General features: G+C 37.1%; 1 protein-coding gene across 1 annotated transcript; it reads right to left on the bottom strand.

Annotated features, from left to right (window-relative positions):
* Window positions 1–22700: 22700 nt before the first annotated feature.
* LOC128869363 (putative nuclease HARBI1) lies at window positions 22701–58046 on the bottom strand (the record flags this gene model as incomplete). Its single annotated transcript, XM_054111903.1, has 2 exons — window positions 57614–58046; window positions 22701–22882 (listed from the first exon to the last, which is right to left on the bottom strand). Coding segments are annotated over exons 1-2 (615 nt in total), but the record flags the coding sequence as incomplete, so codon positions are not given.
* Window positions 58047–72089: the final 14043 nt, after the last annotated feature.

The raw sequence follows: 72089 nt of genomic DNA, 5'->3' as shown, positions 1-72089 counted from the left end.
TATTTATCCGTTTTGAAACCTTAGAGAGATGCTGTGTGTTGCAAACCGCCGGAAATGTGAGCAACCAATCCTCAGATTTTGCATGATGATAACGCGCCATCGCACTGATCAAAGAGAATACAAATCGGCCTGCCGCGGGTGTTTGGAGGACTGGGTTAAACGTTGGCACATGTGTGTTGCTTCAGACGGGTCAAATTTTGAAGGAGATAATATAAATTTGCCTTAAATTTAACTCTGTTTTGTTTAATTTAAACATTCCCGGTACTTTCTGATCATAAGGTACATATATGCGGCTTTGCGGACAGCAATGTGTGATTCGCTGGAAGTCGCATTAACTCGCGACTGTCGCACAGTTAGAAGACATATTTACATACATATAAGGGTGCATACATACATACGGAGCCGCGGCCACTCGACATGACAAAAATTTAAGATTTATCAAATATTGGCAAATAATTCCACGCGAAATATTCCAATATTGACTATTTTCGAATGGTCGCGAAAATTGGCATATGGCGGGTCGTTTTATGAATGAAATTGAAATATGAGCTCGAACTTATGAATGAACTTTTTGTTTTTGTTCTAAATTGTTCAGCGCCGTCGCTGATAGAATCATGGCCGCTGCGACTGCGTCTACGAATGTATTTTGTTTTTGTAGTCGCTAGGCTTAGACTTTAGCTTTGGGCGACATGCGCATGTGAGGTATGTATGTGTTTTTGTTGTGTTCTAGAACATTTTAGAATGTGTGGTGGCAAAGCGGCCATCGCGTTGTGCTTGCTGTTGCTTTTGCGTCTATCAAAGTATTGTGTTTTTGTAAGTACAATATTAGGAATATCGACTGGTGAAAGACAAAAGTACACGGAAGCAAGAAGGGAGCGCTGTGCTCGCGCATATGTACATATATGTATGCTTGAATGTATGAACGTGCATGGATGTTGTAACATATGAATACAATTATTTTGTAGGAAGTTTAGAAGGCAAGTAGGTATATATGTATGTATGTATATATGCTAGGACATAAAGTCGGTATATATGCATACATAGAGCAGAATTGTTTTTGCACTTGTTAGAAAGAAACTCGTTCACTAGTGCGCATGAGTATTTGATTTCTTGTAAGAATGTGATGTGGTATGACATGTGTACATACATAAGTCAAGGTTATTTGGGCATACTTGCATATGTGATATGATGTTCTTGCGCTTGTGCATTATTGTTTTTCATATACAAATGTACATACATACATATGTATGTAAATGCTGTCGAATACATAAACTATAAATTGACATACAATATAAAATAAGTGTTGATTTATCTTAAACCGTTCTTTTTTTCTGAATGCAAATACCTCCTATTGACATGTACATACATATTATGTACTTATGTATATTTCATATACCATCATTTATTTACATATAAAGTATACGTTCATTTATGTACATATGTGTGTAATGAAAAACTTCATGAATTACTTTCAGAACTTTATTAAAATTTATTCGCGTCGCGCGCATGCACAAAACCTTTTGTTCACAGGCGCAGAAATAAACGCTCTGCGTATTTATCCTCCCCACGTGACTCGCCATCAATTCTCGGCACACATTTTTTTTTTCGTTTTTAAATTTTTTTTTTTTAATGTAATCGTAAAAAAATTTGTAATACATTTTATGAATCCGCTTATCATTTCAAAAGTAACAAAATGGTCAAAAAATAAGCAGTCGAAGAAATAAACGCACCGCCTATTTTTCCTCGCCACATGTTAGACTCGAGTTCAATTCCCGGCGCAAACTTTTTTTTATAAATTTTTATTTTTAAATCGTTTTTTTTTTAATGTAATTGAAAAAAAAATATGTAATAAATTTTACGTATTCGCTTATTATTTCAAAAATACGAAAATAGTAAAAATTTAATTGGTTTAATGTCGAGGTGAGAAATGTGTTGTGTGTTGAGGTGAAAAATGTGTGGTGTTTCTAATTTTTGTGTGGGCAAAAGTCAGTGAGGTGTCTATAAACTCGGTGTGCTAAATGACCTTATTACAAATCTTTCAAATCTCCATTGTACTAAAAAAAGCTCGCAGTAACATTTGCACCTTCTCATTGCATTAACATTCTCTGCTAGTAGCGCTTGGTTGTTGGTGCAAACTTGTATGAAATATATATTTCCTTGTGGTTGTTAATTTCTAGTGAGAAATAACACTGCCCACTATAATGTGCTATCCATTCCGGCGCCGGATTTATTGGTATTGCCTTGCGGTAAGCACTTTGCCGCAACCTGCACTTCTGTGCCCTTCCTGCCCGCACATTCGACAGAGATCCTTTTTGGCCCTGCATTCTCCCACCCGATGGACAAAGCCCATGCAGCGGAAGCAGCCGGGCGTCAACTGGTCTGGCCGTACCCGGAAGGAAAACCAATTCACGTAGCAACGTATCGTATCATTATATATCTTATGTCTTACATGGGCTCCATTGGTTATATTATGGCTGGAAGTGGGATAAAAGAAGCTCTTTCTACCATATATGCTGAAAATACAATTGATCACATAGCATCTGGCATACGTTATTACAGCAAGCGGTAACACAATTGCTTTTTGAACATCTTATGGAACTCAATACAGGTTTCGCAAATCTAATATAAATCGAAAAATAACAAAATTGAAATTCATGACGAGATTATTCCTGTTGACCCGTTACGGCTGTTTCAACGTATTTGAGCTTTTAAAAAAACCGACGAAGAACTTAAAAATTATATGAATAACGAATTGTCACCATATCCACTTCCTGTATTTGAAGATGGTGAACTGCGAAAAACAAGAAAGTCAACATTTTACGAATTATTTCCGGAAATTTCCATTAATTTAAAAATTGTAGAAAACCTCTATTATGTTATTGACGGAGGCATGTTACTACATCGTTGTAAATGGCAATTAAATGAAACGTTTGCAATGATATGTGACCATTATGTAAGATATTTAAAAAATAATTATAATAGAACACATACGTGGTATTTGATGGGTATAAAAAAGATAGTATTAAATGAGCCGAACGGAATCGTCGCGCATTAAGAAATAAATGTAGAGATATTGAATTTGATGAACATATGCCTTTAAAAATTGCTCAAGATAAATTTTTGACAAATAGTAAAAATAAAATTCGCTTGATAGAAATCTTGAGAATTAAATTAGCTGACAACAATATTTTTACATGCCAAGCGGAAAGCGATGCCGATAAATTAATTGTTGAGACGAAAATGAATTTGGAATCAAAAGATGTTGTTATAATATAGTTTCAGAAGATATCGATGTCTTAGTGATATTAACGGCATTGGTAGATAAAGATCGTGAAATACATTTTCTAAAACAATCCCAAGGCAAAGTTCAACAGAAGATATTCTCATCGAAATGTTTAGAAAAAATCATTACCAAATTTGTAAAGAACATATTCTCTTTTTACATGCCTTTACGGGTTGTGACACTGATTCTGCGTTTTTCAATAAAGGAAAAATTAAGATTGCCAAAAATTTTGAGAAACGGATTGATTTACACGACTCAGTAAAAGTATTTAAAGATATCAATGAAGACCCCAATAATATATTGCAAGCAGGTGTAGCATGTATTTTGAGTTTATATGGCGCTCCGTCTAAAACTCATGATTTAAATACATTGAGGTTCAATTCTTTTATACAAGCTACAGTCACAAATACGAGTGTTCTTTTGTCATCACTGCCTCCAACAACTGATGCAGCATTTGAACACCTTAAAAGAGTGTACCTACAAATTCAGATATGGCTAGGAAATGACGTAGCGGAAATAGTTGTTCCAATACTTCACCTATTATACAGATAGATGATGTAGAAGAAAATATTTGATGTAGATAACAATGTAATATCTATATATTATATATTTTTATATATAAAATTCAAATTATGTATGTATCTATAGATCGACTTGCGTCCTAAACGCATAAACCGATCGTAACCAAATTTGAAACACGAATTGGATACCTTACCGGGATGGTCATGTTCTAAAAAATACTTTGATATATATAGGGGGCGTGGCACCTCCCATACAAATGGAATTTTTAACAGTCTGTATTTCTGGAAGTATTTACGTTAGACTACTGAAATTTGGTAAGGGGTTATATGACATTAATCCTTACCACATCCCGAAAAACTGCGTATAACGAAAAAGGGGGCGTGGCACCTCCCATACAACTGGAATTTTTTATAGTCCATATCTCTGGAAGTATTTAGGCTAGACCAATGAAATTTGGGAAGGGGTTATATGAGGTTAATCCCTAACACCTCCAAGAAAACTGAGAAAAACGAAAAACGGGGCTTGGGACCTCCCATGTAAATGCAATTTTTCATTGACAATATCTCCGGAAGTATTTGGGCTAGACAACTGAAATTTGGTAAGAGATTATATAAGGTTAATACCTAACACCTGCATGAAAACTGGTAATAGCTAGAAATGGGGCGTGACACCTCCTATACAAATGGGATTTTTCATACCGCATATCACTGAACGCATTTATGGTAGAATACCAAAAATTGGTAAAAAGTATAATGAAGTTAGTATTTAGTACTCCTAGAAAAGATATGAGCTTTGAGAAAAATGGGGGTTAGACCATTTGATATAGAAACGAATTTATATTATCAACGATATCAAACAGTCCAGCAATCTAAGCGAAATATCAATTTTATTTAAAAAAAATGCTTTAAAAACTACGCCATGCCTAGACAATAATGCTACATAAATATTACACTCAAAGCTATTTGATTACGTATGTAAGCTAAAATAGTTTTATTTTGAAATAAAATATGAAATAATCCAAATTAATAAAATAGCAAACAACACATATCAAATTGAAGTGCAAGTTTAACTAGCGGAAAATATTGACAGTGTACACCACAAGTTATAAAATCATCGCTAAATCGCCATCACTGTAAATATGTACACAAAAAACAGCTAATGCATTCCATTGTAATATCTATATTCGCAAAAAGCTTTTAGAAGTGCAATCTTATAATTAAGTTCACTTTCAAAAGTTTAAAAAGGTGATAAGAGTGATTATTTATGTGAAGAAATTATGGTTCTAAAAATATTTTAAGTGTGATTTATATATTTGGTGATACAAATAATCTATCGAATGACAAAAGTGGGATTTTAATGTTTTTGTGTGTTTCATGTGCGTTTTTCTAAAAGTTGGACTGTTATTGGTTATTTTCAACAGTTTTTCAGTTCGTAGTTGCAAAAAGTTTTACTACTATACCACATTTCTAGATTATAAAAGTTAAAGGAAAATGTATTAAATTGCATTAAAAATCTATAGAATTTGTGTAGAGCAAATGAAAACGAAGAGCAAACTAGGCTTAGGCGTGAAACATTGCGATTAAATTCCGCTGCTTCTCGAGCAAATGAAAACGAAGAGCAAGGCGAGCTTCGACGCCAAGGACTGCGATAACTTCCGGCTGATAATCGAGCAAATGAAACAGAAGAGCAGCATTCACTTCGCTTAAGTCAGATGAGAATGGCAGTAACCACGCGTTGTGTGAGGATTAATACCTTAAAGAGAGAAGCGTTTGACTATAAACCATATGCTGTGTATCAGTATCACCCTCAAGTAACAATAGGCGAAATGAGCATAGTCTGCAATTTTTGCCAAGCACGAAAGTTTAAAACTGAGCCGCCTGGAATGTGTTGTTCTAGCGGAAAGATCCACCTCCCTCCTCTACCTGAACCCTCAAATTTGCCATCATCAAAGTTTTTCTGAACAACTACTTACAATAGGCAATGGAAAAATACCAGTTTCTTTACCAACAAATTTAATTTCTTTTAGTCCACGTTTTTGTCAACTTATGTTATCAGGCGATGCTTTGATAGAAAGGGTATTTTAAAATATTTCAGCCAATCACACAAACTATAGATGGCTTCGAGAAAGGGCCATTTTGGCACCTAAGAATGACGACGTAAATGTCATTAATTCCAAAATTCAAGAAATACTACCAGGAACTGTCACAACTTATCATTCCATTGATACAGTCGTCGAATAATCCCAAGCTGTTCATTATCCTGTTGAGTTTGTTAACTCCTTGGACCCATCAGGAATTCCTCCTCATCGACTGATGCTTAAAAAGGAGGCCATGATAATTATGCTGCATAATTTGGATCCTCCACGTTTATGCAATGGCACAAGGCTAATCATCACGAAACTTTTACCGAATGTTATAGAATCTATGGTTTTATCAGGAAATTTTGAAAACCACAAAGCTTTCATGCCAAGAATTCCAATGATACCGATGGGACTACGTTCAAAAACGGATATACCTTTCAATTTTGAACGCCTCCAATTTCCTATTAGACTGGCTTTCGCAATGTCCATAAATAAAGCTCAGGGAGAATCATTAGCTGAAGCTGGAGTCAATCTAACCAACTCATGTTTTACCCATGGCCAGTTATATGTAGCCTGCTCCAGAGTTGGCGCGTACACTTCTGTTAGATGTTTGGCCGAGCTCCTCCTCCTATTTGTGGTGTGCGTCTTGATGTTGCTCCCCAAATAGAGGGACCTACAGTTTCGAGCCGACTCCGAACGACAGATATTTTTATGAGGAGCTTTTTCATGGCAGAAATACACTCGGAGGTTTGCCATTGCCTGCCGAGGGGCGACCGCTATTTGAAAAATGTTTTTATTAATTTTGCTTTCACCGAGATTCGAACCAACGACCTCTCTGTGAATTCCGAATGGTAATCACGCGCCAACCCATTCGGCTACGGCGGCCGAAAATAATATAACAAAAAATGTCGTACCCGATCGTTTTAAATAATACCTAAACTGACTTAAAAAAGTTATAGTTGTTTTATTTACATTGCATACCTTTTGATAGAAATGTGGGGTGAAACCCACGGGTATAAGCTAGTATATTTAAATAAACAGATTTTGTATTAATATTTTTTTTTCTTTTCATTAGTCGTAATTAATTACCTTATTTTTTTAAATGTACACAATAGAGTGCAATTCATTTATAATTAAACTGGTCAAGAAGTTCCATTGTACATGGCAGCTGTCGCTCCACTCCACGTTTTTCTAGCTGTTCGAGATCCCTACTGCTATTTTTTTACACAGGTATCTTTGAAAAATGTTCCTACATGTCTACTCAGGTAAGATTTAACATATAAATAAAAAAAAAATTACTGTTTAAAATGAAAATATACTTTTACTTTTTATAATAATTTGTTTAAACAATGAAAAAATGGAGTGCACAAAAAAATTATGGGTAAACATTGCAATTTATAATTTAACAGGTTCCCTGTCCCATGAATCATATATGATTCATATCACCAATTTTTTACCGTGTCTTATACGCTCATGTATCATAAATGAGCAATTTTTTACTTGTTTTGTAACATGAACATTTTTTGAACGCAGTAGGATATCGCGCTTTTTGAATGGGACATGGCTGCGAGTACTCTATACAATGCATATATAAAAAAATATTTAGTGATTTGCAAAGACTTACCTAAATATGCGCTTGTGACCTTAGCTATAAAATGCAAAAATCAAAGACCATGGGCCTTATGCAAAATAAGAGAGCATTTGCTCGAGTAGAGTCTGGTGAGATCTATCTCAAGTAGGTGAGTTCGAGCAAACCGACCGAGCTCGTGCTCAATTTGGTATGCATAAAAATGAGATAGAGCAAATACCTTGAACTCGAGTTAGCTGAGATCAAACCGCTTGTTTGATTAGTTGCAAAAATGACTAGATGGGTTTTAATAACATTCGCGAATATTGCCACACCGGTAGAAACATGAATTGGGTATTTTTTAAACAAAGATTTGGAATTTTTAGTTTCCGCACCACCATTGAGCTTAGTATTTAGTGAGCGGTTTCCCAATAGCCTTATATCACTCATATACACCTACATATACAAAAAATAAGCAGAATCCGTATGAAATATGTACATAAATAAGCCAAAAATTTAAAAATTTATACATAAATGAAATTATTTGAAACTGATATACAAAAGTATTTAATTTAATAAAAATAAACTAATAAACACGGAAAACGTAACTTATAAATAAATGTATAACATATCGCGTTATTTTAATATAACAAAATAACTGGGTAACAAAAAAAAACAAAAAATGCTTAAACAAAGAACAGAATAAGTTAAAGCAGATTACTTTTAATCTTTCTAAAATAACTCAAATTAAATTCCCTTACCTACGCTTTTCAATCATAGAATATTTACGTATATACAAATTTACAGACATAAACCAACATACAGATTTCAATAAAAGTACATGTATGTACGAGTAAAATTTGTTCATATGCATATGTACATAAGACTAATTAAAGTAGAAGTTGATTAAATTGAAATTGGATATAAAAGGCTTTGAAAATTTCTAAAACTCCCTTCAATTTAAATTATTACGTTTCAATTGAATTAATTTTAAGACAAATAATTGTAAACGTTTTAATCGCGTAATTTCTTTATTAAGCAAAAACGAACTGCTTTCGTTAGTTATTTTTGGCGCGCTTTCGCTGGCAGCCCGCCATTTCGCCTATCAGCCGTTCAAAATCTCATAATGTGTGAATGCTGCCAAGTTTTGAAACGTCCTCATGGGCGCGCTCTCTCTCAAAATGAAAAAGTGTCCCATCTTATTATCTATGAAAATGAGTTGAGATAGTGAAAGTATAAGTGAAAATTTACATTTTGATGCTAATGAGAATTTATCAATTTTCATAGTTGGATACTTAAAAAAATATAAGACTTTATTAGAAAGGCCAACTCCCCGGTGTAAAAAAATAAAAAAAAAATAAATAATTAGAAAACTTTGTGGCGAATATAAAGAAAAAACTGGTGTGGAAATAAGCGAAAAAAATGTAATGAAGAAAATTGCTAATATGAAGTGCCGAGTAAAATCAAAAAGTGACAAAAATAAAACGGGAAACACAAAAAATTTGTTTAAAAAAATGGGAACATGAATTATTTGAATTACTTTCTGCTGAATCGAATCCAGCTATCGGAAAAGTTACCAGTAAGCGTGCCGTTATAATACGTGCCTTTTTTTGGTGATAATAAATTGTTTTTGTTTTTTTATTTTACTTTTTCCACCGGAGGCAATTTTTCGGTAGATGTTAATGCTAATGAGAGTTCCAGCAGCAACTTAGAGAGTGCAGTGGGCATTAATAATGACAGCTCCACCAGTAGCGCGGCAGTACAGAACACACCCGTAGATATCCCATCTGTGCCACAACAACAGACATCAAAAAGAAAGCTAAATGATAACGAGCATGATATTCGGTTGGTAACTCTTCGTTCGGCCAAGGAGCATAGAGCTACAAAAGTCCCTTAGTTGAGCCGTTTTTGTTGTATTATTTCTTGATTAGCAAAAACAAAGTACAAGTACAAAAACTATTTGTTACATAAAGCTTTTAAATAAAACCCTAGGTATAGGAATAAGAATAAGTGGGAATTGAGAGTACTCTTAAAATAAAAACCAACTTTAATATTATGGAACTGCATTAAGACGTAGGATTAACACCGCTAATATGATTGTGTCACATACATAAAAATGCAACCCTAACAATCTGGTGGCTAATTGGCATAGAGAGATATGAAGAGCAGATGAGGGAGAGTTAACGAAAACATCAGTCAGTCGAGTTGAACTATCGAAGCGTGCGGTATAACATAAAAAATGCAATTACAGTAGGTTCTGTTTTTATGCGGTAGATACGTTCCGCAAGAAACAGCATAAAAAAAGCTACTAGTTCTATAGTAAAACTATAGATACGTTTCAAATTCTAAAACCGCACAAATCTGAAATAATGTAATAAAATCGCATAAAAAAGGGCACTAGTCCCATATTATAACTATAGATACGTTCCATAGACCGCATGAATGAAAATAATTAAATAAAATCGCATAAACAAAATATTGTATTTTTGAAAATTATATCTTTATTTAAGAAACGTCAGAATCGAAAAAAAAATTTAAGTCAGAAATAGAATCGTTTAGGATTTGGCGTAAAATCACTTTCGTCACTTTAGGAAATGTACACGTCTGATCTAGATAGTTATGCAGGCGGTTCCATACTTGTAGGGTTAGCATTTCTGATGTAATCTGTGATGAGTTTTTGCTTAGCTGGTTTAGAATCTTGTTTATATGTACAATTCCCGATAGGTCGACATGCATTTTGTAATTAAAAAAAAAACCGCACTATTTCAAAACCGCATAAAAAAAAGCCGCATAAAAACAGAACCTACTGTACTGAATTAAAGATATATTGACCTGTAATTTTATGTGAACATTTATCTGATTAATATTAATTAAAACTTTAAATATAATTCTTAACTGTTTCGATTTATAATCCAAGGCATCTCACTCGGTAAGTTCTTGACAATTGCTTAAATCTGATGACTTAATTTAATTACAGGCCAAACGAATCTTCGATGAGTATGAGACAGAGGAAACGAAAAGTTTAAACTTTCAACAATTGGAAAGACTTGCTTTGTTGGAGCAAACTAAAGTTCTTTCATTGAAATTAAAAGTTTTAGAAGATCGGGTTGCAGAAAAGGAGCTAAATTTTTTAACTAACACTAAAACTTAAAAGTAATTATGGTGAATTAAAACAACTGTTTTGCAGAATTGCGATGCGCGGTTTTGCACTTTTGCCAAATGAGATATTTTTTCCAAAAAGTTAAATAAAATGTAATCAAATTCTTTAGTTTTAGATTAATAATAATAATATAATAATAATTTGGCGCTTACACTTTTTCTAAGTGCTTGGCCGAGCTCCTCCTCCAATTTATGGTGTGGGTCTTGATGTTCTTCCACAAATGGAGGGACCTACAGTTTCAAGCCGACTCCGAACGGCTAATGTATTTTGACGAGGAGCTTTTTCATGACAGGAATACCCTCGGAGGTTTGCCATTGTAACCGCAGCTTAGAAAAAACCTTTTTTCTACAATTTACTTTCAGATGTTGCTGGAGCCAGGGCTCGAACCCAGGCGCTGCTGAATGTAGTGCGCACGTCTAACCACTCAGCCACAGCGGCCAGTTTTAGATTAACTGTTAAAAATAAAAGGAATAACAAATACATGTATGTATGTATGTACATCTGTAAAAATTTAGTTTAATAAATTCGAAATTAACTGTCTTTTTCTTTTTCCCGCTTCCTAAACTCTAGAATTGGTTCGCACAGATTCGTCCCTTTCCGAATGCGGAGAGTCAATCGGTGTATAACTTTCATCAAAAATAAAATCGTCTTTTAAAAACTTTGCAATATTATGCAAAACAAAACAGCTCGCTATGACCATTGGTGCATCTTTCTTTCTTAAATATTCTATTATAGTTTAGTCCTTAGAGAGAGCATAACCCTCATCTCCAAGGAGTAAGGCATTACTTTGAGCATTCCCTATGATCGTGTATATGCTGCTATTCCTTAGCACCCGAGAGTCATGAATCGAACCTGGATAGGATACATCCAAGCTGGTGAACCATTCATTACCATCGCATGTTGCTTGCACATTTATCGAATGGAAGCCCTTTCTACATATGTACTCATCACTTTGCGAGGACGGTTTTTTTATTCTAATGTGCGTGCAGTCAATGACGCCAATCGCAAACGGAAAACGATTTTTTGCTTCCCATTGGTTTTGCGCAGCTCTGATTTCTTCATCTGTGGATGGAAATTGAATCCATTCATGAGCCCTCCCTGATATAATCTGTGCCATTTCGCCAATCACTCTTGACACGGTGGTTTGGTGAACTCCTACATCTTCCCCAATTCCATTTTGGAAGCCCGGAGCGGCACAAAACCTTAAAAATATACACATTTTTTCCCTGTTGGGAATCGCACCACCCTTTCTTTCACTACTTTCACCAAGGAAATACTTTGTTAGCCAGTCTACGTGCTCAAAATCAAACCGGTATATTTTTTTATATTCACTTTGAATAACGGTTTTTCTTGATTTATAAGTTTTTTTTTGTCTAAGAGGATCAAAATATTCGGCCATCTTTATACTTTAAACACGCGAGTCCACTAAAAGGCAGTTTCACCTTTTTGTGAGATCGATCTCAAAAAAGTGAGCAACTTCTTGCTGTTATGCATACCAAAGTGAGCTCTAACTCACGAACATTTCATGACTTGAGTTCAAACTCGACACGTGAGATCTATCTCACGCTTCGAGTAAAAGCAAGCGAGTTCAACAATTTTTATGCATACCAAACCTACCTTTTACTCCAAAACTCGAGTCTGAGCAAATGCTCGCTTATTATGCATAAGGCCCTCTATCTTACATATAAATGAGTTTATTAAAGTATTGTTTTATTGTTTTTCATTGAAACAAGTAAGATAAAAAGCATTATCTCAAGTCTTGCACTCAGTATTTACTAGTTTGGCTCGAAGGGGACTGCCTCCAGCAGCTCTTATATCCCCTAGAGCAGTGGTCGCCAACCTTTTCAATGTGTTGAGCTGCTTTCAAGATTTTGCAAAAAACAGCGAGCTACTTGCACAAGCCAACATAAATTAAATAATACACAGTTATATTCGACATACAATACATGTATTTATTTTACTAATATACGTTCTATATATAATAAACTTATGACTTATAGTGCTTATACTTATGCATAACTACATCCATGTTCACACCTATCAATCGTAACAACATTTTTTCCAGTCATAATGTCAAATCACAAGCGACTTGAAAAAAAAAACAAATGAGTAATAGTACATTATTATTTAATAAAATATGGGCAGATAAAAAGAGCATATTTATGAGAAGGTTGACATTCTGACTCATCGATAATTTTTTTAATATTTGCAGTATAATTTGATACAGTCATTCGAATACAGTTATCCAAATGTATATCTGTAAGCCGATTGCGGTATTTATTTTTAATAAATTTCATATTGGAAAAAGAAGATTCACACAAATAAGTTGAACTGAATAACGCTTTGACTTTCAACGCAACACGACATAAAACTGAATACTTATCTTTACTTACTAAAGTCCATATACATTTTGTATTTCAACCTAAAGATTTTAAAGTCAAGTCACTTTGAAAAGCAATCAGTTCCATTTTTTTGTCACAGCAATGTCTTCGCCAAAGTTGTTCATAACACAAGTTGCAAACTGTTGTATATCAATGTCCATGAAGGGTGAAACAACAAATTGCGTCACTAAAGCAATTTTGTTGATATCCTTGAAACGATTTTTGAAGCTTTCCTTCAAGTTAGAAACTATTTCCATATGATATTTACTGTCATTGGGCTCTAATAGATTTTTGGATATCTTTTCGGAAAGAATAGGAAAATGCTTAGTATCGCGGTTTTTTAGGTTTTGTTCCCAAATTCAAATTTTGTAATAAATGCATTTATATCAGAAATCACTTCCGCTAATTCTTTTTCCCTGCCTTGAAGCTGCAAGTTAAGCTCATTTAATTTCTCTGTAATGTTCACAAGAAAACCAAAATCTCTGAGTCAAGTCGAATTTTCCAGTTCAGGAATCGGTTCATCGCGTTCTTTGAAAAATCGGAGTATAGCAGGCAGGACATCATTGAAACGTTTGAGCACTCGTCCTCTGCTTAACCATCGCACTTCAGAGTGAAGAAGTAGCTCTCCGTATTGACAGTCAATTTCATCAGCCAAGGTTTTAAATAATCTTCTTTGTAACGCTTGAGCTCTAATCTTGTTCACAATTTTCACCACCAGTTTCATAACGTTGTTCAAGTTTAGAAAATTTGCACATAATGCTTGCTGATGTATAATACAGTGGTAACTAAGAAATTGTGGAAAACTTTCATCCTTATAACATAGCGCCACGAGCCCCTTACAACCCACCATAGCTGGAGCACCGTCAGTTGTCAGGCCTACCATTTTTGATATTGGAATTTTCTCAGAAGAGATGAGATTTTTTAAAAGAGAAAACAGCTCTAGCCCAGTAGTATGTCCTTTGAGTGGAATAAACTTCAAAAGATCTTCTTTAATTGTAAAATCACTAAAAGCCATCCTGACAAATATGGCCATCTGTGAGGTGTCAACTACATCTGTTGATTCATCCAGTTGCAGTGAAAAATAAATACAGTTATCTAAGTCACTTCTTAACTGTAAAAAAATATCATTGCTCATTTCTTTATTTCTAAAATTGGCGAATAAAGAATCTGCAGCTTCCAAAAATGCTTGTTTTATGATTTCCCCGTCTTCATAAGGTTTTTTCTTTTGTGCAATTATCTGGGAAACACGAAAAGATGCTTCAGTTGCAGCCTTATTTTTGTCGATTGTTTTCAAAAATGTTGACTGTTGTCCAATTAACTGGATTTTTAAATATTTCAGTTTTTCTTTTCTGGTTGCAGAATTTAACGGGAATGCCTTCTCAAAATTCGAATGTACAGTTTTATGATGCCTCTCAATATTTCCTTTTTTAGGAGCTGACACAGATGTATCACATAACAAACAAACACTTTTGCCTTTAACTTCTGTGAAGAAGTATTGTTCTTCAAATTCCGAATGGAAATGGTATGTCTTCGCCTTCTTACTACTGCTTGCCATAATGTTTCGAACTCTAACCCAACCGCTGCACGCAGAACCTTGATAATGCCGTTGAGTATTAAATTGAGCGCAATGCCGACGTGCATTGCGTATATATAAAGCCAAAAAATTCTCGAACACGCTAATCGGTTCCAGCCGATCCCAAAACGGAGACGCGACGTCGCGTCGTTTTTGTTGGCGCGAAATCGCTTATCGCAGTGTTGCCGCTGTTTATCTGTTTATTATGAAAATTTCTGAAATTTGCTAATACTGGTATGATTTTCAGACTTTTGGATTTTTTGCAACGTGAGCAGCGCGAGCTACCAGAATTGCCTTTGCGAGCTACCGGTAGCTCGACGAGTTGGCGACCACTGCCCTATAGCATGCAGAGCATCGCTTTCGAACAAGTTTTTCATCATTTCGGGGAATTTCTGTTAGTCGATGGCTACTGGTGGAAGAACTTGCTTGTGTTGGAGGTTGCACGATATAATAATTATTTCTTGAAGTTGTAGTATAGTGAGTGTTTTTTGTGTAATTTCATTGTATATTACGCGTGTGTTAACAATAGTATCCTGAAATATGAGGTCATATGCGATTTTTTTATACCACGTCATACTTTTCCTTAACGGGGAATAATAAGAACTAAGCTGATCTGCTACATCTATGCCTTTCTAAGCGTCATTGTAGTCAACTGTCATCTTAGGTTTTAATGTTTCGGCACCACACCAGTTAAACGCAGATACCATTTCGTTATCGTGGCTATAGCTATATATCATTAGCACATCGCGCTTATCGTGCCATTCGAGAACTGTGACATAACAATTTAATTGTCTAGCTACGACTTTTCCCTTTCTCAGTTTTTTCAACAAAACTTCTTGCGGTAAGCCCGTCTTATTCTTATGGAGCGTGCCACATAATCAGTATGACCAAACTAAGACTGGTGTAAAAGTTGTAAACAATTATTAGTCTTCCTTCATTTAGAAGGGGTATACATAATTTAACAATGACTGAGCCTGGCTTGTCAAGGTCTTCAAGGGCGGAATTCGCACCAGAATACACAATGTAAGACTATACACAAAATAAGACACAATGTAAAAAAAAAACTTCCAGGTTGCAAACGTGAACGGTCGTGTTTTTGATTGCTCCGCTATCGAAATTTTAAATATGAACATAAACCATCAAAAATTAGAAATTGTGTAATTTTCTTTATGAGACAGTGACTCTAGTTTATTACATTTATTCTTTATGGCTATTGCATATTTTACCGAACGAACAATTTCGTGTCTATGTGCCAACAAAGTCGAGCGTACACTAGAGAAAGCGCAGTGCGACAAGTGCACTGATCTTTCTCATTCAAATTGTGTTAACCTACAACCTGTTGACTTAGAATTTTTGCTTAAAACGGGTAAGCAATTTATCTGTGATAAGTGTGCCGCTGTTTGACGACAATCCCTTCGAACACCATCAGCTTCCATCAACCTGGATGATGAAATTGCGATTGCTGATAATTGCACAGTTATCACCACATCAACAACTGCCGAAATCAACATCAGCTGATGATGTAAACAAATCAGATATCCGTTTGAAAACAATAATCAGAGAAATTGCTGCTCTGAAATTAGAAAATGCTCGTGCGGTGGCTGCAATTAGCTCTCTCAAAGAGGATAAGCAGTTGCTGATTTCGCAAATAATTGAATTGTGTGCAGAAGTAAAGGAATTACGAAAACATCAAACGGTGGATGTCTCCTCTGCTCTTGTACAGCTAACCGCTGAGGTGAAAGACCTTAGTACTTGCGTTCTTGCATGTGAGTGTCATGCAAGGAACACAAAAAATGCGAAAAGCAAATCTAAGAGACAGGAGCCACTACTACCAGTGACTGCTGCTACGTCGCCTGTAAACGTGTCTTTTGTTGCTGCTCCGCATGGTGAGATAATTGGTTTTCCTCTGCTTCGCACTCTCATGCTGCTGTTGGCGATGCACCGCTCTCTTATAGCGCTGCTGTTACTAATACAGCTAAAGTGAAACTGACGCCAATTGCTGCTGTTGCTGCATCTATGTCCGTTCTCCCATCAACATCAACTTGCGAAAAAGCGTCGGCTTCTCTTGCACCTACATCAAATCGCATTCAATTGGAAGTACCACCTCACTGATGGGTCGAATGATCTCTCTAATCGTACACGTGAATGGAAAACCGTAACTAGAGCTAATAGAAAAAAGGTTAAACAACCTTTAGTTATCGGTTCAAACCAAAATAATGAATTAAGCGTAGTTCCTAACATAAAGTGGCTGCACATATCGTCATTCTCAAACACTGTGACAGCGGCCGATATTGTGGACTATGTTGCGAAACATGCAGAAATTGACCGCAAATTTCTTTCCTGCTATATGCTCATCAAAAAGGATACCCTCGTAAAGGATTTCAAGAAAATCAACTTTAAGCTATGAGTTTCTGAGTTTTCTTATGATAAGCTTTTAAATGCGGATATATGGCCTGCAAACGTAAAAATTCGGCCATTCACTTTTTTTCAAAAAGACGTCACTCCACCTGTAATTCCGTAACTGCTGCAGCTAACTCCATCGCTAGTAATAAATTCCTAAAATTGTGTTTTCAAAATATATCTGGTCTTAGGACTAAATTCTCCACGTTGTATATGAAAAGTTTTTTCTTAGACTTTGATATTTTTGTATTCGTTGAATCTTGGCTGAATGAAAATTTTTTCGACTGTGAAATTTTTCTCCTCAATTTGTACGATGTTTTCCGTAAAGACCGAGACCCTGTCAAATATGGATGTTCCAGAGGAGATGGTGTTCTCATTGGTGTTCGGAGAAAATTTCGGGCATCATTGGTAACACTTACCAATTCTGACACACTCATCGATCAGCTTTGTGTACGTGTTTATGGCTCATCTGGAACAGTTTATGTGTGTGCATCCTACGTTCCGCCGAATAGGATTATTTATACTTTGCACATGCTGACAATGTTGTGTCATTAGCATCAAGCATAGCTGGTGACAGTCATCTTTGTGTCCTCGGTGATTTTAATTTATGTCGCTTGAGGTGGCCCCCATTTAGAAACTCGGCTGCTTTTATGGCTTCTAACGTAAATTCTTCAGCCGAAATTCATGTCATTGATAGCTTTTGAAGCATTGATTTAACACAAATTAATGGTTTTTGTAATAACCTTAATAGAATCCTAGATCTAGTGTTTATTTCAAATAACATCAACTATACATTGGCGGAAGGCATTGCTCCCATATATTTAACTGATAGACATCATGTTCCTCTTTCTCTTGAGTTGAAATTTTATGAATTTTCTGAGTTATCCGATGGGCCTAACATCAAATTTAACTACAACTCATGCGACTTCTCAATTTTTAACGAAATTTTATTAAGTACTGACTGGGATAATGCCTTCCACGACAATGATGCTACATCTTGTTTTCATTTTGTTAAGACTAAGATTTCTGAGCTGTGTTTGAATCACATTCCTATTTATCATAAGAAAGTATATAAGACACCTTGGCATACCAAACGGCTTCGGCATCTAAAGAATCTAAAAGCAAATTTTCTAAACTGCATAAAAGGTCTGGAGACCCAATGCACTACTCAAAATTTCAATGCCATTTAAAAGAATTTAACTGTTTGAACAAGTTCTTATATAGAAATTACATCTTGAATTTCGAAAACAATATTATTTGGAATTCGAAGGCCTTTTGGCAATTTATCAAATCAAAAAAGTCTTGCTCAACGGTGCCAAACAATGTTTTTTATAATAGTAAATGTGCAAATTCTGCCATAGAATCCGCCAATTTATTTGCCGACTTTTTTTGCTCTAATTTTGAACCCGACTTAGACTTCGATTCTAGTTTGCCCTCTAATAGTTTTTCACCTCTTAATTTTGGGACATTGTACCTATCTGTTACTGATGTCGTCAAGAGTATTATGAAGCTCAAGCCTACATCGAAAACTGACTTGGATGGCCTTTCGGGGGTCTTGCAGAAGAACTGCTTGTGTCTCGCTGAGCCTCTTGCAATTATATTTAATAAATCGTTGTCCTCCGGTATCTTTGTTGACGACTGGAAATTTACTTCCGATACGCCTATATTGAAGAGTGGAAATAAAAACGATGTTAGCAATTACAGACCGATTTCGAAACTTTTCGAGATAACAGTGAATGACAAGTAATATTTTGCTGTCAAAGGCCTAATATCTACCAACCAGCATGGTTTCGTTGCAAGTCGCTCCACTGTCACTAATTTGTCTATTTTCAATGATTATTCCATTTCAGCCTTCCAGAACAGATCTCATGTTGATACAATTTATACAGACTTCTCTAAAGCGTTTGACAAAGTATCGCACCGAATACTCCTGTCGCAGCTTGCGTCATTAAGTATACACTCCACGTTTTTGTCGTGGATCAAATCATATTTGTCCAACAGGCACTGAAGTTTAGCCGTTGATAATACGACATCCCGTGCATTTATTGCGTCCTCTGGTGTCCCACAGGAAAGTATTCTAGGACCCCTTCTCTTTATACTCTTTATTAACGATATTGGTTCTTGCTTTTCTTTTACTGAACACTTGTTGTATGCTGATGATCTTAAAATATTTGCGGTTATTAACAGTGTTACTGACTCTGAAAAGTTGCAAACCGACTTGCACAATGTCCGGAACTGGTGCTATTTAAACCGTTTGTCACTAAATATCAGCAAATGCTTTCACGTAAAATATCCTAAATCAAACAATACTTCGTATAGTATTGGTGGCTTACCTTTGCAATCCGTTGAGGAAATTAAAGACTTAGGCGTTATTTTCGACTCTAATCTGAATTTTACTAGCCATGTTAACCACGTCATAAGACGATCATATGCGATGCTAGCATTCGTACGCCGAAATTATTCTGCATTTACCAACCCACACACTCTCAAAACATTGTATAGTGCTTTTGTTAGATCAAGATTAGAATATGCCGCTGTTATTTGGAGACCGTACCAAATAGGTCTGTCTAATCGCATTGAGAGAGTTCAGAAAGTTTTTCTTCGTTTTGCGCTCCGATCTTTAAACTTTTCTGAACCTGTACCATCGTACCGCTGTCGATGTTTATTGATTGACTTAAAACCACTTGATAACAGACGATTTATTCTATCGTGCTCATTTATTATTCGTATAATTTCTGGATCTATTGATTGTCCTTGACTTTTAAGTAAAATTCAATTTAATATACCCTATATGGGGCTCCGACAGAACGAAACCTTTAAAATTGGCTTCTCGAGAACCAACTATGGGGTGAATGCTCCGATTCCTAGGGCATGTGCAGATTTAAATATGTTTTTCAGTTCTTCTGGTGCTGATTTTACATGGCCGTATGGCATCTTAGTCAATCATCTTCAATCGTTCCTTTCTTAGTAACTACTAAACTATTATACATTAGCTTAATATAGTCTGTAAGAATGTATCCATTCAAAGACAATAAACAAATAAATAAAAAAAAACAAAAAAAAGACCATGTGTAACTATTTACCGAACACATTTTATAAATTCTGATCCCATATTTGCTGGCCTTAGATTTAATATACGTTTTTATACGCAATCTACCTTGATGACGTGGCATATACAGAGATCGAAATTTTGCCATAATGATATCAATAAATCGTTGAATTTTATATAAAATATTTTGATTATGAGGCTGATTATCCTTAAAGTGCCCACAACGTAAAATTTATGAAACCCTAGTATATGACATAGATGGATTATAGTTCAATGCGTTCATTTTCGAATAAGTTCGATGGATGGTTTCTTATCAATTCCCATTAGTAATACCAATGCATAATTGTAAGTTTTGTTCACCATAAATTCGATAACGTCATTAGAAACAAAATATTCATAAATTTGTAGGACCCTAATATCTCCTTTTTTTATCAATAATGGACTCAATGTCCTGAACACCTGATCTTCCGGTAAATTTTTCTCGTCCAATAGCCAAAACATCTTCCAACCACAATAATTCAGGTTCTGCTCTAGGTTCGGCTTCTGCCGTAGCTTCTATTCCATCTGAATTTTCGTCTTCCTGCAAAATTTCCTCTTCATTTTCGTTCCAACTTATGTTTTCTGACTCTCTTCCAGAGGTGTTTGACCTATCTTCGTCACTTTCATGTAGTAAATATTCATCACTATCGCTTAAATCCCATCATCACTTTCTTCTAGCATTTTTTCGATTTCTTCTGCCGAAAATTTGGAGCCTGAAGCCATATTTTTGTATTTAGTTAACCAAGAACTTGAGTTAAAATACACGCTAAGTTGAGATCAATTTATTTTAATTTTTCTACAACTTTGTTTACAGAATTTCTGTAATGTTCGGTTTTGTACCATCGATATCAGTCGTTGTTGTACTATGACAAATATTTCTAACTGACCTCTCACTGAAGTCTGTTTTACAATGCTGCCAGACTGACCATTTTTAGTTGTAAAGTATGAACTAGATAAGCGTCAATCCAGTTTAATTTTCTAGCAAAACTTAGCCGAGGAAAGTTACGAATCAAGTGATATCAATTAGTTTGTAAGTTCATGTAATGTACGTACATGTTATTTGATAAAACTTAAAACGTATAGCGTTGAACTTGGTCGCGTACGTTCGTGAATCACACGTGAGCATTTTTTTTGTTGTGGTTTTTGTATAAATTGTTTTTTCTAACATCTTTCAAAAGCCCATATATGGGGGCAGGGAACCTACTAAAAACAATATTCCACATCGATCATATTAATTCATTCACTATAACTCTAATCCGAGGTGAAAACCCCCAGGCGCTCTACTTACGCTGCCATTTGGTACCTTCAATGCTTTTTTGCATTTTTGGGGCGCTGATCAACGCATTGAATTGATCCGTTGTGCTTTTGAGCACCGTGGTGTCGGGTCGTCGTCGGTAGGAACCCACGCAAAAAGAATCGGACGCTGTCCCTATCTACTCATTCTCAGTGTGACTGCCAAAGCGACTAGACGTATGCTGTGCGATTGTGATTTTTTTCCTGAGTGTTGCCTTGTGCTTGCTATATTCTAGTAAGAAAAAGCACTGCCTACCTTGTGGCGCTATTTAGTTGGTGCAAACTAGCAAGAAATATATATTTCCTTGTGCTTGCTAATTTCCAATGAGAAATGGCACTGCCTGCCATATAGCGCGTGGTTGTTGGTGCAAACTTGTAGGAAATATATATATTTTCCTTGTGGGTGCTAATTTCTAGTGAGAAAAAGCACTGCATATCTTGTGGCGCTTGTTTGTTGGTGCAAACTTGTAAGAAATATATTTTCCTTGTAGTTCCTAATTTCCAATGAGAAATAGCACTGCCTGCCATGTAGCGCGTGGTTGTTGGTGCAAACTTGTAGGACATATAGGCTCCTGTTATAAGTTGGATTCGATATTCGTTGGTTGTCGAAGATCGAAAATCGAATGTCAAAATGATATTATGAGCAGTGCAACCCTGTCGAAATTTTCGTTGTATACCGAATTTAGAGTCGAATGCTATTTTGCTTTCGATTGTGTAGCGTATTGTGGGAAAACTTGTTAAAATGTAAGTTATTTGCGATCATTTATGGTTTTATAGTAACCAAATAATAAATATATACTAAAATTTGTTAATTTTATGCAGGTCGAAAGTCGTGTGTACCAAACAGCAACTAGAAAAAGGATTTGCACCAAAGTTCAAGCAGCAAAAAAATGGGAGGAATTTACAACGAAGCTGAACTGCTTGGGACCACCAGTTAGAACGGCAGCAAAATGGATTAAGGTTAATAAATTTTTTTTTTTTTTGGTGATGTTTATAGAAATACATTTTTATTTTCCCATGGCAGGTATGGGCTGAAATACGTAGAGTAACTGAAATACATATTTTTTTCGAATGACGAATAATTGAAAAAAGAAAATTTATAACAAAAATAAAACAGAAACTGTGGCGTAAAGGTTTTTGGTTAATACTTTTTAGATTTTTCTATAATATTCTAAGAATTTCATTTCTTATGTGTTCTGCTTCTCCGTTATTTGACTCCACTTCAATATCTTCAGCATCATCGTTGAGGGTCTCACCGGATAACTCTTCATCCGGAAGTTGAACATTATAAAACAAGCAAATGTTCTGCAAAGCTGCACACACATTAATAATTTGTGTTGCTTTTTTTGGAGAATAGTGAAGAGCTCTTGCCTGCAACAAACATCTAAATCGATTTTTCTGGACTCCAATTGTTCTCTCAATGATACTTCTCGCTTTAGCATGCTGTTTGTTGTTTGTCCTTTGTGGAGACACTTCTGAGTTTCTGGGGAGTTTCTGAAGGGCGTCATTAAATAAGGTTTTAGAGCGTATCAAGCATCACCTGAGACAGACAAAAAATATTAAAAACGGAGTTTCAATTGGTGGAGCCAAGTATTGCGACGGCCATGGAGATGTTGCTCCTCTAAATGCGCTTTTAATGGCGACATCTTGAAAGCCATGGAGTCATGAGTAGCTCCTGGATTTTTCGCATTTATATAGGTGGAAGCCATTTCTAGGGGGTTGGATGCGCCCCTCAACTGTTTTCTACTTCTAGCTAGTTCCACTAATCTTTCATCGTCCGATGAATCGTCGAACCACAACTCCGTTGTACTCATTTTCACAAAAAATACTTTTTTTAACTTTAAGAATGTTGTTTGCAAAGAATTTCAACACAATCGGTTTTTCTTTTATTTAAATTTGCTGTATCAGCTGAGAAAAAATAATCTATTGTAAATGCGTCGAGCGATCGAAATTCAGAATAGTCCTATTCTTCAACGAATAAGCACCATAATACCAAATGAAAATTCGTTCGATCAGCACTTTCGACTACAGTCGAAGATCGAATGTTGCTCATAATAAGGGCCATATTTTCCTTGTGGGTGCTAATTTCTAGTGAGAAAAAGCACTGCATATCTTGTGGCGCTTGTTTGTTGGTGCAAACTTGTAAGAAATATATTTTCCTTGTGGCTCCTAATTTCCAGTGAGAAATAGCACTGCCTGCCTTGTAGCGCTTGGTCGTTGGTGCAAACTTGTATGAAATATATATTTCCTTGTGGTTGCTAATTTCTAGTGAGAAATAACACTGCCTACATTTTGGTGCCTATTTCCATTTCCTATCTTCTGCTTGTGCGTACTATAATGTGCTATCCATTCCGGCGCCGGATTTATTGGTATTGCCTTGCGGTAAGCACTTTGCCGCAACCTACACTTCTGTGCCCTTCCTGCCCGCACTTTCGGCAGAGATCCTTTTTGGCCCTGCATTCTCCCACCCGATGGTCAAAGCCCATGCAGCGGAAGCCGCCGGGCGTCAACTGGCCTGGCCATACCCGGAAGGAAAACCAATTCACGTAGCAACGACCTACTTCCAAGAGCGCGGAGATTAGCCTGTCCGTACCCTCAAGGACAACATGCGTCACCCCATCAGGGCTGACCTTCCAAGGACGGCTGACCATCCTCACGTCCTTCTCCAGACACCCAGGGCTGAACTCCTACAGGTTCAAACGGAAAAGCTCCCCATGAACTCAGCAGGGGAGATCTCCGTATGGACCCCCTGGACCACAAACCTAGGTCCCAGCTTACGCCGTACGCTCACATCGAGCCCCACCTCGGAAAACTTGGCATTCTTCGCCAAGTTATCCCTCTCGGCAACGGATGGGGTGCGAATAATCGCACCTTCATCCTTCAACGGACGCATCTCGCGCACCCTAACCCCCATGGAAGGCCCTACCCCTTTCACTACCTTCTTGATCACCTCCTTGGATGTAGTGGGGGTCTTACCCTTCACTACAACCGACCAGGTCTCAACCGGCTTGGACATCGGCAATGCAGGCGCCTGAGTGGCCGGGATCGTCGCTGCACCAGCCAGCGCAGCTCCAGCCGTCCTCCGAGGTGCTTCCTCCCTTATCTTCTTCGTGGCATTTAATTGCACGCGAAGATGGGCGATCTCCGCCACCATCTCTACGAAGAGCTCTTCGAACTCCGAGGAGTAGCCCAAGAGCTCCTTCGGCGCACATTTCGGGACAACGTCCATGTCCAAGATGGCTCCGGTATAACCATCCTTGTTGGTTCGGAACCGCCCCATAAACCCGCCTGCAATCATGTTTCGTTCGGCACCACCCCCGAACGCTCCCAACCCCTCCTGGGAAGCGCCCTCGCTTCCACTCACTTCCGACTTGTCTTCAGGTAACTTAGGGGTTACCTTCCCCTCGTCCTTCTCCTTTACCACCGGAACCGCAGCGCCTCAAGCGGTCTTCTTCTTGATACGAGGTCGTATCGTCCATTGCCTACGATGGCACCGCGGATCCGACTGGAAGAGAGGTGCTCGCCCTCTTCCGTATACCGTCTAATTTGGGCACAGCCAAACGACCCTCCCACCTAGGTTGCCGAATTCGCCGGATAAAGGCCTCCCGAGCAACTGCAAAAAATAAATCACTTTTGGGCGACGGCAACTACTGCACGGCAGGGATGAGCCCCGCACAGGCACGCACACAGCGGCTGCACCTAGCGGCGAGCCAAAGCAAAGCGCAAGGGCGTAGCCCACAGCGCCAACCAAAGGTCTGGCAAGGTTACCACCAATGCCTTGGAGAACGGAACACTGTTCCCCGATCAAGGACGGGTCGACCCAAGTGGAGCTAACGCCGGGCTCGACCGTAGGCAAAAACGCAACAAGCTGTAGTAGCAGCACCTGCACAAGGTATTCAACCTTGGCGCAGCACTGTACCCACGCACAAACGGAGACGCCCTTTTTCCCCTTTGCCAAGAATGGCAATATGGCTGTAGCACACAGTACTGCTAGCTCACAGTATATAAGCTGTACAATAATTGTACAGCCACGCAAACAGTTGCGTCACTTGCACAACGGTACTCGGTAATGCACAATGTACAGTCACGATAAGATGTAGCGTCACTCGCACAACTGTATATCGCACCGGTAAACACACGCGAAGGTAACGCAAAGAAAAACCGCAAAAAATCGCAAATCACCGTCCAGCACACGACACGTCTGCGCTATTCAACAGTCAGACTGAGAATGAGTAAATAGGCACAGCGTCCGATTGTTTTTACGTGGGTACCCACCGGCGACGGCCCGACTTCACGGTGCTCAAAAGCACAGCAACAATGCGTTGATCAGCGCCCCAAAAATGCTAAAGCACTTAAGGTACCAATTGGTAGTGTGGAATGGACACACTAACCACCTTGGTAGGGTTCCAGGTCTATCTAACCCTCTGCCGCTCTATGGGACCCGGCACCCGGTTGCAATACACCTCCACATCGAGCCAAAAGGCTTTACCCGCATTTAGGTGTTAAGCCACAGTCACCACGATACTCCCCGAAGGGCTTACCTCAAGAACAGGTCGGAGCAAGCTCCGAGGGCCCCTGTTCCCCGTGGTACCAGATTTAAGTCTCCGGTCAGACCTCGGAGCCGAGGCTACTACCAGTTGAACTTCCATACAGCTCTGGACTGGTGGACATTCCCCACGCCTAAACCCCAATCCCACAACAGAACACACAGACAAGAATAGCTAAAAACTAATCAACTGAACGCCTTGAACTACGTCGCCGCCTAAAAACCTCACGCGCATATTGCCCCAACTTTTCGACATTCCGACGGTTGGCAAGCACACCGCTCACATCATACCGTCCATCAGTGCAGCTAATCCCTACACCCACAAGATCCCTAATGTCTGAGTACATCGGGCATTCACAGAGGACATGCACCCAGTCCTCTCTTGCCGACCCACATACACATTCCTCACTTGTAGACAAGCGCCTCTCATGCAAATACGCATTAAGAGGCCCATGTCCAGTAAGGAGGAACCCTAGGCTTAGGGAAAATCCTAAGACAGGATTTTCCCCGATAAAAGAAACATCCCTAATGTACTCGTATGTCACCCGGCCTTTGGAACTTTTGTACCCGCGGTCTTGCCACTTACGAAGCGCACCCTCATTCAACAACCTTTTGCATTCTAAATACCTAAATCACTGTCGAATAACCATGGCTCCTGCGGCAGTGGCATATCTAGCCTCCCTCTCAACCTGAAGGCAACAGATTGCTGTATGACTTACAGGTCAAGAGGAGGCGCACCCATCAATACTTGCAACGCATCCGTACTTACTGTACGGCATACAGGCATGCACGCAAGCAGCATAATGCGCTGGTACGCCATCAGATGAAGTTTGCCAACAGACTTTAACGCCGATTCGTACCATACAGCGGCCCCGTAAGTGACACAGGCCACAAACAGGCCCCGATATATAGTGCGAACCGCACGTCGACTAAGGCCCAGTCACATCTGACCACGCGACGAAATTGCCTGCAGCCACTTCCTCAATAATACTATGTGTGGAGTAAAACACATCCTTTCACTCATTGTTAACCCCAGGTATTTGACTTGCGTCTTATACCTGATATTAACCCCTTTCAAACGGACAATCGGTGGACGACTCGGCGACAATCTACCCTTGAACAGCATTGTCCATCGATATGCCACCCCCACATCTACCACCCAATTGTGGGTAATTGTAAGGATGTGCCTACCTACTCACTCCAGTTCCTCACGTGACCGACCCTCCACCAAAATGAGAAGGTCGTCCGCATACGCACAGCATTTACAGAGTGGTTCTAACTGCCGAAGTAGGAATTCCATCATGAGATTCCAAATTAATGGGCCACAAATGGATCCCTACGGAGAGCCCCGAGCCACCCCAATCTCCACGCTTTCGCCAAAACCTACTATGGATGCTTTTCTGTCCGAAAATAACTCCGCCATAGAGTAATTTTCGGACAGGCGAGCTCCTCTAGTCGTTCTAATACACGGTCCTAGCGCAAGTAATCAAGGCCCCCTTCAAGTCAATAAATATGTCCTTGTAATTCTCCCTAACTACACTCTGAACATACATCCACGCATATTCTACACAACGTCCTTTTCTAAAACCATACTGCCTATCAGACCTATTACTCCGAATTAGCTCCTGAAGCCGCTCAAACATGACCCTTTCCAGCAGTTTTCCAAGTACTGGCAGGAGGCTGACACCACGATAAGATCGAGGATTGCTCCTGATCTTATCGGGCGACTTCAAGAGAATAACGACCCTTGCCAATTTCCACACGCGTGGAAAATATCTCCCATATGCATATATCAGAAATGGCCTCCAGATATTCCGGAATGAACTTCCACAAGCATTTGCACATCTCTCCGTTCAAACCATCGAGACCTGGAGACCTTTTAGACCTGACCAGGCCAAACGCATAATCCAACTCCCCAACATCTAATGGAGAAACGGCACCTCGTGTGCAGAAGGAACCTATCCCTCAGCCGGAGGAAATAACTCGCCTAACAGAACATTGCCGCGTCCTCTCTACGTCGCTAACACAGTATCACCTTCGCGAAGACCCCGACACATCCTATAAACCTGTCCCCAAGGGTCGTCCCTACTTTCCCCCCCAAATCTCCTCCACTCTTCCTCCTTAACTCTCACTAGCATCTTCTTATATTCACTCATCCCTACACTAAATTGATACTTGAGCTGGGATAAATTCTCCGAATAGGTCCGCCTGGCGCGTTGAAACAACCGCCTCAAGGCGACTTACAGACACTTGCAGCAAAATATCATTATATATCTTGTGTCTTACATGGGTTCCATTGGTTATATTATGGCTGGAAGTGGGATAAAAGAAGCTCTTTCTACCATATATGCTGGAAATACAATTGATTACATAGCATCTGGACATTCGTATGCTAGAGCTGTGCGTGCTCATACTTTATTACAGCAAGCGGTAACACAATTGATTTTTGAACATCTTATGGAACACAATACAGGTTTTGCAAATCTACTGAATGATGAAGATAACTCTATGATTTTAGAAATGTTCAACTACACTGAAATAACTGAAAATCACGGATTTCATACGTTTACAAAAATTTTGAAAATAAGCTACTTAAGCTTGAAAATAAAAATAAAACTTCAAAACTATGGATTACTTATTTTCGAATGGTTACAATATTGAAGGACTTCATTGCTGCGGCCCGTATGGGAGATTGGAATTTACATTTGTATAATATTGAGCTAATGAATTAAAATTGCCAAGGAAAAATAAAATAAATTCTTTATTGGCGAAAAATAACAAAATTAAAATTCATGACGAGATTATTCCTATTGACCCATTACGACTGTTTCAACGTATTTGAGCTTTTAAAAAAACCGACGAAGAACTTAAAAATTATATAAATTACGAATTGGCACCATATCCACTTCCTGTATTTGAAGATGGTGAACTGCGAAAAACAAAAAAATCAACATTTTACGAACTATTTCCGGAAATTTCCATTAATTTAAAAAGTGTAGAAAATCTCTATTATGTTATTGACGGAGGCATGTTACTACATCGTTGTAAATGGCAATTAAATGAAACGTTTGCAATGATATGTGACCATTATGTAAGATATTTAAAAAATAATTATAATAGTAACACATACGTGGTATTTGATGGGTATGAAAAATATAGTATTAACTGAGCCGAACGGAATCGTCGCGCATTAAGAAATAAATGTAGAGATATTGAATTTGATGAGCATATGCCTTTAAAAATTGCTCAAGATAAATTTTAGACAAATAGTAAAAATAAAATTCGCTTGATAGAAATGTTGAGAATTAAATTAGCTGACAACAATATTTTTCATGCCAAGCGGAAAGCGATGCCGATAAATTAATTGTTGAGACGAAAATGAATTTGGAATCAAAAGATGTTGTTATAGTTTCAGAAGATATCGATATCTTAGTGATATTTACGGCATTGATAGATAAAGATCGTGAAATATATTTTCTAAAACAATCCCAAGGCAAAGTTCAACAGAAGACATTCTCATCGAAATGTTTAGAAAAATCATTACCAAATTGTAGAGAACATATTCTCTTTTTACATGCCTCTACGGGTTGTGACACTGATTCTGCGTTTTTCAATAAAGGACAAATTAAGATTGCCAAAAATTTTGAGAAACGGATTGATTTAAACGCCTCAGTAAGAGTATTTAAAAATATCAATGAAGACCCCAATAATATATTGCAAGCAGGTGTACCATGTATTTTGAGTTTATATGGCGCTTCGTCCAAAACTCATGATTTGATGATTTGAGGTTCAATTCTTTTATACAAGCTACAGCCACAAATACGAGTGTTCTTTTGTCATCACTGCTTCCAACAACTGATGCAGCATTTGAGCACCTTAAAAGAGTGTACCTACAAATTCAGATATTGCAAATGTTAGTTTGTAATTGCAAAAAGGGATGTGGAGATGTGTTATACTGCAGTGTATCATGTTTACAGTGCAGCGGAAATAGTTGTTCCAATACTTCACCTGTTATACAGATAGATGAAGTAGAAACAAATATTTGATGTAGACAACAATGTAATATATAAGGTTGTCAAAAAGTCTTGCCTGTCGTCGAAAATTGCGATAAAATCGCTGAATTGATCGAAAGAGACGAGCATAGTAGCAGCCGTAGCATCGGCCAAAAGCTGGGCATGAGTCATCAAACCGTTATAAACCATTTGAAGAAGCTTGGATTCAAAAAGAAGCTCTATATATGGGTGCCACACGACTTGACGCAAAAAAACATGTTTGCCCGTATGGATGCATGCGAATTGCTTCTGAATCGCAACAAAATCGACCTGTTTTTGAAGCGGATGGTGACTGGCGATGAAAAGTGGGTCCCTTATGACAACGTGAAGCGCAAACGGTCGTGGTCGAAAAGCGGTGAAGCTGCCCAGACGGTGGCCAAGCCTGGATTGACGGCCAGGAAGGTTCTTCTGTGTGTTTGGTGGGATTGGCAGGAAATCATCCACTATGAGCTTCTCCCCTATAGCCAAACGCTCAATTCGGACCTGTACTGCCAACAACTGGACCGCTTGAATGCAGCACTCATGCAGAAGAGGCCATCTTTGATCAACAGAGGCCGAATTGTCTTCCATCAGGACAACGCCAGGCCACACACATTTTTGGTGACGCGCCAGAAGCTCCGGGAGCTCGGATGGGAGGTTCTTTTGCATCCACCGTATAGTCCGGATCTCGCACCAAGTGATTACCACCTATTTCTGTCCATGGCGAACGAGCTTGGTAGTCGGAAGTTGTCCTCAAGAGAGTCCTGTGAAAATTGGCTCTCCGAGTTTTTTGACAATAGGGAAGCGAGCTTCTATAAGAGGGGCATTATGAAGTTGGCATCTCGTTGGGAACTCGTCATCGAACAAAACGGCGCATATTTGACTTAAATCGCATTATAATAACCAATTTTATGAACAATTGAAAATTCAATAAAAATACCGCAAGACTTTTATGACAACCTTATATTTAAATAAACAGATTTTGTATTAATATTTTTATTTCTTTTCATTAGTCGTAATTAATTACCTTATTTTTTTAAATGTACACAATAGAGTGCAATTCATTTATAATTAAACTGGTCAAGAAGTTCCATTGTACATAGCAGCTGTCGCTCCACTCTCCACTCCACGTTTTTCTAGCTGTTCGAGATCCCTACTGCTATTTTTACACAGGTATCTTTGAAAAATGTTCCTACATGTATACTCAGGTATGATTTATAATATAAATAAAAAAAATTACTGTTTAAAATGAAAATATATGGTCAAACATTACTTTTTTATAATAATTTGTTTAAGCAATGAAAAAATGGAGAGCTCAAAAAAATTTTGGGAAACATTGCAATTTATATTGTAGTTTAACAGGTTCCCTGTCCCATGAATCATATATGATTCATTTCACCAATTTTGTACCGTGTCTTATACGCTCATGTATCATAAATGAGCAATTTTTTACTTGTTTTGTAACATTTGCAAAGACTTACCTAAATATGCGCTTATGACCTTAGCGATAAAATGCAAAAATCAAAGAGTCTATCTTACATATAAATGAGTTTATTAAAGTATTGCTTTATTGTTTTTCATTGAAACAAGTAAGATAAAAAGCATTATTACAAATCTTGCACTCAGTATTTACAAGTTTGGCTCGAAGGGGACTGCTTCCAGCAGCTCTTATATCCCCTATAGTATGCAGAGCATCGCTTTCGAACAAGTTTTTCATCATTTCGGGGAATTTCTGTTAGTCGATGGCTACTGGTGGAAGAACTTGCTTGTGTTGGAGGCCTTGCACGATATAATAATTATTTCTTGAATTTGTAGTATAGTGAGTGTTTTTTGTGTAATTTCATTGTGTATTACGCGTGTGTTAACAATAGTAGCCTGAAATATGAGGTCATATGCGATTTTTTATACCACGTCATACTTTTCCTTAACGGGGAATAATAAGAACTAAGCTGATATGCTACATCTATGCCTTTCTAGGCGTCATTGTAGTCAACTGTTATCTTAGGTTTTAATGTTTCGGCACCACACCAGTTAAACGTAGATACCATTTCGTTCTCGTGGCTATAGCTGCATAGCTATATATCATTAGCACATCACGCTTATCGTGTCATTCGAGAACTATGACATAACAATTTAACTGTCTAGCTACGACTTCCCCCTTTCTCAGTTTTTTCAAAAAAACTTCTTGCGGTAAGTCCGTCTTATTCTTACGGAGCGTGCCACATAATCAGTATATCCAAACTACGACTGGTGTAAAAGTTGTCAACAATTATTAGTCTTCCTTCATTTAGAAGGGGTAGACATAATTTAACAACGACTGAGCCTGGCTTGTCAAGGTCTTCATGGGCGGAGCGTGCCCCATAATCAGTATGACAAAACTAAGACTGGTGTAAAAGTTGTCAACAATTATTAGCCTTCCTTCATTTAGAAGGGGTAGACATAATTTAACAACGACTGAGCCTGACTTGTCAAGGTCTTCAAGGGCGGAGCGTGGCCCATAATCAGTATATCCAAACTACGACTGGTGTAAAAGTTGTCAACAATTATTAGTCTTCCTTCATTTAGAAGGGGTAGACATAATTTAACAACGACTGAGCCTGGCTTGTCAAGGCCTTCCAGGGCGGAGCGTGCCCCATAATCGGTATGACCAAACTAAGACTGGTGCAAAAGTTGTCAACAATTATTAGTCTTCCTTCATTTAGAAGGGGTAAACATAATTTAACAACGACTGAGCCTGGCTTGTCAAGGTCTTCAAGGGCGGAGCGTGGGCCATAATCAGTATGACCAAACTAAGACTGGTGTAAAAGTTGTCAACAATTATTAGTCTTCCTTCATTTAGAAGGGGTAGACATAATTTAACAACGACTGAGCCTGGCTTGTCAAGGTCTTCCAGGGCGGAATTCGCACCAACACACACAAAATAAGACACAATGTAAAAAAAAACTTCCAGGTTGCAAACGTGAACGGTCGTGTTTTTGATTGTTCCGCTATCGAAATTTTAAATATGAACATAAACCATCAAAAATTAGACATTGTGTAATTTTCTTAATGAGACAATGACTCTAGTTTATTACATTTATTCTTTATAGCTATTGCATATTTTACCGAACTAACAATGTCGTGTCTATGTGCCAACAAAGTCGAGCGTACACTAGAGAAAGTGCAGTGCGACAAGTGCACTGATCTTTCTCATTCAAATTGTGTTGATCTACAACCTGTTGACTTAGGATTTTTGATTAAAACGGGTAAGCAATTTATCTGTGATAAGTGTGCCGCTATTCGACGTCAATCCCTTCGAGCACCATCAGCTCCTATCAACATGGATGATGAAATTGCGATTGCTGATAATGTACCAGTGAATCCAGCTAACCTAAGTGCACAGTTATCACCACATCAACAACTGCCGAAATCAACATCAGCTGATGATGTAAACAAATCAGATATCCGTTGGAAAACAATTATCAGAGAATTGCTGCTCTGAAATCAGAAAATGCTCGTGCGATGGCTGCAATTAGCTCTCTCTCTCTCTTATAGCGCTGCTGTTACTAATACAGCTAAAGTGAAACTGGCGCCAATTGCTGCTGTTGCTGCACCTATGTCCGTTCTCCCATCAACATCAACTTGCGAAAAAGCGTCGGCTTCTCTTGCACCTAGATCAAATCGCATTCAATTGGAAGTGCCAGCTCACTGATGGGTCGAATGATCTCTCTAATCGTACACGTGAATGGAAAACCGTAACTAGAGCTAATAGAAAAAAGGTTAAACAACCTTTAGTTATCGGTTCAAACCAAAATAATGAATTAAGCGTAGTTCCTAACATAAAGTGGCTGCACATATCGTCATTCTCAAACACTGTGACAGCAGCCGATATTGTGGACTATGTTGCGAAACATGCAGAAATTGACCGACAATTTCTTTCCTGCTATATGCTCATCAAAAAGGATACCCTCGTAAAGAATTTCAAGAAAATCAAGTTTAAGCTATGCGTTTCTGAGTTTTCTTATGATAAGCTTTTAAATGCGGATATATGGCCTGCAAACGTAAAAATTCGGCCATTCACTTTTTTTCAAAAATACGTCACTCCACCTGTAATTCCGTAACTGCTGCAGCTAACTCCATCGCTAGTAATAAATTCCTAAAATTGTGTTTTCAAAATATATCTGGTCTTAGGACTAAATTCTCCACGTTGTATATGAAAAGTTTTTTCTTAGACTTTGATATTTTTGTATTCGTTGAATCTTGGCTGAATGAAAATTTTTTCGACTGTGAAATTTTTCACCTCAATTTGTACGATGTTTTCCGTAAAGACCGAGACCCTGTCAAATCTGGATGTTCCAGAGGAGGTGGTGTTCTCATTGGTGTTCGGAGAAAATTTCGGGCATCATTGGTAACACTTACCAATTCTGACACACTCATCGATCAGCTTTGTGTACGTGTTTATGGCTCATCTGGAACAGTTTATGTGTGTGCATCCTACGTTCCGCCGAATAGGATTATTTATACTTTGCACATGCTGACAATGTTGTGTCATTAGCATCAAGCATAGCTGGTGACAGTCATCTTTGTGTCCTCGGTGATTTTAATTTATGTCGCTTGAGTTGGCCCCCATTTAGAAACTCGGCTGCTTTTATGGCTTCTAACGTAAATTCTTCAGCCGAAATTCATGTCATTGATAGCTTTTGAAGCATTGATTTAACACAAATTAATGGTTTTTGTAATAACCTTAATAGAATCCTAGATCTAGTGTTTATTTCAAATAACATCAACTATACATTGGCGGAAGGCATTGCTCCCATATATTTAACTGATAGACATCATGTTCCTCTTTCTCTTGAGTTGAAATTTTATGAATTTTCTGAGTTATCCGATGGGCCTAACATCAAATTTAACTACAACTCATGCAACTTCTCAATTTTTAACGAAATTTTATTAAGTACTGACTGGGATAATGCCTTCCACGACAATGATGCTACATCTTGTTTTCATTTTTTTAAGACTAAGATTTCTGAGCTGTGTTTGAATCACATTCCTATTTATCATAAGAAAGTATATAAGACACCTTGGCATACCAAACGGCTTCGGCATCTAAAGAATCTAAAAAACAAATTTTCTAAACTGCATAAAAGGTCTGGAGACCCAATGCACTACTCAAAATTTCAATGCCATTTAAAAGAATTTAACTGTTTGAACAAGTTCTTATATAGAAATTACATCTTGAATTTCGAAAACAATATTATTTGGAATTTGAAGGCCTTTTGGCAATTTATCAAATCAAAAAAGTCTTGCTCAACGGTGCCAAACAATGTTTTTTATAATAGTAAATGTGCAAATTCTGCCATAGAATCTGCCAATTTATTTGCCGACATTTTTTGCTCTAATTTTGAACCCGACTTAGACTTCGAGTCTAGTTTGCCCTCTAATAGTTTTTCACCTCTTAATTTTGGGACATTGTACCTATCTGTTACTGATGTCGTCAAGAGTATTAAGAAGCTCAAGCCTACATCGAAAACTGACTCGGATGGCCTTTCGGGGGTCTTGCAGAAGAACTGCTTGTGTCTCGCTGAGCGTCTTGCAATTATACTTAATAAATCGTTGTCCTCCGGTATCTTTGTTGACGACGGGAAATTTACTTCCGTTACGCCTATATTGAAGAGTGGAAATAAAAACGATGTTAGCAATTACAGACCGATTTCGAAACTTTTCGAGATAACAGTGAATGACAAGTAATATTTTGCTGTCAAAGGCCTAATATCTACCAACCAGCATGGTTTCGTTGCAAGTCGCTCCACTGTCACTAATTTGTCTATTTTCAATGATTATTCCATTTCAGCCTTCCAGAACAGATCTCATGTTGATACAATTTATACAGACTTCTCTAAAGCGTTTGACAAAGTATCGCACCGAATACTCCTGTCGCAGCTTGCGTCATTAAGTATACACTCCACGTTTTTGTCGTAGATCAAATCATAGTTATCCAACAGGCACTGAAGTTTAGCCGTTGATAATACGACATCCCGTGCATTTATTGCGTCCTCTGGTATCCCACAGGGAAGTATTCTACGACCCCTTCTCTTTATACTCTTTATTAAAGATATTGGTTCTTGCTTTTCTTTTGCTGAACACTTGTTGTATGCTGATGATCTTAAAATATTTGCGGTTATTAACAGTGTTAGTGACTCTGAAAAGTAGCAAACCGACTTGCACAATGTCCGGAACTGGTGCTAGTTAAACCGTTTGTCACTAAATATCAGCAAATGCTTTCACGTAAAATATGCTAAATCAAACAAAATTTCACTAGCCATGTTAACCACGTCATAAGACGATCATATGCGATGCTAGCATTCGTACGCCGAAATTATTCTGCATTTACCAACCCACACACTCTCAAAACATTGTATTATGCTTTTGTTAGATCAAGATTAGAATATGCCGCTGTTATTTGGAGACCGTACCAAATAGGTCTGTCTAATCGCATTGAGAGAGTTCAGAAAGTTTTTCTTCGTTTTGCGCTCCGATCTTTAAACTTTTCTGAACCTGTACCATCGTACCGCTGTCGATGTTTATTGATTGACTTAAAACCACTTGATAACAGACGATCTATTCTATCGTGCTCATTTATTATTCGTATCATTTCTGGATCTATTGATTGTCCTTGACTTTTAAGTAAAATTCAATTTAATATACCCAATATGGGGCTCCGACAGTACGAAAGCTTTAAAATTGGCTTCTCGAGAACCAACTATGGGGTCAATGATCCGATTCCTAGGGCACGTGGAGATTTAAATATGTTTTTCAATTCTTTGGGGCTGATTTTACATGGCCGTATGGCATCTTAGTCAATCATATTAAATCGTTCTTTTCTTAGTAACTACTAAACTATTATACATTAGCTTAATATAGTCTGTAAGAATGTATCCATTCAAAGACAATAAACAAATAAATAAAAACAAAACAAAAAAAAAGACCATGTGTAACTATTTACCGAACACATTTTATAAATTCTGATCCCATATTTGCTGGCCTTAGATTTAATATACGTTTTTATACGCAATCTACCTTGATGACGTGGCATATACAGACATCGAAATTTTGCCATAATGATGTCAATAAATCGTTGAATTTTATCACTATCTACATATTATAAAACAAAGTCGCTTTTTCTGTCCCTATGTCCCCTTATACCCTTAAATCTTTAAAACTACGCGACGGATTTTGATGCGGTTTTTTTTTAAAGATAGATTGATTGAAGAGGAAGGTTTATATCTATATAATGTGAAGAAATATATAAAGGGGGCGTGGCAATCGGTCAAAATGTGGCAAAAAAAACATAAATTTTTTGTTTTCACGGCCATAAATCATTAACGAATCAACCAATTAAAATGAAACTTTCTGGAAGTTTAACTTTGAAATATTTACTTTCGTCCTGCATGAAAAAAAAAAATTGATTTATTTGTTATTTAACCAAAATTGTTTAAACAAAAGCAGCTCTTTTTCCAAAAAAGCTGTTTGTGTGTTTGTTCGCTGTCAACCGAATGAAGCAACAGGCGTTAAGCGATAATCTCACCACACCTCATTAATGTTGAATTACATCGTATGGTGACGTATGTATGTATGTATTTACGAGTCGCTCGCATTATTTCATTTCGGACGTATGTACATATGTATGTACTGAATTCCATGTAATTAAATGTACATACAATTTTACAGCGAAATAAAACGCTATTTTCAGGTTCTATATTAGTAAATCGCACATAATTAAAATGCAGTTTTTGAATAGTTTTTATTGATTCGGAGCGCGTTTAGTTTGCTATCGATTCCATACAATAACATTTTTTGTCATTTACTTTTTACGACAACTAATAGCTTATTTTCGAAGCGATTTCAACAAATGGGTACAACATTAATCCTTATCCAATTAAATACCTTAAATACAATGCTGTTTTCATATAGATCTATGTATATGGCTCTTTACAGCATATAATTAAAAACAATATTTTTCAAGATATTTCATCAGTAATTAGTAATTGAGATCTACCGGAAAAATTGCGTTAGCTGTTGCGTCATCCGGCATTGCCGCTACTCTTTTGGAAGGAGGCCGAACCGCACACTCTACAATCAAGCTCTCGCTGAAAATCGCCAGCGATGATGATAACAGCGTCTGTAGTGTTTCTAAGCAGAGCAATACAGGAAAATTGATGCGTGGCTGCTCATTAATAGCCTGGGACGAAGCTACCATGTCAAACAAGACGTTTGTGGAAGCACTGGATAGGACAACACGCGATTTGCACAACAAAAATTCACCTATGGGTGGATGTACAATTCTGTTCTCAGGAGATTTCCGTCAAATACTACCAGTTGTGACTCGAGTAACACGTACTGATGAAATAAATGCTTCGCTAAAAAGATCCCACCTTTGGTTGCATGCCAATAAATTAGAGCTTAAAACTAATATGAGGGTTTCGTCATCTTCACGTGAGAACAGGCTATTTCCAGAGATGCTGCTAAAAGTTGGCAATGGAGAATTAACACAAAGTGAGGGAAGAATTAACCTAGAAAACCATTGTGTTTTGGTAGACAACATCCAAGAGTTAGTCAACAATGTCTATCCTGACATTGATAACTTAAGTTATAAGGCAATTTTTTGGTTTAAAGAAAGAGCTATTCTGTCACCATCAAACGAACAAGTAGATAAAGTAAATAACTTGATTATTTCAAAGATTGAGGCACCGACGAAAATATACTACTCGGTCGATACTGTTCTCGATTTGGAAGAAGCTGTTCATTTTCCTACAGAATTTCTAAATTCTTTGAACCCGTCTGGACTCCCTCCTCACAAAATGGAGCTGAAAATAGGTTGTCCTGTTATTTTATTAAGAAACCTAAATCCACCTAAACTTTGAATGGCACGCGTTTGCTGGTAAAATCACTGAAAACTTTCATAATAGAGTGCACAATACTCACAGGATGTGGTACCGGCGAAGATGTATTGATTCCCCGAATCCCTCTGATACCATCGGATCTACCATTCCAATTTAAACGCTCACAATTTCCGGTAAAGACATCTTTTGCAATGACCATTAATAAATCTCAGGGTCAAACCTTCAACGTTGCAGGCTTAGATTTGAGCGTTGACTGTTTTTCACATGGCCAACTGTATGTCGCTCTTTCAAGAGTAACCTCTAGAGAAAACATGTTTGTATTGTCTAATGACAAGAAAGCTATGAACGTTGTATATAAAGACATTCTGTAATATATTAATTGTTGTAAAAATAAAATAAATACATATGTAAAAATGCAAAAAGGAAATATGGTAAGGTGTAGGGTATGAATTTAGATATTCCACAGATAGCAGGAAATCTTCATGCTATAAAGAAAGGGGAATTGTTTTACTCCAAATTTAACGCGTGCGGGCCACGGGCACTAATGAATAAGCCAAAACTACTGGATCGATTTTAATCATTTTTTCAGTGAGTGACATAAGATATATATTTTATACACGTGCGAAGCCGGGCGGGTTGCTAGTATAAAATATTTTGATTATGAGGCTGATTATCCTTAAAGTGCCCACAACGTAAAATTTATGAAACCCTAGTATATGACATAGATGGATTATAGTTCAATGCGTTCATTTTCGAATAAGTTCGATGGATGGTTTCTTATCAATTCCCATTAGTAATACCAATGCATAATTGTAAGTCTTGTTCACCATAAATTCGATAACGTCATTAGAAACAAAATATTAATAAATTTGTAGGACACTAATATCTCCTTTTTTTATCAATAATGGACTCAATGTCCTGAACACCTGATCTTCCGGTAAATTTTTCTCGTCCAATAGCCAAAACATCTTCCAACCACAATAATTCAGGTTCTGCCCTAGGGTCGGGTTCTGCCGTAGCTTCTATTCCATCTGAATTTTCGTCTTCCTGCAAAATGTACTCTTCATTTTTATTCCAACTTATGTTTTCTGACTCTCTTCCAGAGGTGTGTGACCTTTCTTCGTCACTTTCATGTAGTAAATATTCATCACTATCGCTTAAATCCCATCATCACTTTCTTCTAGCATTTTTTCGATTTCTTCTGCCGAAAATTTCGAGCCTGAAGCCATATTTTCGTATTTAATTAACCAAGAACTTGAACGTAAATACACGCTTAGTTGAGATCAATTTATTTTAATTTTTCTGCAACTTTGTTTACAGAATTTCTGTAACGTTCGGTTTTGTACCATTGATATCAGTTGTTGTTGTACTATGACAAATATTTCTAACGGACCTCTCACTGAAGTCTGTTTTACAATGCTGCCAGACTGACTATTTTTAGTTGTTAAGTATGAACTAGATAAGCGTCAATCCAGTTTAATTTTCTAGCAAAACTTAGCCGAGAAAAGTTACGAAGCAAAATTCTACCTGGTCCTGACCTGATATCAATTAGTTTGTAAGTTCATGTAATGTACGTACATGTTATTTGATAAAATTTAAAACGTATAGCGTTGAACTTGGTCGCGTACGTTCGTGAATCACATGTGAGCAATTTTTTTGTTGTTGTTTTTGTATAAATTGTTTTTTCTAACATCTTTCAAAAGCTCATATATGGGGGCAGGGAACCTACTAAAAACAATATTCCACATCGATCATATTAATTCATTCACTATAACTCTAATCCGAGGTGAAAGCCCCCACGCGCTCCACTAACGCTGCCAATTGGTACCTTCAATGCTTTTTGCATTTTTGGGGCGCTGATCAACGCATTGAATTGATCCGTTGTGCTTTTGAGCACCGTGGTGTCGGGTCGTCGTCGGTAGGAACCCACGCAAAAACAATCGGACGCTGTCCCTATCTACTCATTCTCAGTGTGACTGCCGAAGCGACTAGACGTGTGCTGTGCGATTGTGATTTTTTTCCCTGAGTGTTGCCTTGTGGTTGCTACATTCTAGTATGAAAAAGCACTGCCTACCTTGTGAGGCTATTTAGTTGGTGCAAACTAGCAAGAAATATATATATCCTTGTGCTTGCTAATTTCCAATGAGAAATAGCACTGCCTGCCATGTAGCGCGTGGTTGTTGGTGCAAACTTGTAGGAAATATATTTTCCTTGTGGGTGCTAATTTCTAGTGAGAAAAAGCACTGTATATCTTGTGGCGCTTGTTTGTTGGTGCAAACTTGTAAGAAATATATTTTCCTTGTAGTTCCTAATTTCCAATGAGAAATAGAACTGCCTACCTAGTAGCAGAGAATGTTAATGCAATGAGAAGGAGCAAATGTTAAACGAGCTTTTTTCGAGTTCTAATTTGTAGATTCATAATAAGGTCATTTCAAATTCAACTTTGCTCACGAGTGGCGAATTGCAGATATTTACCACGCGAGTGACGCCAGTGGAGGGTTTCTATATTTACTTACCACGCTAGGACAAGAATTCAGATATTTTCTGCGTTTACCAGACTACTGAGGAAGTTCATAAGATTTTTCGGCACACTACTAAGGAAATCGAAGCGAATAAATTTGCGATTAAGAAGCCCGCGCGGCAGTTAGTTTGTGGTGCAGAAGCTAAAGTCGGCGGAATTATTCGTTTTGTTTTTTGGCACGTATATAATTCAGGTTCAAGTCCTGAAGTCATATTTTTTTTCTTGCACATTTTTTTTTTACAATTCAAACCAGGAAAGTTTGGTAAAATTTTTGAGTTTATTTTAATTAAAATTTCTTTAAAATACTGTTTTTTTTTGTATTTTATAAATGGAAATTTTTTTTCGGTATAAAATAGTTCATACTGGATATGACCTGACTTTTATATAAATCAATCAAAACAGAAAATATGTACATATATCTATAATCTATTTCATCAAATCCAAATTATATTGATGAGAAAATATCATTCTAATATCCGTCCAGAAAGCCAAACGCGCATACACACATGCATATTCATATAATTACGCATACAAACTTTCAACTAACGCAGAATATGTGCAAATAAAACTGCGAATCGAATAAATGAGTGATTTAGAAAACATCATTAATAATTGTAGATTAGCGCAATCGTGAAAGACGTTTTGTGTATGCAGTACATCGTCTCATATTTGACTCAGGTTCAAATCCTGTGCACAGTTTTTTGTTCGATATTTTTATTTCATTTTTTATATTTGGTTTAATTGAAATTGATTTAAAATAGTGTATTCAGGTTTTTCTAATACCAGTTATTTAGAAATTTATTTAGAAATTTATTTTCTATATAACATTATTCATTTGAATTGATTTATATGTAAAACAGCCATAAAGTCAATCATATGAATATGCATTCCTATATTTAATCTCTTCAGTCAAATCTCAACTACTTACATACACATATTGATGAGAAAATATTCTAATATCCATCCAGGAAGCCTAACGCGCATACTCACATATGTGTATAAATATATGTACAAACTACCACCATTCTAACAAACCCAGAACACAAGCTTCTGCGCACACTTGACACATGGGATATGTATACCCTATGAGCAAAAAGAACCGGGAAGGTGATGTTGACTGCTTCCTTCGATTGCCAAGGCATAGTCCACCATGAGTACCTTCCATCGGGCCAGACAGTCAATAGAGAATATTATTTATCCGTTTTGAAACCTTAGAGAGATGCTGTGTGTTGCAAACCGCCGGAAATGTGAGCAACCAATCCTCAGATTTTGCATGATGATAACGCGCCATCGCACTGATCAAAGAGAATACAAATCGGCCTGCCGCGGGTGTTTGGAGGACTGGGTTAAACGTTGGCACATGTGTGTTGCTTCAGACGGGTCAAATTTTGAAGGAGATAATATAAATTTGCCTTAAATTTAACTCTGTTTTGTTTAATTTAAACATTCCCGGTACTTTCTGATCATAAGGTACATATATGCGGCTTTGCGGACAGCAATGTGTGATTCGCTGGAAGTCGCATTAACTCGCGACTGTCGCACAGTTAGAAGACATATTTACATACATATAAGGGTGCATACATACATACGGAGCCGCGGCCACTCGACATGACAAAAATTTAAGATTTATCAAATATTGGCAAATAATTCCACGCGAAATATTCCAATATTGACTATTTTCGAATGGTCGCGAAAATTGGCATATGGCGGGTCGTTTTATGAATGAAATTGAAATATGAGCTCGAACTTATGAATGAACTTTTTGTTTTTGTTCTAAATTGTTCAGCGCCGTCGCTGATAGAATCATGGCCGCTGCGACTGCGTCTACGAATGTATTTTGTTTTTGTAGTCGCTAGGCTTAGACTTTAGCTTTGGGCGACATGCGCATGTGAGGTATGTATGTGTTTTTGTTGTGTTCTAGAACATTTTAGAATGTGTGGTGGCAAAGCGGCCATCGCGTTGTGCTTGCTGTTGCTTTTGCGTCTATCAAAGTATTGTGTTTTTGTAAGTACAATATTAGGAATATCGACTGGTGAAAGACAAAAGTACACGGAAGCAAGAAGGGAGCGCTGTGCTCGCGCATATGTACATATATGTATGCTTGAATGTATGAACGTGCATGGATGTTGTAACATATGAATACAATTATTTTGTAGGAAGTTTAGAAGGCAAGTAGGTATATATGTATGTATGTATATATGCTAGGACATAAAGTCGGTATATATGCATACATAGAGCAGAATTGTTTTTGCACTTGTTAGAAAGAAACTCGTTCACTAGTGCGCATGAGTATTTGATTTCTTGTAAGAATGTGATGTGGTATGACATGTGTACATACATAAGTCAAGGTTATTTGGGCATACTTGCATATGTGATATGATGTTCTTGCGCTTGTGCATTATTGTTTTTCATATACAAATGTACATACATACATATGTATGTAAATGCTGTCGAATACATAAACTATAAATTGACATACAATATAAAATAAGTGTTGATTTATCTTAAACCGTTCTTTTTTTCTGAATGCAAATACCTCCTATTGACATGTACATACATATTATGTACTTATGTATATTTCATATACCATCATTTATTTACATATAAAGTATACGTTCATTTATGTACATATGTGTGTAATGAAAAACTTCATGAATTACTTTCAGAACTTTATTAAAATTTATTCGCGTCGCGCGCATGCACAAAACCTTTTGTTCACAGGCGCAGAAATAAACGCTCTGCGTATTTATCCTCCCCACGTGACTCGCCATCAATTCTCGGCACACATTTTTTTTTTCGTTTTTAAATTTTTTTTTTTTAATGTAATCGTAAAAAAATTTGTAATACATTTTATGAATCCGCTTATCATTTCAAAAGTAACAAAATGGTCAAAAAATAAGCAGTCGAAGAAATAAACGCACCGCCTATTTTTCCTCGCCACATGTTAGACTCGAGTTCAATTCCCGGCGCAAACTTTTTTTTATAAATTTTTATTTTTAAATCGTTTTTTTTTTAATGTAATTGAAAAAAAAATATGTAATAAATTTTACGTATTCGCTTATTATTTCAAAAATACGAAAATAGTAAAAATTTAATTGGTTTAATGTCGAGGTGAGAAATGTGTTGTGTGTTGAGGTGAAAAATGTGTGGTGTTTCTAATTTTTGTGTGGGCAAAAGTCAGTGAGGTGTCTATAAACTCGGTGTGCTAAATGACCTTATTACAAATCTTTCAAATCTCCATTGTACTAAAAAAAGCTCGCAGTAACATTTGCACCTTCTCATTGCATTAACATTCTCTGCTAGTAGCGCTTGGTTGTTGGTGCAAACTTGTATGAAATATATATTTCCTTGTGGTTGTTAATTTCTAGTGAGAAATAACACTGCCCACTATAATGTGCTATCCATTCCGGCGCCGGATTTATTGGTATTGCCTTGCGGTAAGCACTTTGCCGCAACCTGCACTTCTGTGCCCTTCCTGCCCGCACATTCGACAGAGATCCTTTTTGGCCCTGCATTCTCCCACCCGATGGACAAAGCCCATGCAGCGGAAGCAGCCGGGCGTCAACTGGTCTGGCCGTACCCGGAAGGAAAACCAATTCACGTAGCAACGTATCGTATCATTATATATCTTATGTCTTACATGGGCTCCATTGGTTATATTATGGCTGGAAGTGGGATAAAAGAAGCTCTTTCTACCATATATGCTGAAAATACAATTGATCACATAGCATCTGGCATACGTTATTACAGCAAGCGGTAACACAATTGCTTTTTGAACATCTTATGGAACTCAATACAGGTTTTGCAAATCTAATATAAATCGAAAAATAACAAAATTGAAATTCATGACGAGATTATTCCTGTTGACCCATTACGGCTGTTTCAACGTATTTGAGCTTTTAAAAAAACCGACGAAGAACTTAAAAATTATATGAATAACGAATTGTCACCATATCCACTTCCTGTATTTGAAGATGGTGAACTGCGAAAAACAAGAAAGTCAACATTTTACGAATTATTTCCGGAAATTTCCATTAATTTAAAAATTGTAGAAAACCTCTATTATGTTATTGACGGAGGCATGTTACCAGAGAATGTTAATGCAATGAGAAGGAGCAAATGTTAAACGAGCTTTTTTCCAGTTCTAATTTGTAGATTCATAATAAGGTCATTTCAAATTCAACTTTGCTCACGAGTGGCGAATTGCAGATATTTACCACGCGAGTGACGCGAGTGGAGGGTTTCTATATTTACTTACCACGCTAGGACAGAAATTCAGATTTTTTCTGCGTTTACCATACTACTGAGGAAGTTCATAAGATTTTTCGGCACACTACTGAGGAAATCGAAGCGAATAAATTTGCGATTAAGAAGGCCGTGCGGCAGTTAGTTTGTGGTGCAGAAGCTAAAGTCGGCGGAGTTATTCGTTTTGTTTTTTTTGGCACGTATATAATTCAGGTTCAAGTCCTGAAGTCATATTTTTTTTTCTTTCACATTTTATTTTACAATTCAAACCAGGAAAGTTTGGTAAAATTTTTGAGTTTATTTTAATTAAAATTTCTTTAAAATACTGTTTTTTTTTATTTTATAAATCGAAATTTCTTTTCGGTATAAAATAGTTCATACTGGATATGACCTGACTTTTATATAAATCAATCAAAACAGAAAATATGTACATATATCTATAATCTATTTCATCAAATCCAAATTATATTGAAGAGAAAATATCATTCTAATATCCGTCCAGAAAGCCAAACGCGCATACACACATGCATATTCATATAATTACGCATACAAACTTTCAACTAATGCAGAATATGTGCATATAAAAGTACGAATCGAATAAATGAGTGATTTAGAAAAGATCATTAATAATTGTAGATTAGCTCAATCGTGAAAGACGTGTCGTGTATGTAGTACATCGTCTCATATTTGACTCAGGTTCAAGTCCTGTGCACAGTTTTTTGTTCGATATTTTTATTTCATTTTTTATATTTGGTTTAATTGAAATTGATTTAAAATAGTGTATTCAGGTTTTTCTAATACCAGTTATTTAGAAATTTATTTTCTATATAACATTATTCATACTTCTTTTGAATTAATTTATATGTAAAACAGCCATAAAGGCAATCATATGAATATGCATTCCTATATTTAATCTCTTCAGTCAAATCTCAACTACTTACATACACATATTGATGAGAAAATATTCTAATATCCATCCAGGAAGCCTAACGCGCATACTCACATATGTGTATAAATATATGTACAAACTACCACCATTCTAACAAACCCAGAACACAAGCTTCTGCGCACACTTGACACAGGGCATGTAAAGAACAACAACCATTCGCTGTGGCCGCCTACTCCTTACCCTTCAGGAAAATACGGTATATCTACAATACATATGCGGTTGTTCACACACGATTCGCTAAAAAGGAATCCGCGCGCATTCAAAGGCACAGCATTGTGCCCAAAATTATGAATTATGAAGCGAAAACAAAACTGCCCCATAATATACTTAGATACCTTTTTAGACCTTTTTTATGAAGTGTAATTTATTATTTGGTATATGAATACTTATATTATAATTTTGGTTACAAATTTTGAGACATCGGTCTCTTTTGTTATGAACAATACTGCACATCAACACAACTCGCAGAAGCTTCAGTGATTTCTTCAATATTAAATGTTTGGCACTTTGTGCTTCATGGGAAGGCTGAATGTCTGCACAGTAGCCTACAAAACAACCGCACTCTTATTTTACAGTAAGTTTATTTCTTTGCTGCTAATATGCATATGCTTTTGTGCACTTTTTATCAATCGGAGAACCACATACGTAAAGGAATATGTTAACTTTATATTTATATACCACGCGAGAACTAAAAATAATGGTTTAGAAATTTTCCCTAGTATCGAAATGTCCTGGCCAGAACTTTTTCATATACTACTTGTCGTTTTTTTGTGCCTATTACTGTAGCTTTTGCGAACACTTGACTCACAGCAGCTGCGGCTGTCGAGCAGTTGGAACACATATTTACATACATAGAAGCGTGCACACATATATCCGGCCACTCGACATCACAAAAATTCAAGACTTACAAAATATTGGCAAATAATTTCAATTCGACGCGAAATATTCCAATATTGACTATTTTCGGATGGTCGCGAAAATTGGCATATGGGCGGCTCGTTTTATGAATGAAATTGAAATATGAGCTCGAACTTATGAATGAAGTTTTTTGTTTTTGATCTAAATTGTTCAGCGCCGTCGCTGATAGAATCATGGCCGCTGCGACTGCGTCTACGAATGTATTTTGTTTTTGTAGTCGCTAGGCTTAGATTTTAGCTTTGGGCGACATGCGCATGTGAGGTATGTATGTGTTTTTGTTGTGTTCTAGAACATTTTAGAATGTGTGGTGGCAAAGCGGCCATCGCGTTGTGCTTGCTGTTGCTTTTGCGTCTATCAAAGTATTGTGTTTTTATAAGTACAATATTAGGAATATCGACTGGTGAAAGACAAAAGTACACGGAAGCAAGAAGGGAGCGCTGTGCTCGCGCATATGTATATGTATGCTTGAATGTATGAACGTGCATGGATGTAGTAACATATGAATACAATTATTTTGTAGGAAGTTTAGAAGGCAAGTAGGTATATATGTATGTATGTATATATGCTAGGACATAAAGTCGGTATATATGCATACATAGAGCAGAATTGTTTTTGCACTTGTTAGGAAGAAACTCGTTCACTAGTGCGCATGTGTATTTGATTTCTTGTAAGAATGTGATGTGGTATGACATGTGTACATACATAAGTCAAGGTTATTTGGGCATACTTGCATATGTGATATGATGTTCTTGCGCTTGTGCATTATTGTTTTTCATATACAAATGTACATACATACATATGTATGTAAATGCTGTCGAATACATAAACTATAAATTGACATACAATATAAAATAAGTGTTGATTTATCTTAAACCGTTCTTTTTTTCTGAATGCAAATACCTCATATTGACATGTACGTACATATTATGTACTTATGTATATTTCATATACCATCATTTATTTACATATAAAGTATACGTTCATTTATGTAATATACATATGTGTGTAATGAAAAACTTCATGAATTACTTTCAGAACTTTATTAAAATTTATTCGCGTCGCGCGCATGCACAAAACCTTTTGTTCACAGGCGCAGAAATAAACGCTCTGCGTATTTATCCTCCCCACGTGACTCGCCATCAATTCTCGGCACAAATTTTTTTTTTCGTTTTTAAATTTTTTTTTTTTTAATGTAATCGTAAAAAAATTTTTAATACATTTTATGTATCCGCTTATCATTTCAAAAGTAACAAAATGGACAAAAAAAAGCAGTCGAAGAAATAAACACACCGCCTATTTTTCCTCGCCACATGTTAGACTCGAGTTCAATTCCCGGCGCAATCTTTTTTTATAATTAAGTTTTTTTTTTTTAATCGTTTTTTTTTAATGTAATTGAAAAAAAAAAAATTATGTAATAAATTTTACGTATTCGCTTATTATTTCAAAAATACGAAAATAGTAAAAATTTAATTGGTTTAATGTCGAGGTGAGAAATGTGTTGTGTGTTGAGGTGAAAGATGTGTGGTGTTTCTAATTTTTGTGTGGGCAAAACTGAGTGAGGTGTCTATAAACTCGGTGTGCTAAATGACCTTACTACAAATCTTTCAAATCTCAATTGTACTAAAAAAAGCTCACAGTAACATTTGCACCTTCTCATTGCATTAACATTCTCTGATGTTATTACATCGTTGTAAATGGCAATTAAATGAAACGTTTGCAATGATATGTGACCATTATGTAAGATATTTAAAAAATAATTATAATAGAACTCATACGTGGTATTTGATGGGTATAAAAAAGATAGTATTAAATGAGCCGAACGGAATCGTCGCGCATTAAGAAATAAATGTAGAGATATTGAATTTGATGAACATATGCCTTTAAAAATTGCTCAAGATAAATTTTTGACAAATAGTAAAAATAAAATTCGCTTGATAGAAATCTTGAGAATTAAATTAGCTGACAACAATATTTTTACATGCCAAGCGGAAAGCGATGCCGATAAATTAATTGTTGAGACGAAAATGAATTTGGAATCAAAAGATGTTGTTATAGTTTCAGAAGATATCGATATCTTAGTGATATTAACGGCATTGGTAGATAAAGATCGTGAAATACATTTTCTAAAACAATCCCAAGGCAAAGTTCAACAGAAGATATTCTCATCGAAATGTTTAGAAAAAATCATTACCAAATTTGTAAAGAACATATTCTCTTTTTACATGCCTTTACGGGTTGTGACACTGATTCTGCGTTTTTCAATAAAGGAAAAATTAAGATTGCCAAAAATTTTGAGAAACGGATTGATTTACACGACTCAGTAAAAGTATTTAAAGATATCAATGAAGACCCCAATAATATATTGCAAGCAGGTGTAGCATGTATTTTGAGTTTATATGGCGCTCCGTCTAAAACTCATGATTTAAATACATTGAGGTTCAATTCTTTTATACAAGCTACAGTCACAAATACGAGTGTTCTTTTGTCATCACTGCCTCCAACAACTGATGCAGCATTTGAACACCTTAAAAGAGTGTACCTACAAATTCAGATATGGCTAGGAAATGACGTAGCGGAAATAGTTGTTCCAATACTTCACCTATTATACAGATAGATGATGTAGAAGAAAATATTTGATGTAGATAACAATGTAATATCTATATATTATATATTTTTATATATAAAATTCAAATTATGTATGTATCTATAGATCGACTTGCGTCCTAAACGCATAAACCGATCGTAACCAAATTTGAAACACGAATTGGATACCTTACCGGGATGGTCATGTTCTAAAAAATACTTTGATATATATAGGGGGCGTGGCACCTCCCATACAAATGGAATTTTTAACAGTCTGTATTTCTGGAAGTATTTACGTTAGACTACTGAAATTTGGTAAGGGGTTATATGACATTAATCCTTACCACATCCCGAAAAACTGCGTATAACGAAAAAGGGGGCGTGGCACCTCCCATACAACTGGAATTTTTTATAGTCCATATCTCTGGAAGTATTTAGGCTAGACCAATGAAATTTGGGAAGGGGTTATATGAGGTTAATCCCTAACACCTCCAAGAAAACTGAGAAAAACGAAAAACGGGGCTTGGGACCTCCCATGTAAATGCAATTTTTCATTGACAATATCTCCGGAAGTATTTGGGCTAGACAACTGAAATTTGGTAAGAGATTATATAAGGTTAATACCTAACACCTGCATGAAAACTGGTAATAGCTAGAAATGGGGCGTGACACCTCCTATACAAATGGGATTTTTCATACCGCATATCACTGAACGCATTTATGGTAGAATACCAAAAATTGGTAAAAAGTATAATGAAGTTAGTATTTAGTACTCCTAGAAAAGATATGAGCTTTGAGAAAAATGGGGGTTAGACCATTTGATATAGAAACGAATTTATATTATCAACGATATCAAACAGTCCAGCAATCTAAGCGAAATATCAATTTTATTTAAAAAAAATGCTTTAAAAACTACGCCATGCCTAGACAATAATGCTACATAAATATTACACTCAAAGCTATTTGATTACGTATGTAAGCTAAAATAGTTTTATTTTGAAATAAAATATGAAATAATCCAAATTAATAAAATAGCAAACAACACATATCAAATTGAAGTGCAAGTTTAACTAGCGGAAAATATTGACAGTGTACACCACAAGTTATAAAATCATCGCTAAATCGCCATCACTGTAAATATGTACACAAAAAACAGCTAATGCATTCCATTGTAATATCTATATTCGCAAAAAGCTTTTAGAAGTCCAATCTTATAATTAAGTTCACTTTCAAAAGTTTAAAAAGGTGATAAGAGTGATTATTTATGTGAAGAAATTATGGTTCTAAAAATATTTTAAGTGTGATTTATATATTTGGTGATACAAATAATCTATCGAATGACAAAAGTGGGATTTTAATGTTTTTGTGTGTTTCATGTGCGTTTTTCTAAAAGTTGGACTGTTATTGGTTATTTTCAACAGTTTTTCAGTTCGTAGTTGCAAAAAGTTTTACTACTATACCACATTTCTAGATTATAAAAGTTAAAGGAAAATGTATTAAATTGCATTAAAAATCTATAGAATTTGTGTAGAGCAAATGAAAACGAAGAGCAAACTAGGCTTAGGCGTGAAACATTGCGATTAAATTCCGCTGCTTCTCGAGCGAATGAAAACGAAGAGCAAGGCGAGCTTCGACGCCAAGGACTGCGATAACTTCCGGCTGATAATCGAGCAAATGAAACAGAAGAGCAGCATTCACTTCGCTTAAGTCAGATGAGAATGGCAGTAACCACGCGTTGTGTGAGGATTAATACCTTAAAGAGAGAAGCGTTTGACTATAAACCATATGCTGTGTATCAGTATCACCCTCAAGTAACAATAGGCGAAATGAGCATAGTCTGCAATTTTTGCCAAGCACGAAAGTTTAAAACTGAGCCGCCTGGAATGTGTTGTTCTAGCGGAAAGATCCACCTCCCTCCTCTACCTGAACCCTCAAATTTGCCATCATCAAAGTTTTTCTGAACAACTACTTACAATAGGCAATGGAAAAATACCAGTTTCTTTACCAACAAATTTAATTTCTTTTAGTCCACGTTTTTGTCAACTTATGTTATCAGGCGATGCTTTGATAGAAAGGGTATTTTAAAATATTTCAGCCAATCACACAAACTATAGATGGCTTCGAGAAAGGGCCATTTTGGCACCTAAGAATGACGACGTAAATGTCATTAATTCCAAAATTCAAGAAATACTACCAGGAACTGTCACAACTTATCATTCCATTGATACAGTCGTCGAATAATCCCAAGCTGTTCATTATCCTGTTGAGTTTGTTAACTCCTTGGACCCATCAGGAATTCCTCCTCATCGACTGATGCTTAAAAAGGAGGCCATGATAATTATGCTGCATAATTTGGATCCTCCACGTTTATGCAATGGCACAAGGCTAATCATCACGAAACTTTTACCGAATGTTATAGAATCTATGGTTTTATCAGGAAATTTTGAAAATCACAAAGCTTTCATGCCAAGAATTCCAATGATACCGATGGGACTACGTTCAAAAACGGATATACCTTTCAATTTTGAACGCCTCCAATTTCCTATTAGACTGGCTTTCGCAATGTCCATAAATAAAGCTCAGGGAGAATCATTAGCTGAAGCTGGAGTCAATCTAACCAACTCATGTTTTACCCATGGCCAGTTATATGTAGCCTGCTCCAGAGTTGGCGCGTACACTTCTGTTAGATGTTTGGCCGAGCTCCTCCTCCTATTTGTGGTGTGCGTCTTGATGTTGCTCCCCAAATAGAGGGACCTACAGTTTCGAGCCGACTCCGAACGACAGATATTTTTATGAGGAGCTTTTTCATGGCAGAAATACACTCGGAGGTTTGCCATTGCCTGCCGAGGGGCGACCGCTATTAGAAAAATGTTTTTATTAATTTTGCTTTCACCGAGATTCGAACCAACGACCTCTCTGTGAATTCCGAATGGTAATCACGCGCCAACCCATTCGGCTACGGCGGCCGAAAATAATATAACAAAAAATGTCGTACCCGATCGTTTTAAATAATACCTAAACTGACTTAAAAAAGTTATAGTTGTTTTATTTACATTGCATACCTTTTGATAGAAATGTGGGGTGAAACCCACGGGTATAAGCTAGTATATTTAAATAAACAGAATTTGTATTAATATTTTTTTTTCTTTTCATTAGTCGTAATTAATTACCTTATTTTTTTAAATGTACACAATAGAGTGCAATTCATTTATAATTAAACTGGTCAAGAAGTTCCATTGTACATGGCAGCTGTCGCTCCACTCCACGTTTTTCTAGCTGTTCGAGATCCCTACTGCTATTTTTTTACACAGGTATCTTTGAAAAATGTTCCTACATGTCTACTCAGGTAAGATTTAACATATAAATAAAAAAAAAATTACTGTTTAAAATGAAAATATACTTTTACTTTTTATAATAATTTGTTTAAACAATGAAAAAATGGAGTGCACAAAAAAATTATGGGTAAACATTGCAATTTATAATTTAACAGGTTCCCTGTCCCATGAATCATATATGATTCATATCACCAATTTTTTACCGTGTCTTATACGCTCATGTATCATAAATGAGCAATTTTTTACTTGTTTTGTAACATGAACATTTTTTGAACGCAGTAGGATATCGCGCTTTTTGAATGGGACATGGCTGCGAGTACTCTATACAATGCATATATAAAAAAATATTTAGTGATTTGCAAAGACTTACCTAAATATGCGCTTGTGACCTTAGCTATAAAATGCAAAAATCAAAGACCATGGGCCTTATGCATAATAAGAGAGCATTTGCTCGAGTAGAGTCTGGTGAGATCTATCTCAAGTAGGTGAGTTCGAGCAAACCGACCGAGCTCGTGCTCAATTTGGTATGCATAAAAATGAGATAGAGCAAATACCTTGAACTCGAGTTAGCTGAGATCAAACCGCTTGTTTGATTAGTTGCAAAAATGACTAGATGGGTTTTAATAACATTCGCGAATATTGCCACACCGGTAGAAACATGAATTGGGTATTTTTTAAACAAAGATTTGGAATTTTTAGTTTCCGCACCACCATTGAGCTTAGTATTTAGTGAGCGGTTTCCCAATAGCCTTATATCACTCATATACACCTACATATACAAAAAATAAGCAGAATCCGTATGAAATATGTACATAAATAAGCCAAAAATTTAAAAATTTATACATAAATGAAATTATTTGAAACTGATATACAAAAGTATTTAATTTAATAAAAATAAACTAATAAACACGGAAAACGTAACTTATAAATAAATGTATAACATATCGCGTTATTTTAATATAACAAAATAACTGGGTAACAAAAAAAACAAAAAATGCTTAAACAAAGAACAGAATAAGTTAAAGCAGATTACTTTTAATCTTTCTAAAATAACTCAAATTAAATTCCCTTACCTACGCTTTTCAATCATAGAATATTTACGTATATACAAATTTACAGACATAAACCAACATACAGATTTCAATAAAAGTACATGTATGTACGAGTAAAATTTGTTCATATGCATATGTACATAAGACTAATTAAAGTAGAAGTTGATTAAATTGAAATTGGATATAAAAGGCTTTGAAAATTTCTAAAACTCCCTTCATTTTAAATTATTACGTTTCAATTGAATTAATTTTAAGACAAATAATTGTAAACGTTTTAATCGCGTAATTTCTTTATTAAGCAAAAACGAACTGCTTTCGTTAGTTATTTTTGGCGCGCTTTCGCTGGCAGCCCGCCATTTCGCCTATCAGCCGTTCAAAATCTCATAATGTGTGAATGCTGCCAAGTTTTGAAACGTCCTCATGGGCGCGCTCTCTCTCAAAATGAAAAAGTGTCCCATCTTATTATCTATGAAAATGAGTTGAGATAGTGAAAGTGTAAGTGAAAATTTACATTTTGATGCTAATGAGAATTTATCAATTTTCATAGTTGGATACTTAAAAAAATATAAGACTTTATTAGAAAGGCCAACTCCCCGGTGTAAAAAAATAAAAAAAAAAGAAATAATTAGAAAACTTTGTGGCGAATATAAAGAAAAAACTGGTGTGGAAATAAGCGAAAAAAATGTAATGAAGAAAATTGCTAATATGAAGTGCCGAGTAAAATCAAAAAGTGACAAAAATAAAACGGGAAACACAAAAAATTTGTTTAAAAAAATGGGAACATGAATTATTTGAATTACTTTCTGCTGAATCGAATCCAGCTATCGGAAAAGTTACCAGTAAGCGTGCCGTTATAATGCGTGCCTTTTTTTGGTGATAATAAATTGTTTTTGTTTTTTTATTTTACTTTTTCCACCGGAGGCAATTTTTCGGTAGGTGTTAATGCTAATGAGAGTTCCAGCAGCAACTTAGAGAGTGTAGTGGGCATTAATAATGACAGCTCCACCAGTAGCGCGGCAGTACAGAACACACCCGTAGATATCCCATCTGTGCCACAACAACAGACATCAAAAAGAAAGCTAAATGATAACGAGCATGATATTCGGTTGGTAACTCTTCGTTCGGCCAAGGAGCATAGAGCTACAAAAGTCTCTTAGTTGAGCCGTTTTTGTTGTATTATTTCTTGATTAGCAAAAACAAAGTACAAGTACAAAAACTATTTGTTACATAAAGCTTTTAAATAAAACCCTAGGTATAGGAATAAGAATAAGTGGGAATTGAGAGTACTCTTAAAATAAAAACCAACTTTATTATTATGGAACTGCATTAAGACGTAGGATTAACACCGCTAATATGATTGTGTCACATACATAAAAATGCAACCCTAACAATCTGGTGGCTAATTGGCATAGAGAGATATGAAGAGCAGATGAGGGAGAGTTAACGAAAACATCAGTCAGTCGAGTTGAACTATCGAAGCGTGCGGTATAACATAAAAAATGCAATTACAGTAGGTTCTGTTTTTATGCGGTAGATACGTTCCGCAAGAAACAGCATAAAAAAAGCTACTAGTTCTATAGTAAAACTATAGATACGTTTCAAATGCTAAAACCGCACAAATCTGAAATAATGTAATAAAATCGCATAAAAAAGGGCACTAGTCCCATATTATAACTATAGATACGTTCCATAGACCGCATGAATGAAAATAATTAAATAAAATCGCATAAACAAAATATTGTATTTTTGAAAATTATATCTTTATTTAAGAAACGTCAGAATCGAAAAAAAAATTTAAGTCAGAAATAGAATCGTTTAGGATTTGGCGTAAAATCACTTTCGTCACTTTAGGAAATGTACACGTCTGATCTAGATAGTTATGCAGGCGGTTCCATACTTGTAGGGTTAGCATTTCTGATGTAATCTGTGATGAGTTTTTGCTTAGCTGGTTTAGAATCTTGTTTATATGTACAATTCCCGATAGGTCGACATGCATTTTGTAATTAAAAAAAAAAACCGCACTATTTCAAAACCGCATAAAAAAAAGCCGCATAAAAACAGAACCTACTGTACTGAATTAAAGATATATTGACCTGTAATTTTATGTGAACATTTATCTGATTAATATTAATTAAAACTTTAAATATAATTCTTAACTGTTTCGATTGATAATCCAAGGCATCTCACTCGGTAAGTTCTTGACAATTGCTTAAATCTGATGACTTAATTTAATTACAGGCCAAACGAATCTTCGATGAGTATGAGACAGAGGAAACGAAAAGTTTAAACTTTCAACAATTGGAAAGACTTGCTTTGTTGGAGCAAACTAAAGTTCTTTCATTGAAATTAAAAGTTTTAGAAGATCGGGTTGCAGAAAAGGAGCTAAATTTTTTAACTAACACTAAAACTTAAAAGTAATTATGGTGAATTAAAACAACTGTTTTGCAGAATTGCGATGCGCGGTTTTGCACTTTTGCCAAATGAGATATTTTTTCCAAAAAGTTAAATAAAATGTAATCAAATTCTTTAGTTTTAGATTAATAATAATAATATAATAATAATTTGGCGCTTACACTTTTTCTAAGTGCTTGGCCGAGCTCCTCCTCCAATTTATGGTGTGGGTCTTGATGTTCTTCCACAAATGGAGGGACCTACAGTTTCAAGCCGACTCCGAACGGCTAATGTATTTTGACGAGGAGCTTTTTCATGACAGGAATACCCTCGGAGGTTTGCCATTGTAACCGCAGCTTAGAAAAAACCTTTTTTCTACAATTTACTTTCAGATGTTGCTGGAGCCAGGGCTCGAACCCAGGCGCTGCTGAATGTAGTGCGCACGTCTAACCACTCAGCCACAGCGGCCAGTTTTAGATTAACTGTTAAAAATAAAAGGAATAACAAATACATGTATGTATGTATGTACATCTGTAAAAATTTAGTTTAATAAATTCGAAATTAACTGTCTTTTTCTTTTTCCCGCTTCCTAAACTCTAGAATTGGTTCGCACAGATTCGTCCCTTTCCGAATGCGGAGAGTCAATCGGTGTATAACTTTCATCAAAAATAAAATCGTCTTTTAAAAACTTTGCAATATTATGCAAAACAAAACAGCTCGCTATGACCATTGGTGCATCTTTCTTTCTTAAATATTCTATTATAGTTTAGTCCTTAGAGAGAGCATAACCCTCATCTCCAAGGAGTAAGGCATTACTTTGAGCATTCCCTATGATCGTGTATATGCTGCTATTCCTTAGCACCCGAGAGTCATGAATCGAACCTGGATAGGATACATCCAAGCTGGTGAACCATTCATTACCATCGCATGTTGCTTGCACATTTATCGAATGGAAGCCCTTTCTACATATGTACTCATCACTTTGCGAGGACGGTTTTTTTATTCTAATGTGCGTGCAGTCAATGACGCCAATCGCAAACGGAAAACGATTTTTTGCTTCCCATTGGTTTTGCGCAGCTCTGATTTCTTCATCTGTGGATGGAAATTGAATCCATTCATGAGCCCTCCCTGATATAATCTGTGCCATTTCGCCAATCACTCTTGACACGGTGGTTTGGTGAACTCCTACATCTTCCCCAATTCCATTTTGGAAGCCCGGAGCGGCACAAAACCTTAAAAATATACACATTTTTTCCCTGTTGGGAATCGCACCACCCTTTCTTTCACTACTTTCACCAAGGAAATACTTTGTTAGCCAGTCTACGTGCTCAAAATCAAACCGGTATATTTTTTTATATTCACTTTGAATAACGGTTTTTCTTGATTTACAAGCTTTTTTTTGTCTAAGAGGATCAAAATATTCGGCCATCTTTATACTTTAAACACGCGAGTCAACTAAAAGGCAGTCTCACCTTTTTGTGAGATCGATCTCAAAAAAGTGAGCAACTTCTTGCTGTTATGCATACCAAAGTGAGCTCTAACTCACGAACATTTCATGACTTGAGTTCAAAGTCGACACGTGAGATCTATCTCACGCTTCGAGTAAAAGCAAGCGAGTTCAACAATTTTTATGCATACCAAACCCACCTTTTACTCCAAAACTCGAGTCTGAGCAAATGCTCGCTTATTATGCATAAGGCCCTCTATCTTACATATAAATGAGTTTATTAAAGTATTGTTTTATTGTTTTTCATTGAAACAAGTAAGATAAAAAGCATTATCACAAGTCTTGCACTCAGTATTTACTAGTTTGGCTCGAAGGGGACTGCCTCCAGCAGCTCTTATATCCCCTAGAGCAGTGGTCGCCAACCTTTTCAATGTGTTGAGCTGCTTTCAAGATTTTGCAATAAACAGCGAGCTACTTGCACAAGCCAACATAAATTAAATAATACACAGTTATATTCGACATACAATACATGTATTTATTTTACTAATATACGTTCTATATATAATAAACTTATGACTTATAGTGCTTATACTTATGCATAACTACATCCATGTTCACACCTATCAATCGTAACAACATTTTTTCCAGTCATAATGTCAAATCACAAGCGACTTGAAAAAAAAAACAAATGAGTAATAGTACATTATTATTTAATAAAATATGGGCAGATAAAAAGAGCATATTTATGAGAAGGTTGACATTCTGACTCATCGATAATTTTTTTAATATTTGCAGTATAATTTGATACAGTCATTCGAATACAGTTATCCAAATGTATATCTGTAAGCCGATTGCGGTATTTATTTTTAATAAATTTCATATTGGAAAAAGAAGATTCACACAAATAAGTTGAACTGAATAACGCTTTGACTTTCAACGCAACACGACATAAAACTGAATACTTATCTTTACTTACTAAAGTCCATATACATTTTGTATTTCAACCTAAAGATTTTAAAGTCAAGTCACTTTGAAAAGTAATCAGTTCCATTTTTTTGTCACAGCAATGTCTTCGCCAAAGTTGTTCATAACACAAGTTGCAAACTGTTGTATATCAATGTCCATGAAGGGTGAAACAACAAATTGCGTCACTAAAGCAATTTTGTTGATATCCTTGAAACGATTTTTGAAGCTTTCCTTCAAGTTAGAAACTATTTCCATATGATATTTACTGTCATTGGGCTCTAATAGATTTTTGGATATCTTTTCGGAAAGAATAGGAAAATGCTTAGTATCGCGGTTTTTTAGGTTTTGTTCCCAAATTCAAATTTTGTAATAAATGCATTTATATCAGAAATCACTTCCGCTAATTCTTTTTCCCTGCCTTGAAGCTGCAAGTTAAGCTCATTTAATTTCTCTGTAATGTTCACAAGAAAACCAAAATCTCTGAGTCAAGTCGAATTTTCCAGTTCAGGAATCGGTTCATCGCGTTCTTTGAAAAATCGGAGTATAGCAGGCAGGACATCATTGAAACGTTTGAGCACTCGTCCTCTGCTTAACCATCGCACTTCAGAGTGAAGAAGTAGCTCTCCGTATTGACAGTCAATTTCATCAGCCAAGGTTTTAAATAATCTTCTTTGTAACGCTTGAGCTCTAATCTTGTTCACAATTTTCACCACCAGTTTCATAACGTTGTTCAAGTTTAGAAAATTTGCACATAATGCTTGCTGATGTATAATACAGTGGTAACTAAGAAATTGTGGAAAACTTTCATCCTTATAACATAGCGCCACGAGCCCCTTACAACCCACCATAGCTGGAGCACCGTCAGTTGTCAGGCCTACCATTTTTGATATTGGAATTTTCTCAGAAGAGATGAGATTTTTTAAAAGAGAAAACAGCTCTAGCCCAGTAGTATGTCCTTTGAGTGGAATAAACTTCAAAAGATCTTCTTTAATTGTAAAATCACAAAAAGCCATCCTGACAAATATGGCCATCTGTGAGGTGTCAACTACATCTGTTGATTCATCCAGTTGCAGTGAAAAATAAATACAGTTATCTAAGTCACTTCTTAACTGTAAAAAAATATCATTGCTCATTTCTTTATTTCTAAAATTGGCGAATAAAGAATCTGCAGCTTCCAAAAATGCTTGTTTTATGATTTCCCCGTCTTCATAAGGTTTTTTCTTTTGTGCAATTATCTGGGAAACACGAAAAGATGCTTCAGTTGCAGCCTTATTTTTGTCGATTGTTTTCAAAAATGTTGACTGTTGTCCAATTAACTGGATTTTTAAATATTTCAGTTTTTCTTTTCTGGTTGCAGAATTTAACGGGAATGCCTTCTCAAAATTCGAATGTACAGTTTTATGATGCCTCTCAATATTTCCTTTTTTAGGAGCTGACACAGATGTATCACATAACAAACAAACACTTTTGCCTTTAACTTCTGTGAAGAAGTATTGTTCTTCAAATTCCGAATGGAAATGGTATGTCTTCGCCTTCTTACTACTGCTTGCCATAATGTTTCGAACTCTAACCCAACCGCTGCACGCAGAACCTTGATAATGCCGTTGAGTATTAAATTGAGCGCAATGCCGACGTGCATTGCGTATATATAAAGCCAAAAAATTCTCGAACACGCTAATCGGTTCCAGCCGATCCCAAAACGGAGACGCGACGTCGCGTCGTTTTTGTTGGCGCGAAATCGCTTATCGCAGTGTTGCCGCTGTTTATCTGTTTATTATGAAAATTTCTGAAATTTGCTAATACTGGTATGATTTTCAGACTTTTGGATTTTTTGCAACGTGAGCAGCGCGAGCTACCAGAATTGCCTTTGCGAGCTACCGGTAGCTCGACGAGTTGGCGACCACTGCCCTATAGCATGCAGAGCATCGCTTTCGAACAAGTTTTTCATCATTTCGGGGAATTTCTGTTAGTCGATGGCTACTGGTGGAAGAACTTGCTTGTGTTGGAGGTTGCACGATATAATAATTATTTCTTGAAGTTGTAGTATAGTGAGTGTTTTTTGTGTAATTTCATTGTATATTACGCGTGTGTTAACAATAGTATCCTGAAATATGAGGTCATATGCGATTTTTTTATACCACGTCATACTTTTCCTTAACGGGGAATAATAAGAACTAAGCTGATATGCTACATCTATGCCTTTCTAAGCGTCATTGTAGTCAACTGTCATCTTAGGTTTTAATGTTTCGGCACCACACCAGTTAAACGCAGATACCATTTCGTTATCGTGGCTATAGCTATATATCATTAGCACATCGCGCTTATCGTGCCATTCGAGAACTGTGACATAACAATTTAATTGTCTAGCTACGACTTTTCCCTTTCTCAGTTTTTTCAACAAAACTTCTTGCGGTAAGCCCGTCTTATTCTTATGGAGCGTGCCACATAATCAGTATGACCAAACTAAGACTGGTGTAAAAGTTGTAAACAATTATTAGTCTTCCTTCATTTAGAAGGGGTATACATAATTTAACAATGACTGAGCCTGGCTTGTCAAGGTCTTCAAGGGCGGAATTCGCACCAGAATACACAATGTAAGACTATACACAAAATAAGACACAATGTAAAAAAAAAACTTCCAGGTTGCAAACGTGAACGGTCGTGTTTTTGATTGCTCCGCTATCGAAATTTTAAATATGAACATAAACCATCAAAAATTAGAAATTGTGTAATTTTCTTTATGAGACAGTGACTCTAGTTTATTACATTTATTCTTTATGGCTATTGCATATTTTACCGAACTAACAATTTCGTGTCTATGTGCCAACAAAGTCGAGCGTACACTAGAGAAAGCGCAGTGCGACAAGTGCACTGATCTTTCTCATTCAAATTGTGTTAACCTACAACCTGTTGACTTAGAATTTTTGCTTAAAACGGGTAAGCAATTTATCTGTGATAAGTGTGCCGCTGTTTGACGACAATCCCTTCGAACACCATCAGCTTCCATCAACCTGGATGATGAAATTGCGATTGCTGATAATTGCACAGTTATCACCACATCAACAACTGCCGAAATCAACATCAGCTGATGATGTAAACAAATCAGATATCCGTTTGAAAACAATTATCAGAGAAATTGCTGCTCTGAAATTAGAAAATGCTCGTGCGGTGGCTGCAATTAGCTCTCTCAAAGAGGATAAGCAGTTGCTGATTTCGCAAATAATTGAATTGTGTGCAGAAGTAAAGGAATTACGAAAACATCAAACGGTGGATGTCTCCTCTGCTCTTGTACAGCTAACCGCTGAGGTGAAAGACCTTAGTACTTGCGTTCTTGCATGTGAGTGTCATGCAAGGAACACAAAAAATGCGAAAAGCAAATCTAAGAGACAGGAGCCACTACTACCAGTGACTGCTGCTACGTCGCCTGTAAACGTGTCTTTTGTTGCTGCTCCGCATGGTGAGATAATTTGTTTTCCTCTGCTTCGCACTCTCATGCTGCTGTTGGCGATGCACCGCTCTCTTATAGCGCTGCTGTTACTAATACAGCTAAAGTGAAACTGACGCCAATTGCTGCTGTTGCTGCATCTATGTCCGTTCTCCCATCAACATCAACTTGCGAAAAAGCGTCGGCTTCTCTTGCACCTACATCAAATCGCATTCAATTGGAAGTACCACCTCACTGATGGGTCGAATGATCTCTCTAATCGTACACGTGAATGGAAAACCGTAACTAGAGCTAATAGAAAAAAGGTTAAACAACCTTTAGTTATCGGTTCAAACCAAAATAATGAATTAAGCGTAGTTCCTAACATAAAGTGGCTGCACATATCGTCATTCTCAAACACTGTGACAGCGGCCGATATTGTGGACTATGTTGCGAAACATGCAGAAATTGACCGCAAATTTCTTTCCTGCTATATGCTCATCAAAAAGGATACCCTCGTAAAGGATTTCAAGAAAATCAACTTTAAGCTATGAGTTTCTGAGTTTTCTTATGATAAGCTTTTAAATGCGGATATATGGCCTGCAAACGTAAAAATTCGGCCATTCACTTTTTTTCAAAAAGACGTCACTCCACCTGTAATTCCGTAACTGCTGCAGCTAACTCCATCGCTAGTAATAAATTCCTAAAATTGTGTTTTCAAAATATATCTGGTCTTAGGACTAAATTCTCCACGTTGTATATGAAAAGTTTTTTCTTAGACTTTGATATTTTTGTATTCGTTGAATCTTGGCTGAATGAAAATTTTTTCGACTGTGAAATTTTTCTCCTCAATTTGTACGATGTTTTCCGTAAAGACCGAGACCCTGTCAAATATGGATGTTCCAGAGGAGATGGTGTTCTCATTGGTGTTCGGAGAAAATTTCGGGCATCATTGGTAACACTTACCAATTCTGACACACTCATCGATCAGCTTTGTGTACGTGTTTATGGCTCATCTGGAACAGTTTATGTGTGTGCATCCTACGTTCCGCCGAATAGGATTATTTATACTTTGCACATGCTGACAATGTTGTGTCATTAGCATCAAGCATAGCTGGTGACAGTCATCTTTGTGTCCTCGGTGATTTTAATTTATGTCGCTTGAGGTGGCCCCCATTTAGAAACTCGGCTGCTTTTATGGCTTCTAACGTAAATTCTTCAGCCGAAATTCATGTCATTGATAGCTTTTGAAGCATTGATTTAACACAAATTAATGGTTTTTGTAATAACCTTAATAGAATCCTAGATCTAGTGTTTATTTCAAATAACATCAACTATACATTGGCGGAAGGCATTGCTCCCATATATTTAACTGATAGACATCATGTTCCTCTTTCTCTTGAGTTGAAATTTTATGAATTTTCTGAGTTATCCGATGGGCCTAACATCAAATTTAACTACAACTCATGCGACTTCTCAATTTTTAACGAAATTTTATTAAGTACTGACTGGGATAATGCCTTCCACGACAATGATGCTACATCTTGTTTTCATTTTGTTAAGACTAAGATTTTTGAGCTGTGTTTGAATCACATTCCTATTTATCATAAGAAAGTATATAAGACACCTTGGCATACCAAACGGCTTCGGCATCTAAAGAATCTAAAAGCAAATTTTCTAAACTGCATAAAAGGTCTGGAGACCCAATGCACTACTCAAAATTTCAATGCCATTTAAAAGAATTTACCTGTTTGAACAAGTTCTTATATAGAAATTACATCTTGAATTTCGAAAACAATATTATTTGGAATTCGAAGGCCTTTTGGCAATTTATCAAATCAAAAAAGTCTTGCTCAACGGTGCCAAACAATGTTTTTTATAATAGTAAATGTGCAAATTCTGCCATAGAATCCGCCAATTTATTTGCCGACTTTTTTTGCTCTAATTTTGAACCCGACTTAGACTTCGATTCTAGTTTGCCCTCTAATAGTTTTTCACCTCTTAATTTTGGGACATTGTACCTATCTGTTACTGATGTCGTCAAGAGTATTATGAAGCTCAAGCCTACATCGAAAACTGACTTGGATGGCCTTTCGGGGGTCTTGCAGAAGAACTGCTTGTGTCTCGCTGAGCCTCTTGCAATTATATTTAATAAATCGTTGTCCTCCGGTATCTTTGTTGACGACTGGAAATTTACTTCCGATACGCCTATATTGAAGAGTGGAAATAAAAACGATGTTAGCAATTACAGACCGATTTCGAAACTTTTCGAGATAACAGTGAATGACAAGTAATATTTTGCTGTCAAAGGCCTAATATCTACCAACCAGCATGGTTTCGTTGCAAGTCGCTCCACTGTCACTAATTTGTCTATTTTCAATGATTATTCCATTTCAGCCTTCCAGAACAGATCTCATGTTGATACAATTTATACAGACTTCTCTAAAGCGTTTGACAAAGTATCGCACCGAATACTCCTGTCGCAGCTTGCGTCATTAAGTATACACTCCACGTTTTTGTCGTGGATCAAATCATATTTGTCCAACAGGCACTGAAGTTTAGCCGTTGATAATACGACATCCCGTGCATTTATTGCGTCCTCTGGTGTCCCACAGGGAAGTATTCTAGGACCCCTTCTCTTTATACTCTTTATTAACGATATTGGTTCTTGCTTTTCTTTTACTGAACACTTGTTGTATGCTGATGATCTTAAAATATTTGCGGTTATTAACAGTGTTACTGACTCTGAAAAGTTGCAAACCGACTTGCACAATGTCCGGAACTGGTGCTATTTAAACCGTTTGTCACTAAATATCAGCAAATGCTTTCACGTAAAATATCCTAAATCAAACAATACTTCGTATAGTATTGGTGGCTTACCTTTGCAATCCGTTGAGGAAATTAAAGACTTAGGCGTTATTTTCGACTCTAATCTGAATTTTACTAGCCATGTTAACCACGTCATAAGACGATCATATGCGATGCTAGCATTCGTACGCCGAAATTATTCTGCATTTACCAACCCACACACTCTCAAAACATTGTATTATGCTTTTGTTAGATCAAGATTAGAATATGCCGCTGTTATTTGGAGACCGTACCAAATAGGTCTGTCTAATCGCATTGAGAGAGTTCAGAAAGTTTTTCTTCGTTTTGCGCTCCGATCTTTAAACTTTTCTGAACCTGTACCATCGTACCGCTGTCGATGTTTATTGATTGACTTAAAACCACTTGATAACAGACGATTTATTCTATCGTGCTCATTTATTATTCGTATAATTTCTGGATCTATTGATTGTCCTTGACTTTTAAGTAAAATTCAATTTAATATACCCTATATGGGGCTCCGACAGAACGAAACCTTTAAAATTGGCTTCTCGAGAACCAACTATGGGGTGAATGCTCCGATTCCTAGGGCATGTGCAGATTTAAATATGTTTTTCAGTTCTTCTGGTGCTGATTTTACATGGCCGTATGGCATCTTAGTCAATCATCTTCAATCGTTCCTTTCTTAGTAACTACTAAACTATTATACATTAGCTTAATATAGTCTGTAAGAATGTATCCATTCAAAGACAATAAACAAATAAATAAAAAAAAACAAAAAAAAGACCATGTGTAACTATTTACCGAACACATTTTATAAATTCTGATCCCATATTTGCTGGCCTTAGATTTAATATACGTTTTTATACGCAATCTACCTTGATGACGTGGCATATACAGAGATCGAAATTTTGCCATAATGATGTCAATAAATCGTTGAATTTTATATAAAATATTTTGATTATGAGGCTGATTATCCTTAAAGTGCCCACAACGTAAAATTTATGAAACCCTAGTATATGACATAGATGGATTATAGTTCAATGCGTTCATTTTCGAATAAGTTCGATGGATGGTTTCTTATCAATTCCCATTAGTAATACCAATGCATAATTGTAAGTTTTGTTCACCATAAATTCGATAACGTCATTAGAAACAAAATATTCATAAATTTGTAGGACCCTAATATCTCCTTTTTTTATCAATAATGGACTCAATGTCCTGAACACCTGATCTTCCGGTAAATTTTTCTCGTCCAATAGCCAAAACATCTTCCAACCACAATAATTCAGGTTCTGCTCTAGGTTCGGCTTCTGCCGTAGCTTCTATTCCATCTGAATTTTCGTCTTCCTGCAAAATTTCCTCTTCATTTTCGTTCCAACTTATGTTTTCTGACTCTCTTCCAGAGGTGTTTGACCTATCTTCGTCACTTTCATGTAGTAAATATTCATCACTATCGCTTAAATCCCATCATCACTTTCTTCTAGCATTTTTTCGATTTCTTCTGCCGAAAATTTGGAGCCTGAAGCCATATTTTTGTATTTAGTTAACCAAGAACTTGAGTTAAAATACACGCTAAGTTGAGATCAATTTATTTTAATTTTTCTACAACTTTGTTTACAGAATTTCTGTAACGTTCGGTTTTGTACCATCGATATCAGTCGTTGTTGTACTATGACAAATATTTCTAACTGACCTCTCACTGAAGTCTGTTTTACAATGCTGCCAGACTGACCATTTTTAGTTGTAAAGTATGAACTAGATAAGCGTCAATCCAGTTTAATTTTCTAGCAAAACTTAGCCGAGGAAAGTTACGAATCAAGTGATATCAATTAGTTTGTAAGTTCATGTAATGTACGTACATGTTATTTGATAAAACTTAAAACGTATAGCGTTGAACTTGGTCGCGTACGTTCGTGAATCACACGTGAGCATTTTTTTTGTTGTGGTTTTTGTATAAATTGTTTTTTCTAACATCTTTCAAAAGCCCAGGGAACCTACTAAAAACAATATTCCACATCGATCATATTAATTCATTCACTATAACTCTAATCCGAGGTGAAAACCCCCAGGCGCTCTACTTACGCTGCCATTTGGTACCTTCAATGCTTTTTTGCATTTTTGGGGCGCTGATCAACGCATTGAATTGATCCGTTGTGCTTTTGAGCACCGTGGTGTCGGGTCGTCGTCGGTAGGAACCCACGCAAAAAGAATCGGACGCTGTCCCTATCTACTCATTCTCAGTGTGACTGCCAAAGCGACTAGACGTATGCTGTGCGATTGTGATTTTTTTCCTGAGTGTTGCCTTGTGCTTGCTATATTCTAGTAAGAAAAAGCACTGCCTACCTTGTGGCGCTATTTAGTTGGTGCAAACTAGCAAGAAATATATATTTCCTTGTGCTTGCTAATTTCCAATGAGAAATGGCACTGCCTGCCATATAGCGCGTGGTTGTTGGTGCAAACTTGTAGGAAATATATATATTTTCCTTGTGGGTGCTAATTTCTAGTGAGAAAAAGCACTGCATATCTTGTGGCGCTTGTTTGTTGGTGCAAACTTGTAAGAAATATATTTTCCTTGTAGTTCCTAATTTCCAATGAGAAATAGCACTGCCTGCCATGTAGCGCGTGGTTGTTGGTGCAAACTTGTAGGACATATAGGCTCCTGTTATAAGTTGGATTCGATATTCGTTGGTTGTCGAAGATCGAAAATCGAATGTCAAAATGATATTATGAGCAGTGCAACCCTGTCGAAATTTTCGTTGTATACCGAATTTAGAGTCGAATGCAATTTTGCTTTCGATTGTGTTGCGTATTGTGGGAAAACTTGTTAAAATGTAAGTTATTTGCGATCATTTATGGTTTTATAGTAACCAAATAATAAATATATACTAAAATTTGTTAATTTTATGCAGGTCGAAAGTCGTGTGTACCAAACAGCAACTAGAAAAAGGATTTGCACCAAAGTTCAAGCAGCAAAAAAATGGGAGGAATTTACAACGAAGCTGAACTGCTTGGGACCACCAGTTAGAACGGCAGCAAAATGGATTAAGGTTAATAAATTTTTTTTTTTTTTGGTGATGTTTATAGAAATACATTTTTATTTTCCCATGGCAGGTATGGGCTGAAATACGTAGAGTAACTGAAATACATATTTTTTTCGAATGACGAATAATTGAAAAAAGAAAATTTATAACAAAAATAAAACAGAAACTGTGGCGTAAAGGTTTTTGGTTAATACTTTTTAGATTTTTCTATAATATTCTAAGAATTTCATTTCTTATGTGTTCTGCTTCTCCGTTATTTGACTCCACTTCAATATCTTCAGCATCATCGTTGAGGGTCTCACCGGATAACTCTTCATCCGGAAGTTGAACATTATAAAACAAGCAAATGTTCTGCAAAGCTGCACACACATTAATAATTTGTGTTGCTTTTTTTGGAGAATAGTGAAGAGCTCTTGCCTGCAACAAACATCTAAATCGATTTTTCTGGACTCCAATTGTTCTCTCAATGATACTTCTCGCTTTAGCATGCTGTTTGTTGTTTGTCCTTTGTGGAGACACTTCTGAGTTTCTGGGGAGTTTCTGAAGGGCGTCATTAAATAAGGTTTTAGAGCGTATCAAGCATCACCTGAGACAGACAAAAAATATTAAAAACGGAGTTTCAATTGGTGGAGCCAAGTATTGCGACGGCCATGGAGATGTTGCTCCTCTAAATGCGCTTTTAATGGCGACATCTTGAAAGCCATGGAGTCATGAGTAGCTCCTGGATTTTTCGCATTTATATAGGTGGAAGCCATTTCTAGGGGGTTGGATGCGCCCCTCAACTGTTTTCTACTTCTAGCTAGTTCCACTAATCTTTCATCGTCCGATGAATCGTCGAACCACAACTCCGTTGTACTCATTTTCACAAAAAATACTTTTTTTAACTTTAAGAATGTTGTTTGCAAAGAATTTCAACACAATCGGTTTTTCTTTTATTTAAATTTGCTGTATCAGCTGAGAAAAAATAATCTATTGTAAATGCGTCGAGCGATCGAAATTCAGAATAGTCCTATTCTTCAACGAATAAGCACCATAATACCAAATGAAAATTCATTCGATCAGCACTTTCGACTACAGTCGAAGATCGAATGTTGCTCATAATAAGGGCCATATTTTCCTTGTGGGTGCTAATTTCTAGTGAGAAAAAGCACTGCATATCTTGTGGCGCTTGTTTGTTGGTGCAAACTTGTAAGAAATATATTTTCCTTGTGGCTCCTAATTTCCAGTGAGAAATAGCACTGCCTGCCTTGTAGCGCTTGGTCGTTGGTGCAAACTTGTATGAAATATATATTTCCTTGTGGTTGCTAATTTCTAGTGAGAAATAACACTGCCTACATTTTGGTGCCTATTTCCATTTCCTATCTTCTGCTTGTGCGTACTATAATGTGCTATCCATTCCGGCGCCGGATTTATTGGTATTGCCTTGCGGTAAGCACTTTGCCGCAACCTACACTTCTGTGCCCTTCCTGCCCGCACTTTCGGCAGAGATCCTTTTTGGCCCTGCATTCTCCCACCCGATGGTCAAAGCCCATGCAGCGGAAGCCGCCGGGCGTCAACTGGCCTGGCCATACCCGGAAGGAAAACCAATTCACGTAGCAACGACCTACTTCCAAGAGCGCGGAGATTAGCCTGTCCGTACCCTCAAGGACAACATGCGTCACCCCATCAGGGCTGACCTTCCAAGGACGGCTGACCATCCTCACGTCCTTCTCCAGACACCCAGGGCTGAACTCCTACAGGTTCAAACGGAAAAGCTCCCCATGAACTCAGCAGGGGAGATCTCCGTATGGACCCCCTGGACCACAAACCTAGGTCCCAGCTTACGCCGTACGCTCACATCGAGCCCCACCTCGGAAAACTTGGCATTCTTCGCCAAGTTATCCCTCTCGGCAACGGATGGGGTGCGAATAATCGCACCTTCATCCTTCAACGGACGCATCTCGCGCACCCTAACCCCCATGGAAGGCCCTACCCCTTTCACTACCTTCTTGATCACCTCCTTGGATGTAGTGGGGGTCTTACCCTTCACTACAACCGACCAGGTCTCAACCGGCATGGACATCGGCAATGCAGGCGCCTGAGTGGCCGGGATCGTCGCTGCACCAGCCAGCGCAGCTCCAGCCGTCCTCCGAGGTGCTTCCTCCCTTATCTTCTTCGTGGCATCTAATTGCACGCGAAGATGGGGGATCTCCGCCACCATCTCTACGAAGAGCTCTTCGAACTCCGAGGAGTAGCCCAAGAGCTCCTTCGGCGCACATTTCGGGACAACGTCCATGTCCAAGATGGCTCCGGTATAACCATCCTTGTTGGTTCGGAACCGCCCCATAAACCCGCCTGCAATCATGTTTCGTTCGGCACCACCCCCGAACGCTCCCAACCCCTCCTGGGAAGCGCCCTCGCTTCCACTCACTTCCGACTTGTCTTCAGGTAACTTAGGGGTTACCTTCCCCTCGTCCTTCTCCTTTACCACCGGAACCGCAGCACCTCAAGCGGTCTTCTTCTTGATACGAGGTCGTATCGTCCATTGCCTACGATGGCACCGCGGATCCGACTGGAAGAGAGGTGCTCGCCCTCTTCCGTATACCGTCTAATTTGGGCATAGCCAAACGACCCTCCCACCTAGGTTGCCGAATTCGCCGGATAAAGGCCTCCCGAGCAACTGCAAAAAATAAATCACTTTTGGGCGACGGCAACTACTGCACGGCAGGGATGAGCCCCGCACAGGCACGCACACAGCGGCTGCACCTAGCGGCGAGCCAAAGCAAAGCGCAAGGGCGTAGCCCACAGCGCCAACCAAAGGTCTGGCAAGGTTACCACCAATGCCTTGGAGAACGGAACACTGTTCCCCGATCAAGGACGGGTCGACCCAAGTGGAGCTAACGCCGGGCTCGACCGTAGGCAAAAACGCAACAAGCTGTAGTAGCAGCACCTGCACAAGGTATTCAACCTTGGCGCAGCACTGTACCCACGCACAAACGGAGACGCCCTTTTTCCCCTTTGCCAAGAATGGCAATATGGCTGTAGCACACAGTACTGCTAGCTCACAGTATATAAGCTGTACAATAATTGTACAGCCACGCAAACAGTGGCGTCACTTGCACAACGGTACTCGGTAATGCACAATGTACAGTCACGATAAGATGTAGCGTCACTCGCACAACTGTATATCGCACCGGTAAACACACGCGAAGGTAACGCAAAGAAAAACCGCAAAAAATCGCAAATCACCGTCCAGCACACGACACGTCTGCGCTATTCAACAGTCAGACTGAGAATGAGTAAATAGGCACAGCGTCCGATTGTTTTTACGTGGGTACCCACCGGCGACGGCCCGACTTCACGGTGCTCAAAAGCACAGCAACAATGCGTTGATCAGCGCCCCAAAAATGCTAAAGCACTTAAGGTACCAATCGGTAGTGTGGAATGGACACACTAACCACCTTGGTAGGGTTCCAGGTCTATCTAACCCTCTGCCGCTCTATGGGACCCGGCACCCGGTTGCAATACACCTCCACATCGAGCCAAAAGGCTTTACCCGCATTTAGGTGTTAAGCCACAGTCACCACGATACTCCCCGAAGGGCTT

The sequence above is a fragment of the Anastrepha ludens genome, chromosome X (genome assembly GCF_028408465.1).
Source record: "Anastrepha ludens isolate Willacy chromosome X, idAnaLude1.1, whole genome shotgun sequence".
Lineage (NCBI taxonomy): Eukaryota > Metazoa > Arthropoda > Insecta > Diptera > Tephritidae > Anastrepha > Anastrepha ludens.
Note: the sequence above shows the minus strand (reverse complement) of the source record. Positions and strands in the feature narration are given on the sequence as shown.